This window comes from Pinus tabuliformis, chromosome 5_2 (assembly GCF_031772625.1).
Source record: "Pinus tabuliformis cultivar Carrire ecotype Pingquan chromosome 5_2, CPIR1, whole genome shotgun sequence".
Lineage (NCBI taxonomy): Eukaryota > Viridiplantae > Streptophyta > Pinopsida > Pinales > Pinaceae > Pinus > Pinus tabuliformis.
Genome location: NC_142306.1, coordinates 362,858,992 through 362,931,080, shown reverse-complemented (window position 1 = coordinate 362,931,080; position 72,089 = coordinate 362,858,992). Strand labels below are relative to the sequence as shown.

Here is a 72,089-nt window from a genome sequence, read left to right as displayed (position 1 = left end):
GATGGAAATAAACCAGCTAGGGCAATGGTAGCTTATCTCTGAGAAGAGATGTGGTGGCTACATGCCTCTGAACTGTGTTACAATGAGGCTCAAAGGCCTATTTATTGTTGAGAAACAATGGAAAACCCTAAACATCTAAAAACCTAACCCTAGAAGATGAAACGCCAAACTGTGGGCCTTGTTTGGGTAAACTAGTACATCAACTTCCCGGGATCATAACTTTGGCATATGATCTCCATTTGACGCGCACAATATCTCGTTAGAAAAATCTATCTGAGAACTACAACTTTGAGAAGAGAAACATCAATCCATGGACCCATGTTGCTCCCAGTTTTCCCAGAAAACGTCGTTTAGGGCCTCAAAACGGCTCCGGAAGTTCAAGACTCAAAAAACTGCTAAAAATAATAAGTTGTGCTACAATTAAGGAAACTGAAAAAGATGAGAGAAGTAATGGTGGGGGTCCAAGTGGATTTGGCAGGTGGCCACCAATATCCACCTGGATCATTCCTCCCCCTTAGGAAGCACTGGTCCCCATTGCGTTGAGTTCCTCAATGAGATGAGGAAACTTCTGCTGAACTTGGTCCCTGGTGAGCCACTTGCCCTGGTGAAGGAGTTGGCCTGCTTTGACAACTCGATACAGTTGGATATTCTATTGGCAAGTGTGTTTGATTTGTGTGTCCATGATTCGATCAGTGGTAGCTTATTCAATGCAATCTGGATTTAATTTTGTGGGTATGAGTTGTTCTGCAATGTCAGATGTGTCTAGTAATGGTGGAAAGTATGGCCGATGTTGGTCCACATTGAACACTAGGTGCAGGCCAAGGAATGGGGAAATGTTGAGCTCAAATTCATTGTCTCCCACAACCTTGGTAATGGTGTAAGGACCATATCAGAGTGGTCTTAGTTTTCAATAGGGTTCGATAAGGCATTCCTTTTGCAAATGCAACTGGACTTTGTCACCCACCTGAAACTTGTGTGGCACTTGATGTTGATCATGTCTCTGCTTGTACTTGGCATTTGATTTCTCCAGAATGTCATGGACCTGTTGGCGAATATGTTGGATGTGCTCAATTAAGTTGGTTGCCTTATCTGTTTCGGATTGGACATGAGCCGAATCTGTGTGAGTAGCTGCAAATGGCATGGCCACATCAATGGGACATAGTCGCTAGAATCCCAAGCCCACCTAAAAAGGGCTATCACCAGTCAAGCTGTGAAGAACTCAGTTGTAGCTGTGCTAAACATAGGGGAGGCTCTCGTCCCATGTGCATGGATGCTTTGAGTTGTACATGCAAAGAATGTGTACAATCATCCTATTAACAACCTCTGTCTAGCCATCAGTTTGAGGATGGAAGGATGTGGACTTAGTGAGTTTGGTGTCCAGCATCAACCAGAGACTGGACCAAAATGTACTAAGGAAACGACTGTATCGATCTGAGATGATAGACTATGGGATCCCAAAGTGCACCCACCCTCATTCAAAGAAGAGTTTAGTAGTGGCTTCAACTGTGATATTCTTCTTGCAGTTTGCCATAATGGCCATCTTCGAAAACCTGTCGACAACCACAAAAACACAGTCGTTTCCATGCTTAGTAGAAGGAAGGCCTGACATGTAATCCATGGAGATGGATTCCCAAGGTCGACTAGGGGTAGGAAGTGGGGTATAGTGGCCTTGCTTCTTAATGGTCGGCTTGGCAATGGCACAGACAGTGCATGATCTGATGTACTTCTGGACATCTTGTCGAAGATTCAGCCAATAGAAATACTTTTGCAGTACTGCCACCATTTTCTCGACCTTGAAATGCCCAGAAACCCAACTGTAGTGTGCTTCCCAAATCATCTTGGCACGCTCGCTTGAAGGAACACAAAGGTGACCTAGGTGGCATAACAGGGCATCTTGGAGGTGAAAATCTGGAACATGCCAACCCTCCAAGAGTGTCTGGTATGTGTGCCCAAATTCTGAGTCGCTTTTGTAAAGAAGTGGCAAATCAGAAGTCTCATGCCCACAAGAGTTGAGCACTGTGGTTAACACCATGATCAGTGATCGACTGAGCAATCTGCAACATTATTGGTGCTGCCCTTCTTATACATGATATTAAAATGGAACTGTTGCATGTATGTAGACCACTTCTAATGGCGATCATTCTATAATTTCCCTTGGGTCTATATGAACTGCAAGCGTCGATGGTCTGTGTGGATGACTGTTTCCTCCCCCAAAATGTAATGCTTCCATTGTCTGCAAGCCTACATAATGGATTACATTTCTTTGTCATAAGTGGGATACTTCTGAACTATGTCTGAAAGTGTCTCACTATGATATGCCATTGGATTCCTATGTTAAGTAATGAGTACCCCAATAACATAGTCAAAGGAATTTTTCTCAACCTCAAATTTTTGTTACAAATCTAGTAACACGAGCACTGGTGTTGTGCATAGGCGATCTTTCAACTCTGTGAATGCCTTCTGTTTAGATTCAAACCAAAAGAATTTTTCTTTTGCTCCTCCCTTGGTGACTTGACTCAAGGGCCAAGTGATATGAGAAAACCCCAACACGAACCTGCAGTAGAAGTTGGCAAGACCTAGAAAGTTGCGGAGCTCTGTTAAAGTGGTTGGAGGTGGCCAATCCCAAATGACTTGGATCTTGGCTGGATCCACATGCACCCCTTGTTCATTAATAATGTATCCCAGATATTAAACCTGGGTCATGCCAAAGTGAATTCCTCCAAATTGGCACATAGCTTGTGTTGCCGCAGTGTTTGGAGAACTTGTCGGATGTGGTGGAGGTGCTCTTCCCAACTCTGGCTGAAGATCAGGATGTCATCCAAGTATACCACTATGAATGAGTTGGTGAATGGCTGCAAGATGTCATCCATTAGCCTCATGAAGATTGCAGGAGCATTCGTCAATTTGAAAGACATAACCAACCATTCGAAAAGGCCCTCCTTGGTTTTGAAGGCATTCTTCCACACATCAGAGGGTTCGATTGGTACCTAGTGATATCTTGACTTTAGATTAATCTTGCTGAAATATTTTCCCCCCTTTAGTTGTTCTAGGAGGTCATTAATCCGCGGGATCGGGTACTTATTACGGACAGTGATCTTGTTCAACTCCTGATAGTCAATACAGAGTCTCCAAGTCCCATCCTTCTTCTGTACCAACACGATCGGACTCCCACAGGGTGATGAACTCGGACGGATGTGACCTTTCTCCAATAGCTCCTGAATCTGCCTCTTGATTTCATCATTCTCCAGAACAGAGCACCAATATATTGGTCCATTGGGCAGCGGCACACCTGGGGTAAGATTGATGGAGTGCTTGACCTGACAGTGCAGACGAACCCCTGCGAGGGAGGTGAAGATGTCCTCGTACTCCTCCACAACCTTGTCCATCTATATTTGTCATGCGAAGGGGCCCTGTCTAGAGGTTGTGGCCATCATCTTCTTCTTTCCATGAGGGTGTATCATCAAGAAAAAAAAATTCCTGGTTTTGGAAATGAGCTTACTGCATTGTTTTGCAGTAACCAAAGAGATGGCGATAGGGGATGCTACCTCCGGTATCCTGTACAACTTATTTCCCAATGTAAAAATAATAGCACGGGGCCTTGATTCATACACAACATGTCACTTCCACAAGTATGGTTGTCCTAATAATACATCATAAACTTCAAGGGGAGCAATATCACACAATACCTCATCCATGAAGGGCTTGATGTTGTATGGAAGGCGACACTGCTAGCTCACGTGAAGATCTCGTCCTTGGTGAAGCCACCCGATGGTGTACATTTGTGGATGTGTTGTGGTTGGTAAGCCCAAACACTTCAGAATCTCTACTAAAATGAGGTTCTTTTGGCTCTTGCTGTCGACAATGAACCGTAGCGTGGAGCCCTTTACCCACATCTGGGAGTGGAAGAGACACCCCTCCTCCTCTAGATCTTCCGGTTCCTCCTTCTGTATCTTCATGGTCGCAACGGTGGCATTGGGCTCCACATCGATAATCTGCTTCCCTTTGTCATTACCCTTGTCGAGTTTTGGCTCAGAGTCGAAACATGCATCTGATTCTGAAACCTTTAGCTCAACCACTAGTGATTGCTTGGCCCGACACTCACTTGTGTTGTGAGCGGAGCTCTTATGGAACTCACACCACCTTCTCATGTCCAAATTTAGCTTCAAGGTGTTGTTCTTTGCTTGCAGCTTTGGCAGGTTGTCTTGGGTCGTCCCGCCTTAGCTTTTTCCTTTGTTCTGTGGTTTGGGGGCACCTTTCCCTTGCTTCGAATTCGCTGATCCAAAGTCTCACTTCTTTTGTTTAAACTTTTTCTCGAACTTGATGGCATATCGGTATGCCATGCTGAGCGAGGGGATTTTCAGGAATTCTATTTCTTCCTGGATGTACTTGTGCAGGCAGCCACGGTATTTGAGTACCAAATGCTACTCTGAATCTTTTATACCCAACTTTGTCCAAAGGGTATGGAAAATATTGGTAAACTCCGGTACGTCTTGGTCCCTTCCTTGCCCCAGCGTGGTCGACTTTATGTATTGATCCTCATAGCTTCCGAAAGGGTATTACTACTCCTTGATGGCATCCTGGAATGAATCCCAAGTGGGTGTGGCTGAAAATAGTGAGCCTGTATTTTCATCCTTCAGCTCGCAATAGGTTTCCCACCAGTCCTTGACATGGGGGGCTGCTTTGAGAAGAGAAAAAATAATCTTTTCCCAAATGGAAAAATCATGAACAGAAAAATAACCCTCTAGTAGATTTAACCATTTATCTACGGCATCTACGTCTATTTGACCCTTGAAGATGTGGATTTCCAAATTAACTTGTACCTTAAAGGGCGTGGTGTTTCCAGAGGAGTTGTTGGAAGTTGATGCGTCGCCTCTAGGTAGCCACTGAAGGATCTGGGAAAAATTGTCCATCATCACGTTCCTTTGTCGCTCAAGGGCTCCTTCGAGCAAGATTTTGATAGGATCTCCTGCCCCCTCATCTTTCTTTTCATTTGCCATGGGAGGCCATTAGGATTTGTGGGGCTGGTCTTGTAAAGGGTTGACCAGTTCAATTGCTAACTCGTTATATCCCGACCTCGTTGGGGACATGCAAAGAAAAACAGAGAAGAAAAGTAGACCACTCTGATACCACTGATCCAGATTTAAACAAGAACACAAAAAATTACATAGATAACCATAAACACAAATATGTAGTGGAAATAATACTTCATTTCATTAATGTAAAATACTGAAATATGATTACAAACAAATATGGAAATAAACCAACTAGGGCAATGGTAGTTTATCTCTGAGAAGAGATGTGGCAGCTACATGCCTCTGAACTGTGTTACAATGAGGCTCGAAGGCCTATTTATTGTTAAGAAATAATGGAAAACCCTAAACATCCAAAAACCTAACCCTAGAAGATGAAATGCCAAACAGTGGGCCCCGTTTGGGTAAATTGGTACATCAACTTCCTGGGGTCGTAACTTTGGCATATGATCTCCATTTGATGCGCACAATATCTCGTTAGAAAGATCTATCCGAGAACTACAACTTTGGGAAGAGCAACATCAGCCCATGAACCCATGTTGCTTCCAGTTTTCCCGAAAAACGTAGTTTAGGGCCTCAAAATGGCTCCAGAAGTTCAGGACCCAAAAAACTGCTAAAAATAGTAAGTTGTACTACAATTAAGGAAACTGAAAAAGCTAAGAGAAACAATGGTGGGGGTCTAGGTGGATTTGACAGGTGGCCACCAATATCCACCTGGATCAACATGTGTATATTTTGTTATTACTTATACATGAAATAAATGAAATAGTTATTGGTCTTATTCATAAATGATTAAAGTAGTACACCTCCTTTCTAAATTTCATTTTTTGTTTTCATTTTATATTTTATTTTTAAATGTTCTTCTCCTATACCATAGGATCTACTTCACAATCTCATGCAAACTAGCATTCTTTATGATATTTATGTTTGTTAATACCATTCATTGTTGTGAACTAAGGCCATTTATTATTTCTATTATTAGTACTTTAATTAAGGAAGTTAAGGTGTATCTCTACAAGAATTAAGTTCAAATCCATTCCATTCATTTTTATTTAACAATATTCAAATACTAAAATAAAATGTAAAGGAAAATACTTCATAAAATCTTATCCAACAAATAAATCATCTATTCCTTTTCATTTTATATCTAAATAATAAAATTCAATTCTAGAATAAGATAAATAGTTTGCATGTTGAATAAAGTTAGAAACAATGACTTGAAAAAAATCATGGGAAACTAAGAGTCAAGTACTTGGCTCCTTCCAAACTTGATACAGCCTCCGCTAGTCCCCCCGAGAAACTAGGCACACAATTCTTTTTCTATATTTTTATTTTTGCTTTTGTACAGTCTCTCCAGTTCTCTTCTCTAAAAATTATGAGACGAAAGCAAGAAATTACATAGATATTATCCATCTACCATTCTTTGGGTGGTTTTTAACTACCTGCACCTCACCAATAGGTGGTGGGTAGTTTGATGTTCATTAATGACCTTTTAATTCCCACTTATGAAGACAACTCCCTATCTTCTACGAAGCATTTAATTGTTCAATAAAATAATTTTGGAATTAAATATAATCACCCAGATTAAATTCCTAACACTTGTCGATGGAAAATATTAATAATTTTCCAAAATAAATTGTATCCTTTTACCTCGTTCAACCATATGTACATCAATTATTAATTTCCCAAACTTTGTCTTTATTAATAAATTAAAACATAACTACAAATTTGCAGATGACAACTTATCATAAGTTATTATCAACAAAATTATTGATCATTAAATGTATATATGTCTTTTAATGTAGTACACTAAATTGAGATTAAACTTATGCACATTTTAATTACATTGACATTCTTAAGCTGAGGTATATCACATCCTTCCTCGCCTAAATTTGACACCATCATGGTGTCCCAATTTTTACATTCTTCTTAGAAATTATTTCAAAATTTAAACCATAGAAGGATAAGTTTCGTTGAAAGCATCCTCCAAATTCTACGTTTCTTCCTCTGGAGTGAAAATTTTCTATTTCACCTTCAACAACACCACATCTCTATTTTAGAGTGCAACCATGCTTGGGTTTAGAATACACAGTGGTCCTGCTAGGAACTCTCCCTTTGGTTCCACTTGTAGAACATGTCAATCAATTATATGAGATGGATCATGTACATACCTTTTCAATAATGAAACGTGAAACACTTTATGAATCTTAATGTTGGCTGGTAGGGCTAGTTGGTAAGAAACATGTCCAACTCTAACTAACACCTGAAAGGGTCCATAATATCTAAGAGATAACTTAGCACAACCACAAAGTTCCAGTGGCCAACTATACTAACCAAGGCTTATGTTGTTTTTCCTTTCTAAGTTCAAACTTCCAAACTATATCAAGGAAGACATAACTCAAGGTGGATCTCGGATCTATAAGTATAGACACAATTTTATAATAAATCTTACCTTGGACTACAACCATAGTTGAATGATGATCTACCTGTCTTCTAGCCAATGTAGGATTGATTTTGGGTATATTATACGCCACATCATTTACTATTGATGCTTCTTGAATATGATTTAAAGGTATTTTATTATATAATGGATTCTATGGACAGTCTCTCCATAGGTTATTTTCACAAAAACACTAACATTTAATGGGTGGTATCACTGTCTGACTGAAATTTTTCCTTCCTATAATAGATCCTCCATTATGCCCTGTATTTTTCTATTGATAAAGTTTTTTGTTGTAGTTTCCTCCTAGTACACATTTAGTAAAAGTGGGATTTTTAAACCCATTTTTATTTCTTTAAAATTTTCAGGTTTCTTTGGCACCCATCCTTTATAACTTTCCCCTTTTCACGTGATGTACTCAAAACATAGTTTTTCTTTTGTAATGGTCCCATCAATTTATTTTCGTTGATCAAATTCAATTCTTTCTCTATATGAGAAAGGTAGACAACTAACAAATCTTTGGATTTTTGCTTTCTCTTCTTTCAAGTATGGAACATATCTCAATATACTCATGAATTTGTTAAAAAATTTGTCCATTGTAAGTTTTCCCAATTTCACCTCATGGAACTCCCTAGCTTTCTCATCAAAATATCTCTCATTTAAATATATTTTTTTGAATTGTTTTCTGAACAATTTCCAAGTTAAATTCTTGCTTCTAATTCTTTTAACCTCTTTGTTTTCTTTCCACCATAAGGCTACCTTACTAGTCAACTGGTAGGTGGAGAGCCTTGTCTTAATATTACTTGGATAATTGTATACTTCAAAGTATTTAGACATGTTGAGGATCCATGCCTCTCCTCCTTCTGATTCACTATCGAAATTGGGAGGTCTATTTTTCTTAAACTCCCCTCGTAACTGAGAGGATGATCTCCTTTTTATAGGTAGGGATGTTTTTCTACTTTATTATGTGTGTCTTGATCACTAGATTCTTTTTTTTGGATGACATTAAAATTTATTGAATTTCTTCCGCTTTTGGTATTAATAGATTTACTTCTAAGTCTTTTCCTATGAGTATTTTCATTCATTCTCTCATCCTCTAACTTCTTTAACAGGTATCTATTGATATCTTTTTGTTCCTCATTATCTTTGACTAACCTTTCTTGATTAGCTTTAATTTCATCCAAATTTGTTTTCAAACTTCTTATCACTTGCAATAATTCAGAATCTTGCCTCTTTGCATTACTAGTTCCATCCCCAATCATTCCTAGTTTATTGTCATGTTCTGTATCACCCCTTCGTGATCCCACAAAAGTTTTTCCAATGAATTCTTCAACCATTTTTAGATCCATAACACTTTTTATGCAATATGTTCATGACAGATATAGTGATTTCAGCTTCAATGCCCAAGAGAGGCCTAATGTTGTAACTATAGCTCTCATACCACTTGTAAAGACCTTTATATATATATATATATATATATATATACATACATTTTTCAATTTAAATACCCAATATCAGTTTCCTAATAATACCTTTTATAGATATAGTCATTTATGACTTATTATTAAATATCTACATTTATTGCACAGATCAAAATCCATGTCACTTATATTCTAGAATTGAGATAATTGTATTGACTAGTAAATTTAGAATCCTGCGAGAGGTCTTCATCATTTATATATTAACTAAAGACCATTTTTTTTCTTTTATTGAGTTCTACTCAAAATATTAACTTGGCATCGATTCCCAACTCACACTCACTATATATGTGTGTGTTAAAATACCTCATTGCTTAATTCTATCTATGTAGCAATGTTTTAATGAAGATTCTTATTCATTTATTTTAATAAGACACCTTTTCTTTTGTTTTAAAATATCGACCCTATAACCATTCATATGATTGTTTCAACATTTGCACAATTCTTATAAATTTTTTATATTCCATAGTTCCTTTGGGACTTCTGAAAACATTGGACACTAGTCATATTGACTTTATCGGTGACTTACATCATTTATTTCCAAATCGACGGTCCATGTGTAATTAGGGTTACAACAAAATTTTAATGACCTTCCAAGGTTTGGTTATCACCAGTTCAATTCACTTAAGACTTTCTTTTTCAAGTTGCTCTCATCGACTAGGGTTTCATTCTAAGTTTCAACAACATTTGCAGTTTTCATCAATGACATGTTAACAAGTGTATTTAAACTATCTTCCAAAACATTTGCCTCCATTTTTCATGTGGTGGCAGTTCACTTTGCATTTTTTCAAGAGGAAATAGTTACTCATTTGATTTTCTTCAAAGACAACTTTTAGAGGTATTAATTCTTTAAGGTGATTGCATTCTGTTATTTCTTCAAATTAGTTCTCCTTTTTGTTCTGTGAAATATTCATTATTTTTTTTTTTCCAAGGAAAAAAGCGAACTTTTCATTAAACATAAAAAGTTACAAGCATATGCCTAAGGCATTCCGTTTGCTGTATGACTGAGTCATAGAGCTGCTAAAGAAAGAAGCAAGCTTTTCTGTGCCTCAAAATCTGGTATATCAGCAGCTGAAAAGAAATAAAACAGCATTTCCTTTTCAGCCCTTTTGTGCCCAAAAAACCGTCAAAATGTACAGGTCCCGCTGTGTTTTCCACTTACTATTTCCTGGGCTTCCTCTTATGAGGAAAACAGCCCAAAACAAAAATAGTAAATGACATAATCAGAGAACTGTAAGGTAGTTTCTTCATCAATGTAAAAACAATATACTAATGTCTTATGTATCAGAAGTTTGTGCCAGAGAAAAACAACAAAATAAAGGTACAAAAATTTTGTGGACAGATTGATTGACTTTAAGAGCATGGCGCCTGATCCGACACACGGATCTGTCCCTGGTCTTCTTCCACTATTTTCCACCTGCCCAAATCTTGCTGTACACCTTCTTTAGAAAGGGTATCTGTTGTACCATTTCGCTCCCTGTAGATATGACAAATAGTAAGAACATTAAATGAGATTTTTAAATACATAATTTCTTCAAGCAGAGGTCTAAGCATATAATTTTGACATCTACTTTTGCCGTTGACCCAATTAACAACAGATAAAGAGTCTCCAAAGATCTGAACTGCAAGGATGTTCCTGTGGATAAGCCAGCATAGCAGGAGTTTTAAGGCTGAGAGTTCTGCATAATTATTTGTCCCTGTGCCTATCCCTACAGATGCTTTTAAAGACTTTGTTTTGCTTAAGTATATAATCATTCCCGCTCCTGCTTTGTTGTTCTGAGATGCTCCGTCAAAATATGCCCAGGGGATCCCCTCACGGATCTGTTCCTCCCTAATCTGCCTGGGGTTGCTTCCTTCCTCTGAGTCTGGGATGCTTTCAAAAATAACAGAGCTTTGAATAGCAATAGGTTCAACTGTGGCTTCCTTTTCCATGAAAATACTCCGATTTCTTGCGATCCATATTCCCCAACATATGATCGGAGGTAAGTTTCGCATTTTCCAGCCTGGGTAGTTGCGCCACCAAATATCCCAAACTTCCTGAATATTCCTTCCCTCCCATTCCATCCTTTTCCCTATAAGCTTTCTGACCTCTACCCAAACTGATTTAACAAACGGGCATGCAAGGAAAATATGGTTTATAGTCTCAGACTCCGCTTTGCATAGATTGCACCTCCCCGGTCCTTGCTTGTATCTAGCCTGAAGCACATCCCAAGTAGGGACTTTTCTTTTTAAGATGCTCCAAAAGAAAAGTCTTGCTTTTGCTGGGCATTTTAGTTTCCAGATCAGTTTGACCCACCATTCTGGTTCCCCCCATCCTTTTCTGTTCATTAGATATTTATATCCGAATTTTGGTGAATACGATCCATTTTCTGCATGCGCCCAGACCAGCTGATCCTGTCTGTCCCTTATTCTTACATTGGACCGAGTTAGTTCCTCGATGTATACCTTCCATTCATTCCACCAGGCTGGTCGGATACCTAGTTCTTCACCAGATTTCCAGGATTGCCCCCAGATCGTTGAGAAGCCCACTTTCTCAACTTGACTTAGATGCCTGATTCCTTTGGATTCTAGATGTCTGATTAAACCTGGAGAGAGGGCATACCTTTCATTGCATCCGACCCAGGGGTCTTTCCCTATCTTCATGCTTTCCCCATTTCCAATCTGCCACGCCAGTCCTTGTTCTATCACTTTGAAAGCTTCCACCGTGGCTTTCCATACTACCGAAACATTTTTCTCCTTCTTGTTTCCCTTCCTTATCCATTCTTCTAGTGGGGTGGGATCAATATATTTCCTTTTTACTACTTTTGTCCAGAGATTCTCCATCTTGATTATTCTCCATCCTGATTTTGCTGCCAGAGAAGTACTGAAATCTGTAAGGTTTTTTATCCCCCACCCTCCCCATTCTTTTGGTCTTGCTATTTTATCCCAAGCTACCCATGGGAGTACAGAATCCTCCTTTGAGCCTGCCCAGAGGAACCTACTGCATATCTTATTAACCTTCCTTAAAATCCCCTTTGGAACCCATGTTAAAGCAGCCCAATAGACTGGCATAGCTAAGAGAACTGATTTGATTAGAGTCAGTCTTCCTGCTCGGGATAGCCATTTGTAGCTCCATTGAGATATTCTGGATTCAATTTTTGCCACCAGCCAGTTCCAATCTTGGTTCTTATAAGCATTTGGCTTTAACCAAAATCCTAAGTATTTGAAAGGATTCTCCATGCTATGCACTTCAAAGGGGAGAATGGAGGAAATCAGGCTTTTCTCATTTCTGTTAAGGCCTTCAGTGATAAGCTGTGACTTTCTATAGTTAATTTGCATTCCCGTCGCTTTCATGAACAGATCCAGGATGTTTTTGAATTCCTTGATTTCGTTCTGACCTCCATTCGTGAACAGTAGAATGTCGTCCACAAACAGGAGGTGAGTAATGAACATGTTTACCGCAACTTCCAATCCTTTTACTGCTCCCTCTCTTTTGGCCGATCGAATCAGATTGCTCAGGCCTTCAGCTACCAACAGGAAGAGTAAGGGTGATAAGGGGCACCCTTGTCTCAACCCCCTGAAGCCTTTGAAGAAAGGAGTGGCTGCGCCATTTATTAGAATTGCAAAGTTTACATTGGAGATGCATCCCATTATCCATCTGATAAAATCGTACTTAAATCCTAAATGGGTAAGAAGCATCCTTATATAAACCCAGTTTATTCTATCATAAGCTTTTGATAAATCTATTTTTATCACTGCTCCCTTTCTTTTCATTTGCTTGACACTGTGGATAGTTTCCTGAGCCACCCCTATAGCTTCATGAATTTGCCGACCATCCAGGAAGCCAAACTGCTCATTTGTGATGCATCTTGACAGAATTGGTTTAATCCTTACTGCTATCACTTTGGCAATGATTTTGTAAATACTGTTGCACAAAGATATGGGCCTGAAGTCTTCAAAAGTGTCTGGATTCTCCTTCTTTGGTATAAGTGCTATAAAAGTTGCGTTGAAGGGGCTGTATACCTCTCCTTTCCTCCTAGACTCTTCCACTACCTCTGTTAGTTCTGTCCCAATAATTTCGAAGAAGTGTTGGAAGAGCTCTATGGTCCATCCATCTGGGCCTGGGCTCTTGTCTTTTGCCATTGATTTTATGACACTTTCTACTTCCTCCTTGGAGACTTCATGCATTAAACTCTCTGCTTCCTCGTCCTCAATGTATCTAGGGAAACTTTGAGCAGTCCTGATAATTTCTGCTAGAGTGATTTCCCCTTGATCCGCAAACAGGCTCTGAAAGTGATTTCTTCCCATGGCCGCAATTCCTTCGAATGAGTTGACCTCCTCACCCGCCTCATTTTTTAGCTTCCATATTGTATTTGCACTTTTTCGCCCTTTAGCATAGTTGTGAAAAAACTTCGTGTTTTCATCCCCCGCCTTCAGCCATATAGCCCTGCTCTTGAGCCTCCATTCCTCTTCATTTGCCAGAAGAATTTGGTCCCTCTGTTTTTCTAGCTGTAAGATTTTCTCTTTTGACTCCTGAGATCTGTATCCGTCTGTCTCTGTACATTCCATCCTTTGAATCTCATCATTTATGAGGACTAGATCCTCTTTTTGTCTCTCCTTCCTTAATTTTGCCCATTCAATAGTTGCCTTTTTTAATTTTTTTAAATTTTCCATGAACAAAAAGCCTTTCCCCTCCTGGGATCTTCCATCTGGATGAATCCATGTTTCCTTGAACAGTTTCTCATAGGATTCCTCTTTCAGCCATGTTGCATTAAATTTGAATGGCGCTGCTGGCTTCCTGGGTAGTATGGATAACTCCAGAAAGATCGGGAAATGGTCCGAATTTCCCCCTTCTCCCACCCACTGCCGAAACATAGGAATTCTGGCTGTCAAGTCTTCACTCAAAAGAAAGCGATCCAGCCTCTTTGCAATTCTGGCTTCTCCTACCCTTCGGTTCCTCCATGTAGGTTTCATTTTAATTGGATTTATGTCAATTAGATTATGGGAGGTGATGAAGTTTTGGAAGAATTCTGATAGCGAATCTTCTCTGGCCGCCGGACCCCAGGTTTCGGCTCTCCCTAAGGAGAAATTCATATCTCCACCTAGGACCATGTTTCTTCTTCCCATTATATCTTTTGATAGGAGGTCGTTCCAGAATTCCATTCTTCCCTGACAGGGCCCATATAGATTTACAATTGTAAGCGGAACATCAAAATCTGTGGATTGAATCTCTGTTCCCATAGCACGATGCAGACCCCACTGGTTTAAAATCCTTACTCTTCCTTCCTTATATCCTATAGCCAGCCCACCCGAATGGCCACTAGAGTCCAATGCACAAAACCGCCATCCAGGGAGCAGGGCTGTAAGAGCTTTTTCAACTTCAGTGCTATTACCTAGAGTTTCTTGCAAAAGAATAAAATCCGGCTTCGAACTCAATACAAGTTCCTTTAAGGCCAGTTTTTTGGGTTTACTGGCTAAACCCCTGCAGTTCCAGGACAACAGGATCATTTAATAACAGGCTCATGGGGATTCCCTGCTCTAAGCGCCCCGTGGATTGTCATTTGTTTCCCGTCTGCAACATCTATTTTTGCTCTAACCTTTGCATTTGATAAGCTCGATTTCCTACCCCTCACTTTCTTTATTTGAGGAGAGGTTCGACCTATCCCTCCAAAAGATCCTAGACGCTCAGGTTTCTTATCTAAGGATCTTAGATTATAGTGGCATGTTTGGGAGGCCGAGACCGGTTTTACTTCCTCAGGGATGTCATCCTCGCCGTTCAGATCAATGGAGGGTATGGCAGCCGTTATAATTTCAACGGAGTTTTCAATTTGTAATTGATCATCAAGCGAGCGTTTTTTAGAAAGCAGACTAGAATTCAAGCAATCATCTTTAGATTCAAAGATAGTTAAAGATGGGTTACTTGAGTCTAGATTCCTACCCGGAGGGTCTCCTGCAGGCGATGGATTCAATGAAGCTGGACGTTCGATGGTGGGCTGCTGAGTCTGGCATTCATTGACAGGCTCTGTTTCGGGCGATCTTGCTTTTTCGTGATCTGATCCGATCCTTCCATCCCTGCCTGGCGGGCTAACCGGGTTCTGTTCTCTTTCCTTCTCCCCCAGCTGGAAGTCCACCTCCATTGCTTCCATCGACGGGTTCTTCATAGTTCCCAGATCCTGAACCTGTGGTTCCTGAGCCTCGAATATGCCTTCATCCTCTGCTGGTTTTTGGTATCTTCTTCTGCGCTTCCCCATGGGGCAGTCCCTTGCTAGATGTCCGTAGACATGACATCTATGGCATCTGAAGGGGAGATGCTCATAGTCAAGGATTTGCTCAAAGATGTATTCTCTGTACTGAATGTTTATCTTTTCCGCCAGGCCCCCCTTTGGGTTTAGGTTCACCAAAATCCGAGCCATCGCCATATTGTGAGTTTGGAGGAACGACATGTCCGCCTCCAGGTAGGTGCCCAGCCTGTTCCCAATAGATCTGAAAACCGATTCTACCCAGAGGAAAGAGGGCAGGCCTGGGGCTCGCACCCAAACTGGAAATGTATCAGTCTTTTCATGCATGGCATCAAACATCGGACTCCATCTCTTGAATAGTATCGGATAATTGCCGAAAGCCCAGTTCCTTGCCATCACCCAGTCTGCCGCTTCTTTGTTTGCAAAACTCACCTTGAACCATCCTTTTGCCAGGGCCGCTACCTTGAATTCCTTGACTAGATCCGTCTGCCATACCTTTTCTCCCCACTTTTCAATAAATTGTGTCGTATATTTCTTTCCTCTTGCTCTCCCAACTAGGGTGCATTCGGCTACTTCTATTGCCTCCTCCACTTGAACATCCATCCCCAGCACTAAGTTGTCAATGACTGCCTTCTTAATGGGCTTCGATTTTTTCCTTTTCTCTCCAGACTTTTTTGCTACCAAGCCCTCCTCCACCGCCTGAGTATTTACAGTCTTCGGGAATATCCTTCCTTGATTTTCAGAAGGTGCCTTCTGAGAGGTAGTTCCTGGCAGCGCTTCATCTTCTGTTGATTCCTTTAACTCCTCTGTGGGTTTTTGCACCCCTTCTGGTCCCTCCTTGCCTAAACTGATGAGGGTGGGCCCCGAACCCGTATTCTCTCCAGATCCAATGTTATCCACAGCATGGGTCCGGCTAGGGCTTACCAAGCTCTCGGCATTTACAGCTCTTATTACTACCGACCTTCTTTCATTGCCTGCTCTGTTTTGGAGCTCTCGAACCGCCCCGAAGTTCACAATATCCTCAAGACCCCCTGAAAGTTTCGGGCTCGATATCAATCCCTTCCCTTCTCTTTCTTGAATCAGTCGAGATATGGCACAAAGACTATAATCATTCCTTAGTCTCTCCTCCTGAGGCCCCTTTGTGGCGGATCTGCCTTGCACCTCCGGGTTAACGCTTCCTTCCAGAGAGATTCTAGGGCTTGGATGATAAGCATTGCCTTCCTCAGAGGATTTCACACACCCTTGACCGTCTACAGCGCCGAAATACCAATCCACATTTCGGGTTGTGATCTCCTTTCCCCAGACAGATAGAATGTCCTCCGGCGATGGTTCCAGATCGAGAGCCTCCCAATGTTTTACCATGGTTAAAACCTGCATGCAAACCCTAGATCCCGCCAGTGGCTTGTTCCTCGCTCTACGAAAGTGGATCGTGACCCCCGGTTCTGGTGCCAGCACAAAGAAAAGCGAACCTTTTGGACTGAAACCCTTTCCCCACCGAGAAAATTCAATTAAAAAAACCCCACCTGTCAACGTCGAAACTTCTTTCTGCCGTTCAATTCACTGCTTCCACGTAGTCTGCTTCATACAGACCCCTTCTCCCATCTGGTCTACCGAAAACCTGCCCGGTTCCTATGTCCTTGGCCAGGGCGGCCATGCCGACCCTACCCTGGCGCCTTCCTGCGATCCCCTTTCGGCCTCATGCACTCAGTCTCCAACCCAATCAACCGATTTCCCCTATTCATTATTTTTTGATAAATTGACTGACCAAAATCAATCATCGATCGAAACCACTCTCTCTGAAAGTGAATCCTATGAGTCTCTACGCAATCCAAATCAACAGGTCGAGGTAACGGTTGACCTGATTCCACCTTCAGCTAATCGCACCTTTCCTGAAGGGAGTGAAAATGATACCGCTCAAGTTCTTTTTTTTTCCTCATATTCAAATGAGCTTGGGGGTAGTCCACCTGTTCCACCAAGACAGGAGGAAAATCCTCCAGTTCTCGTAACTCAAGGGGTTAATTCTCCCATTTCTTCGGTACCCCCTCCAAGTAGTCTAGTCACTTCCTTTGATTGGAATCAACTGGCAGGATCTCGCCTTCTTTCTTATGTGCCTTTCTAGATCATAGTACAAGTTTGTAAAATGATTGTACCTAGCACTATTATAAATGAAGGTGCATCAATGAGTATCCTTTCCTCAACTGCTTGGCAATCGCTCGGTTCGCCACCGCTTGTGCCTGTTACACAGAATCTGTTGTGTTTTAACAAAGGAACTAGTTGACCATTAGGGATCCTTCCACAGTTACCTATCACTTTGGGAGGAAAAATCGTTTATCTGAATGTGATGGTAGTCCCAGGACCTTTAGATTACAATTTACTTCTTGGACGTGACTATGTTTATCACATGGGAACTATTGTTTCAACACTCTTTCAAGTGATTTGTTTCCCACATGAAGGCAAAATTGTCACCATTGACTAGCTTTCATTTCCTAGTCCAAATATAGCTCCTACTCAACCATCGTCCCTAAATGGTCCTTTTATACCAATGGTATCATCCTCGCCATGGGTTAATTATGTGTAACCTGTTCCATACCTACATCAACTAACGATCAATTCAGTGATGTTGTACAACATGTACTAGGGACATTGGAACTAGATCTCTCCTTCATGACCACCTATGAGTTGTGATATAAGAGTCTACGAGGATGGTTCGTTGTCTTGTGTCAACCTCGTTAAAAAATGAAAAAAGGAGTTTGAGGATAGTTCCTTGTCTTGTGTCAACCTCGTTAAAAAAATGAAACCAACGATCTCCAAGGATAGTTCATTATCTTGTGTCAACCTAATTAAAAAATGAAACCAAGGATCTCAGAGGATAGTTCATTATCTTGGTTCAGCCTCGTTAAAAAATGAAACCAAGGGTCTCCGAGCATAGTTCCTTGTCTTGTGTCAAGCTGTTTTAAAAATGGAACAAGGTCCCAAGTTCAAAGTCGAGTATTTCACTTGATCTCATAAAAGAACCTTCATTCCACCCATCTGATAGCTATGAGAAGTCTATTTAGGTGAATGTAATGAAGCTTGGGGGCATGCACCTTTATGTAAAGATAAGTTTCCCTATAGGTTATGTGATTGGTCTTTCACATCATTCACCTTTGTCTATCTGAACAAAGCCAAAGAGGTGTTGGATAACCATCCTGCTTCACCGTGGTGGTTTTCCATCTGGTTACAGGAGACTCTCCTTTTCATCATGCTGGGGGCATGGAAACCATTTTTCAAGCATAGTTTTGTCATTTCAATCTTGTGTAAAAATGAAACTAACTTCAAGCATAGTTTAGTCGTTTTCGAGCTTGTGTAAAATTGAAATTGACTTCAAGCATAGTTTGGTCGTTTCGAGCTTGTGTAAAAATGAAACTGACTTCAAGCATAGTTTTGTCATCTCAAGATTGTGTAAAAGTGAAACTGACTTCAAGCATAGTTTTGTCATTTCGAGCTTGTGAAATAATGAAACTAACTTCAAGCATGGTTTTATCATTTTCGAGCTTGTGTAAAAATGAAAATGACTTCAAGCATAGTTTTGTCATTTCTAGCTTGTGTAAAAAATGAAACTGACTCCAAGCATAGTTCCCCCATGGTTCAAACTTTTCTAAAAATGAACACATTCTCAATAATTAACCTTTGTGATTTCCATTCTATCAACCTTTTGAGCCTTGGTTATGTACATCCCATCACCACCATCCCTTTGGCCAATCATACGCTCTCACTTGGTTGTTTCACACTTTTTGAGGAACATTTGTAATGAGTGGTATTATTAGCCAGCTTCTTCACAGAATTCAACATGTTTTGAGAAGTTCCAACATCACCGGAACCAATTTCTACTCGAGACACCACTCATTCCTCAATATCGAGTCTTCTTTAAAACCTTTTCAGACTCATTTAACATGAAAAGATTGTCAAGTGCTTGTCATTTTCAACTCATTAAAGTGATTGGAAATGTCATCCCTCCTGTATTATTTTATCCTTTTTCAGACCCGAGGGATTATTTTACAAAAAAGAACTTATAGAGTCCTCTTTAAACCCTTTTCAAACTCATTAAACATGAAAATATTGTCGAGCGCTTGTCATTTTCAGCTCGTTAAAGTGATTATAAATGTCATCCCTCCTGTATTATTTTATCCTTTTTCAGACTTGAGGCATTACTTTACGAAAAAGAACTTATGGAGTTTTCCTTTCATCCCTTTTCAAACTCTCTAAACATGAAAAGGACCGAGTTATCCTTGTCGTTAAACTCGTTAAAACAATAGCGATAGACTTGTCCATTCTAGACGAGACCGAGTTTCACTATTGCTAGACTCGTTAAAACATAAAATAGTGACAGGTTTTCCAGAAAGGCAAATTATAGAAAAAGCATATATTATCCTCCTCAAGCTTGACAAAAATAAAGAGGGACTGATCAGCAATAACTGGGGAAAAAGGGGAAAAGAATTGAAGAATTTATGGTAGTAGGTCACTTTTGAACATGACATATTCACTTCATCTCCATTATTGAGTTGGGTTGGGTTATTTCGTTCACTGGTCATCTCACCATTAGTCTTTCATACCATCCATATTTTGGGGTTAACACTACCAATTCATCTTAGTGTCGCCAACATGTTCAAGAGAAGTCATTCAGTTGAGAAATCACCATCTAGTTAATGTCTCATCCACTGCAATACCTCCATCCTTCATTTTTTCATGACCACCATTCCTGAACCTTGTGTCGTCAGTTTGTTTTCACCTCCAAAAAATCATTTGCTTTATTTCGTGTCGTAGATGTGGGATACGTCAATGCCCTCCTACGATGAGTCACTTCTTGTCGACATCAACTCATTATCCAAGAAGTTGACTTAGAAGCAACCCTTTGAGTGGTTTGAAGCTTACATACATCAATGGCAAGTTTCTCACTTTCGACAACAAGTTAACATCAATGGCCTTCGACCAAAAGATTTTGCATGGTGTTCGACATCAGATCATATATTCACAACATGTGAATTGTACTATAGTACCTTGAGGGTCATTATCATTATCAGTGATTCCTCTCACATATGTTAACAACTTACACCATTGGCTGGTAATCAGGCGATGTCTTTCTATGTTCGACTTCAGAACATCTCTTCACATGGATTGACCTGTACATCGAGCGAAGATTGAATGAGTTTGAAGACCCTGGATCTAGTTTCATCCATCAGGGCTGCGATATATCCATGGTTATAAAAACATCAAATGTACAAAAACTCTGCACAGATGGTCATCCTAACCATGGATGATGACTCTATATTTGAAGAATCACCAGTCTGTATCTGCAAATGACTATCTGATCTGTGTACATGAAATGAAATTTATAAAGCTAAGCATGGGAATGCCTCCCTTAGCTAGATCATGAAAATCATATTATGATAATGTATTGTACTGTAACTGATGCAGGTCACCTTACAGTTTGAAACTTCGGATCCTCATGATAAAGCATTTCACCTGACATGAATATTTACGACCTCATGCTTTAGGGGGCAACTGTTATAGACATATTTTGGCACAACAACCCCAACTTATATGTCGATGTATTAGGGCTCATTCAACCCCTAAAAGAGTTGTTTCATACCCTAAAGGAACATAATCATCTGAATACATCATTACCCAAAAGTTCCATCTGAGAAACCATCTAGAAGTTGACTAAATTGAACTATACTGACTACTCCACTGGCAAAGTGTGATGCATATTGACTGTTTCACTACCAGGGTGCGATGCATACTATTTAGGCCTTCTATAAGGTGCGATGGGTGAGGATGGACAAATGTCTGGGACAGTTTACTAAGTGGATTCTCATGGAATCTTCTAGAAACTTCCCCTGTGCCACTTGCCTCTCTAAATTTGCCCAAGGATGAATAAGGGATTTTAAACCTTTAGTTATCCCTTCTCTTTTGGAACCAATTGTAACAAGTGGAATGACACTAATCAAACCCCATCGATGACTCACACCCTTGCATTCATCTATAAATGAATCTCTCATCCAAGAGATCCAGAGGCTGAAATGTTGTGAATTGCAAGTGTTGATAGTTTGTAATTGAGGCTAGAGCATTGTATTGTTGGAGTGATCTTGCTATTTCATGAGGTGAAGAAGGATTGAAGCTGGGAGGATGATGCTGGATCAGACAACTGGGTTGTAATTCTCCCTTCTATTAATAAAGTTCTTCAAGTTTTCTTCCATATGATTGTGCAATTATGAATGTTATCATTTGTGAATGCTATCATTTGTTCATTATATATCTAATTCTATAATGTTTATGTTGTAATTGATCATGATGCTTTGATGGTTCTTTGTTGCTGCACTTGTGTAGGTACTCTCCAAGCATGTTAATTATGGTGAGGAGTTGCAGGTTCTGTCAAAGGGGAGAGAGATCAAGCAAGGGATCAAGCGGAAGTTCCAGGTTGGTTCCATTATCTTTCTCTTATCTATTACACATAGAATAAATCATTGAATTGCTTTAAACGGTTGTTTCTAGGGTCGCTTCCAAACCTAGAGGACTAGCATTCCTTAGGAATACTAGTTTTCCCAGAAACAACCACGGTGATCAGTGGGTGTGTTGTGATATCAAACAACATTGAAGATCATTGATCTGTCTCTATCACAGATTTGGGGTAAATTTAACATCTTTTACCTGTCTATTTTTTTTTAAATTGCCAAGATGAATAACAATATGTTTGAAGCATGCTTGAATGAGCATAACAAGCTCGATGGTTCCAATTATGAAAATTGGAAATTCAAGATACAGATTCTGCTAGAAGTGCAGAGTTCTTGGTCAATTTCAAATGGGAATGAGCTGAGACTCGTGGCTGGATCAGCATCAATCCTAGATTGGGAGAAGTGAGATGGTAGAGAAAGGAAATTGTTGAAGTTGTCAGTGAAAGACTGCATCATACCTCACATTAGAGAATGTAAGATAGCTAAAGAGATCTCGGGAATTCTGAAGGAGTTGTATGAGATCAGGAATTCAAATCATCTTCTATTCCTCAAGAATAATATCTTGTCCCTGGAGATGGAGGAGAATGAAACAATTGCTTCATTCGTAGCAAGGATCAAGGATCTAAAGAACAAATTGTCAGACATTGGTCATACAGTTGACGATACAGATCTTGTAACTATTAGAATGAATTGTGTCACTGATGATTACCAAATGTTTATCACTGGGATCAATGCTAGAGAGAAAATCTTGAAATTTGAAGAGCTGACAGGAATATTGATGCAAGAAGAAGAGAGAAGATTGCCTCTGAAGCCCCAAAGTGCCGATCTTTTATTGATGGTGAAGAAAAACTTCTTCAAAGGGAAAGGAAGTCCACAATAGCAAAACAGAGCAAACTCACACAAAGGACTGAATCAGACCCAAGGTATGCATCTGAATAAGAACTACTCTAAAACTAAATGTTTTTATTGCGGAAAACTGGGTCATATTTCCAGGGAATGCAGGGAAAATAAATATCATGAAGAACATCAGAAGAAAAAAAGTCATGCAGGTCATCTAGCAAATGGTGATCAAGCGCAGAATTTAAGATTTTTTATGGTAGATCGTGATGAAAATGTTGATGCAAACATCTCGTATGTAGATTCAGGAGCATCAACACACATGACAAGGAATAAGCACTGGCTCAAAGATTTTAAAGAAATCAATGAAGGCACACAGATTTACCTAGGTGATGACAGAAGTCATCAAATTAAAGGATGCGGGAAAGTTTCTGCCATTCTACCTAATGGTAATATCAAACAAATTTATAATGCTATGTATGTGCCTGGTATAACAAAGAACTTGATTTCTATATCCATGGTTATACATCAAGATCTGAAAGTTTAATTCTTTAAATCTAACTATTATATTAAAGATCTACTAGATGGCATGAAGACAATTACTACAGGGATCCTAACAAGAGGTTTGTACAAGTTGATTGTGAGACCTGCACTGGTTCGAGCATTGACAGCAATGAGCCTGACTACAGAAGAGCTTTGGCATCAGAGATTTGGCCACATCAACTACAATTATTTGTTGTTACTACAAAAGAAGGAAATGGTAAGATATCTTCCTATGCTAAAGCAAGTACATAATGATTGTGATGCCTGCACATTAGCAAAAATGAATAGAGAAGAATTCCCTGTTCATTTAGAAAAGAAACATAGGGATATACTTGAATTAGTGCAAACAGATCTATGTGGACCCATGCAGAAAAAATCATTAGGAGGTGCATTGTATTTCCTACTGTTTATTAATGACTCTATGAAGTTTTCTTGGGTATATTTCTTAAGTAAGAAGAGCCATACATTCAAATACTTTAAGTAGTTTAAAAATATGATTGAAAGACAAACAGGGAAATAGATAAAAATTCTCTGCTCTGATTAAGGGGGAGAATACAAGAAGGATGAGCTTATCAGATATAGTGAAGATCATGGAATTTTGCAGCAGTTTACAGTACCCCATACTCCGCAGCAGAATGGAGTAACATAAAGAAATAACAGAACACTAGTGGAATGTGCTAGAAGTATGCTTAAAGGTAAGAATATTTTGAATGGTTTTTGGCTGAAGCAATGAATACTACGGTTTATTTGAAAAATAGGAGTCCTACAAGAAGTCTTGAGTCTAAAACTCCTTTTGAAGCATTATATGGATATAAGCCTGCAGTAAAACACTTAAGAATATTTGGATCTAAAGCATTTGCCCACATTCCAAAGGAAGATAGAAGAAAATTAGACTCAAAAGCCATCAGATGTACTTCTATAGTGTATTGCTCATCATATAAAGCATAGATATTATTTAATCCCTCTACTCACAAGAATTTTGTTAGTGGAGATGTTAAATTTCATGAGCAAGATAATGAAGAAACTGATGAGCACTACGAGGAATGGGACATTCCATACTTTATGGAAGAAGAAGCAAATAACAATTAGGGTCAACAGCAGACAAAGGCAGAGGATGAACAACAACAACAGTAGTAGCAACAACAACAGTAGCAACACCAGGAAGAAATATATGATGATCAAATAAGGTTTGAAACCACCACCCCACCACTCAGGAGATCAGGTAGGAAAGCTCAAATGCCTGCAAGATATAGGGAAAATGATTTTATAACTAGTATGATGAATGTGGTTGAACCATCTAGTTATAAAGAAGCAAATGAATATAGTGAATGGAAAAAAGCCATGGAACAGGAATATGAATCAATAATTAGAAATAACACTTGAGAATTGGTTGAACTTCCTAGAGGAAAATAGACCATATGTTGTAAATGGCTATATAAACTAAAGATTAATGCAGATGGAACCATAGAAAAACTAAAATCTAGGTTGGTAGCAAAGGGGTACTCACAAAATGAAGGAATAGACTATGAAGAAACATTCGCCCCTGTAGCTAAATTGGACACTATTAGAATGTTAATCACTTTGGCTACTAAGAAAAATTGGATGATGCACCAACTAGATGTAAAGTCTGCATTTTTGAATGGAGAACTAAAAGAAGAGGTTTATCTAGAGCAACTGAAAGGGTTTGTCCAGAAAGGAAAAGAACATTTAGTCTGTAGATTGAAGAAAGCACTTTATGGACTAAAACAAGCTCCCAGGTCGGGGTATGAAAAAACTGATTCATTTTTTTTGCAGGCTGGCTACAATAGAGGTAAGAATGACCCTAATCTTTACACCATCAAAGATGAACAAGGGTGCGTACTGTTGATTTCATTATATGTAGATGATTTGATAATTACGGGTGATGCTACATATTTAATCAATGAAATCAAGCAACAGATGTCACAAGTGTTTGAAATGAAGCACCTCAGTGAACTTAGATATTGTTTAGGTCTTGAGATCTGGAGAGATTCAGGTCAAACATTCTGTCCCAAGCAAAGTATGTTAAAAGCCTCTTGGAAAAGCTTAGGATGGATCAGTGTAAGCCTGCAGTAGTACCATTGCAGTAAAACATCAAATTGCAGTGTGAGGATGGCTCAAAAGAGGTGGATGCAACACTTTACAGAGAACTGGTTGGGAGTCTAATCTACCTAACCACTACCAGACCTGATTTGGCTTATTCAATCAGTGTGCTAAGTCAATTTATGTCTAAGCCACATGAAAGCCATTGGAATGCAGCGAAAAGTGTTTTGAGGTATCTACAAGGTACTGTAGATTACAATATTATTTACACTGACTCTTCTGATGTTAGATTGGCAGGATTTTCTGATTCAGATTGGGCTGGAAATGTAGATGATCGTAGATCTATAACAGGTTATGCATTCAGCCTTGGATCTGTGGTGATCACATGGAGCAGCAAGAAGCAGAACACAGTCTCCTTGTCCTCAACAAAAGCAGAGTATCAAGCCATGTGTGCAACAATGTGTGAGGCAGTTTGGTTGCAAAGACTTCTCAAGGATGTTGGGGAAGAACAGACAGACACAACAACAATCAAATGCGACAATCAAAGTTCAATCAATCTTGCCAATAATCTGGTGTTTCACAAAAACACTAGACATATTAATACACAATTCCATTTTGTCAGGGAGAAAGTGTAATCCAAAGAAATCCATTTGGAATATTGTAATACATGTGATAATGTTGCAGAAATTTTCACTAAGCCTCTTGGAAAAGTTAAGTTTCAAATGTTTAGGGAGATTTTAGGCATATTTGTGAACCCATTCTCCATTAAGGGGGAGTGTTGAAGATAATGGATAATATCCTAGAATAGGTAGAGTTGGTTCACGTAACCTCAGGATAGGAATTAGTGTCTATTTCTTAGCATGCTTTTCTAAATTCCCTAAAACCATGTTTTCTATTTAATGTGTAATGTGCATGAACAATGTAGAACATTCTACAGAGCTAGACTCTCCTGGTTCGAACTCTTTTTCATAGAGCTAACCAGTGGGTTTTATTTGATTAATACAAACATTGCCATTTTTATCATATTTATACTTGCGGTAATAGTTTTCCTTCAAATGCTAGATCCAAATTGTTCCGTAGAAAAAACTCACCGAATTGTGGACAACATCATGGGTTTCCCCAGAGGGTGCCCCACTATACAAGCAACAGGGCAGACACGACAATAGAAACAAAATTCTTCTTTTTCAGTACAGAGTCTTGAACAAGTAGTTAAATCAGTCCATAAGTAAGCACCTCATTTAAATTTTTTCAATCTCCAGCTATATATTTGAAAATGATGAGAATGACATCTATGCTAATTGATTGCAATTGAGTATCTAAAATACAGAGTATTGCTTATAAAATTTTACTGATTTTATGCATGGGAATGGCGTGTGATGCAGAAGTATAAATGATTCTTGAAGATAGCTGAGCTATTTGTCCTGGGGAACCTGTAATCCAAAACATGATTGCTGGCACTGTGATCTAAATTGGCAAATGAACATGCAAAAGCTTGCAAATTGTGCTATTGGCTTTGGCCAGAATTCCATGGGACGAAAGGACAATCATACTATGTAGAAACCGATTCCAGTGAAAACGATGTTGTGAATCCCAGACCTGGTACTCTTCACTATGCTGTTATTCAAGACGAGCTGCTCTCGATCATATTTGAGAGTGACATGGTCATTCAGCTCAAAGAAGAGCTCATCATGAATAGTTTCAAGACCATTGATGGTAGAGGTGCTGATGTCCATGCCCACGGTGCTTGCATAATGATATAGTATGTGACCAACATCGTCATTCATGGTATCAGCATCCACAACCACATTCAAATAGGCAATTCCTTGGTGAGGGATTCCCTTGAGCATTATGGTTGGAGAAATCTGTCATATGGTGATGGAATTTAAATTTTTGGAGGACGCTATATCTGGATAGACCATTGTTCTCTTTCCAACTATAACGATGGACTAATTGATGCAATTATGGGATCCACTGCCATCACCATATCAAATAATTACTTCACTCACCATAACGAGGTCTCATGCTACCATTGGATTCCTTTCAACTAATTTACAGTTCTGTCTATTAATCTCTGTCATAGAGAAAAAGCTAAAATGGTAATTTCTATGCAAGTCATGCTTCTGGGTCACAGCGAAAACTATGTTCAAGATGTAATAATGCAAGTAACGATCGCCTTTAATTACATTGGTGAAGGCCTTATCCAGAGGATGCCTAGGTTAAACTCTCTTCCCCACATGAAATCAACCTCTGAATCTTTGTGATGTCATGGTATTTCCATAATTGCAGAAGGATTTCACAAGGTTGCATTGATCATATTAGGAATGGAATGGTGCATTTCACAACGTTAGATTGATCATATTATGAGTGCTAAGATAAATGTATATTAATGGAATGGAATGGAATACAATGCAATGTCAGAAAACCTTTTCCTATCAATTTCTTTATCCATTTTTTTGATATGGTCATTTTAAAAGGCCTAGTTTAAAGGATTTATGTATTAGTCCTTTTATGATCGACTACTTATCCAAATCATTACATGTTTTGGTGAGAAGAATCTACTCTTTCAAATTGTGTAACTGTTTCTATGTGTAGTTAATCCAAACGATGTCAACCAGACAACCTCTCAAGTCTCAACTCAAAAATTGATATATGTGAAGTATGTTTAGTAGATGCACACGTTAATATCACCACCATCATCCTCCCTCTATTTCAATTGTTTTCAAAAATAGCAGGCTCATTTGTTTTGAAGCATTGTTATGGTCTATCATTGGCCCTACCTCCTCTATTTCATTTTTTTCAATAGCTATGGGCCCACTCAATTTGATGCATTGTTCAAGTCCAAAATGTTTTCGAAAGCTATGGGCCCATATTTCTTGTGTTTGGATTGGGCCTAGCCAAGTTGGAGAGGCATATTATGTGCATGTGTTAAGGTGTAATTTCTCCTTGAACATGACAAAATATCTTCTGTGTATTGCAACACAACCCTGGAACAGCTCTGATATAAATGTTGAGTTGTAGCACAGGAGTATAGGGCTTCTAGAGGAGGATTTGCATAGGTGTTTGAGGACTATTAGGCTGAGTTGGGGCAACACTGTAGCTTTTACAGGAAGCCCTAGACAGGGTCAAAAACCTTAGAAGATATTGTGCACAGGGTCAAGTATTTGAGGGCAGATGATGACGTCCTAGAGAGGTATGTTGTATGTCTTTCATGTTGATGTTTTGCTAGGGATTGTAGGTCTAGTTTTGGAAAGTTTTGAAGCAGCCTAAGTACAGTGGTTAGAGGACTGTTAGTGGCTGTTTGGGTAACTCTAAGAGTTGTGGAGAAGTGGCATATTTGTCACAACAAGAGGGTTGTACAATGTATACCCTAAGTATTGACTTTTGGAGAAGGGTAGTGAAGAGGGCTAGTTATTGGGCCCTAGTTCTGTGATTGACAGTGGGACAAATTAGAGATAAGAGGGTAGCTCCAAGCCCTAAGTCTGTTCATCTTTGGATCAGTAGAGAGGAAAGAAGTGGACAGTGGTTAAGACCCTAAGAGTTGGCACTCTTGGAGGAGGATTTGCATAGGTCTTTGAGGACAGTTAGACCGAGTTGGGGTAGCACTGTAGCTGTTACAGAAAGCCCTAGACAAGGCCGAAAACATTAGAAGATATTGTGCACAGGGCCAAGTATTTGAGGGTAGATGATGGCGTCCTAGAGAGGTATGTTGTATTTCTTTCATGTTGATGTTTCACTAGGACTTGTAGGTCTATTTTTGGAAAGTTCTGAAGCAACCTAAGTATAGTGGTTGGACTGTTAGTGGCTGTTTGGGTGGCCCTAAGTGTTGTGGACAAGTGGCAGATTTGTCACAACAAGAGGGTTGTACATTTTATGCCCTAAGAATTGACTTTTGGAGGAGTAAAAGGGCAATCAAGAGGGCTAGTTATTGGGCCCTAGTTCTGTGATTGATAGTGGGCCAAATGAGAAATAAAAGGGCAGCTCCAAGCCCTAAGTTTGGTCATCTTTGGAGTAGTAGAGAGGCAAGAAGTGGATAATGGACTTCACATTCTTCACCATGTTCATGCTACTAATGTTGTAGAATAGTAGCATTTTTCTTTCACAATTTCTTCAACCAACATGTAATTTCTTAAATCAGGGAAATTACAGAAGTACAAAGCATTGTACAACATGTAATGATAGGATTTTTCTTGTTCTGGAAAGTGTGAGCAAGGTTTTCTCACAACAAATAGTAAGGTAAAAGGAGAGGGTGAATGGGATGAATTTGTTTTTGTTCATTTATCATATATCATAGATGGCTTGGCAACAAAGATTACTGGAAATTTTAGTGAGGAGTAGACTGTTTAATCAAATAGTCAACTGAAATTGCTCAAAGAGACGATGAAATATTGGTTCGAATCTCTCTTCTCTATGGAAGAAATGGACATTCTCAAGATGTTGTTATATACGATGAAATTGTTGGGAATATGAGAGTTGTTGAAAATGGATCATTTAGTCCAGAGGTGATGGGGATCCCAACATATTTTTATTTGGATTTCAATGTTTCTCTATTTTCAACAATGATTAAACACGCCAAAAATGGATATTGCAGTCTGGAGATGATTAATTGGTTACTTTGGATTATGGACTTCACTTTGGCAGCTTTATCTTTAGAGTTTGGGATTCTCAAGTGATCCCAGGAAGGACGTGTGTGCCCAATAGAAGCAATATGTTACCCCTCAGTTTGCATGAGGGTACCATAAGGAATATGTTCCTCAAAATTATCCCACAATTTGTGGACAGAGGAGATCGATGAAATGTTTGGATTTATATTACTATGATCAGCCTCTACCAGCTCTGATGATAGATATGAAAGTTTGTGGGCTTTCTCCTAAAATAAAGACAAGGCTATGGTTTGACAGACACTTATGGGAAGTTGGATTTCATATCAAAGATGATAACTAATATAATTAATCCCATGGCTAGAACATCACCTTGTATAAGTGATGATCCTAAAACGAAGTGTAACCTAGTGTGATGAGTATCCAGGGTATTGTATTGAGAAGCATTGGGGTGTTGTCTGAAATGTATAACCAAGATGTCACCCTGCCACAGTGTTGTCCACAGGGATGATGGAGATATTAGATAGTTGCAGCAACTAGGCAACATTTTAAGTATATCTTCCATTACTTAAAAGGCACTAGATGGCTACTAGTTCTGTACAATTATTGTGGGGCATGCATATCAAAGCCTAGTCAAAGTCGAACAACAACCAGCTCGAAACTAAGTTTTTAAAGAAACCAAATCTTGTATCTATTCATGAAATTAAAAATCAGATATCGAATCAAAATGTTTAAAGTAGACGACCTCAATGGATCATGTGGGCCCTCACATGAGAGCCACGTGCCTCACCACTCCATCTCCATAACATATCATGCAAGCATTGTGCCATGACACACAATGCTGCAACATCCTAATATGTTACGCCTATTATGGGAAGCAGCTATCTGTGTGACTGGTAGCCATCATTTTCATTTATTCAAGCACATTTTTCCACCCCGAACCATAGAATTACCATATCTTCCCAATGGAACACATCAAATGGAAAGATCCACAGGGATTTGTCAAAATCCTAGGTTAATTTTGCAGGTCATGTGTAGTAGTGATATATACCAAGTTACAAGGTCTCGAGTGGGTTTTAGTCATGTGGTCAAACTAATGAACTTTAACATGTCGCCGAGGTCTCAAGTTGACTCGACCCCCTAAAGACATAACTATGTCAATTTGGCCAATAGACAGAATTACCACATCTGAGAAGGTGCAAGATCTAAAAATATGCTAGAAACTAAAAAGCCTCAATGAAAACAAAACAGAATATTACTTTCAGAACAAATAATGACTCAAAAAAACCAATACATAAAGAAAAATGGGAAAATCACATGAAATCCCACAAAATATTGAATTTCATAATTTTATACAACAAGAACTGACAATGGAACTTTAAGAAAATCTTTCGTAAATACAAAATTAAACTGAACCGAAAGGTCGAATAAATAAAAAAACAAAATGCCCACCAACCTAGTATCTTATTACTTATTTGAAGTGCATGGTGGAGCTCAAAAAACTACAGGTGATAGAAAATGTATCTTGTGACTGATTTGAAGTGCATGGCAGAGCTCGAAAAAGTCCAGGTGACAGAAAATGTGAAAGACTAGGTCACAAAGGTCATAATCCTTAAATTCCTTCGAAATTCCACAAGAAACCAAGAGATGTAGGTATGCACATGCGTCAACAATACTTATCCAGTATTCAACCTCAAGTTTGAGTTTCGATTTCCATGCAGTATAGCAATATTTTGAGTCTTTTTCCATCTCTAGCAACACCTTGTATGGTGATAAAACAAAACGAAAGGCATTCAAGAGAAAATTAAAAGCATGTCTCAGCTCCCAAATGTATGTATACCATTTATCGGTAGTATCTTCCACATAAACACAACCCAGGGGCTGTAGAATCATCTTGGCCAGCTTCACCCCATATCTCAATGTCGTGAGGACTTTGTTACAGATTGTCTTCATGTAATCGCGGGAATCTACCAAGAAATTGTTCAGACCCTCACCATCCATTTTCAAACCAATAGGATCCTAGAGTTTAGTATTCATCTGAGTTTAACAACACTAGCATTTTAATTAATGAAGAAAGACATCACCTAAATCATTACAAATATAGACCCCCTTAAGATGTAACCATCATTAAGTATTATCTATCTTATTCATAGGGTCTCATTCTTAGGAATCATTATTAGTGTGACCAGATTTGGTCTTCACGAGAGCATAAGGTCTTTATAAACAATTTTGTGGTGAGTGCAATTGTTAATAGATTTCAAAATCATGCAGTGGAGAAATTCCTTGGACTCAAGTCCTCATCATTTTCATTACTTGCTGCACTAACTAAACAAGAGGGGGTCACACTCCATGTCAGAAAATTTTCATCATCTACAAATAATGTATAACTTATGTCCAAGGACGCTAAAGTAATGAAGGTAATGGCCTCCACCATATATAGGCTTATCGAGCAACTTTACCCATGCTAGAATTCCTATAACAGTGAGGACAATATGGTCCACCCATACAGCTATAGGATGTTTACAACGCATACTATACACTCCAAATTTGATCCCCAAAGTGACTCTAGAGATCGCTAGCCAGTACAAAGGAATTTTCTTAAGCTCTGTCACTATACAAGGAGAAACTTAAGTAAAATGCAGTCAACCATGGTGAACTTTTTTACAACTGCTACAGGAATTGAGCACAGCCCAAACTGGTAGTTCTATAGTATAAGGGAAGAGAAGCATTTGTTCATTAGCCAGTTTCATAGGAGTAAGTGACTAGCATATGCTGAGACTATGGGTACAAGGGAGGTAGTAGCATCCCATGTGAAATTCTTATTACAATAGGAATTCATCCACAGGTTATACATAGATACCATGTGACACAAGTGGATGGCTTCAGAATTTTAAGGCTACAAGATTCACTACTATCTTACTTGTCTATATGCAAAGATTTTCAAATTATAAGCATAGAAGTCCATTTATCAAGACACCACAGTAAACACATAATATAAGCGTTACCAGATCACCCAAAATAGAAGTTAAATTCTGTCAAGTTATCAGTATACAATTTAACCACCCCCCAATAGTAGAGTACTTGTCTTAACATGAACTTGATCTTAAGGTGTTTGATTCCATGAGAATAATGTCCCTAGTTCTCCTCCCATCCTTTGATAGTCTGTATATAATGCAGCTGCCACCCCCAAGCTTGGGACCAAACCAGGCATTCCAGAGGTTTATACTACCTCCACCCCATACAGCTTTTTAGACCTTTATCAGGATTCCAGAGGCAATCTCCTCCACCCAATTTTTGTTGAGGGACTCCAAAGATGTATTCCTCCCATCAATTAATTAGTAAGGGACTCTAGAGATAAATGTCTCCACCCTTTACTTAGAAAGGGGCTCCAGATATCAATGTCTCCACCCTCTAGGAAACAAGGATTCCAAAGATATTGTCTACACCCTAAGGTCACTAGCATGGAAAGTAATGCATCCATGAGGTCACAACACATCTCCGCATTCATCGCATTCATCTCCTAAAGTTCCTATGCCTCCAAGTTTATGCTCATGTTCCTGGCACTAGCTCCCTAGAATCTTACGCTCCGCAATTTATTAGATGCAATGGTAGAGTCCATATGCATGACGAAGAGCCTAAAAACCCATGAAAATGGACGTGAGGCTAGCCCTATCAAAACCCCTACAAAAGGAGGTGAGGCTAGCCCTATAAAAAACCCTGCAATAGGAGGTGAGGTTGGACCTAACCCTGTAATTCAAGAGGGAAAACAATGCAAAAATGCTTTCGTCGGAAGAGTCGACCAATCAACCTCTCGCTCCTCATTTGATCTATTTGTAACAATTACCTATCTCCAACCCTCATTATGTTTACTTTTCTCTTCCTTTTCATAATTTTGTTGCTACTCTTTGAACAAATTGTCTTAATTTATAAGTTAATCGAACGAATTATCTTAATTTCTAACTTACGACAATTAAAATAGTTTTAGTTTTTAAATTAAAATAATTAAAATAATAATTTAGGATTTTAAGACAAAATATCAATTTGGCCTTAAAAAATGTTATAAAATACCCTTATCTATAGTGATATAATGTGTGTGGTTGTTTAATCATTTAGTGTCTTTATCAATAGTTAAGGTAACCTTATTAATGAATGCGGATTAATATTAAACTTTTCTATTCATGAGGATTACCTTAAGATGTTTGTGCGTAATTTGGGTGTAAGTATAAAATAATCCAACAGAAAATGCTACCCTTGAGTGCTCTAATTCCAAATTTTTCATTTTCAGACATGGAAAATCCCAATTTTGCAATTTTGGCAATCAGAGGCACAGTGCAGGGACAATGTGTATCCATCTTGGTGGACAATGGGGCAACCCAAAATTTTATTGATGCACAGTTGGTGGAGTGTAGAGGCATTCATAGACTGATATATATCCTGAAACGCGGGTGAGAGAGGATGTCAATGCTTCACCTCAATTGTCTTCTTGATTGTTGGTTCGATATGTTGAGGATATGGTTGATGGTTCGATATTGAAGTCAAAATCCTTCCTTAATCCTTTAGCCAAAGAGGTGTCTCCTCAAGTATCTCCAATAATATCCTATGAAGAGTCATAACATTTAAATTGAAATTATGGTTGACCACGATCATCTAATAATTAATTGAAATAGCACTAGACCCCAATTTAGGGATTGGGTGGATCATATGGTGGGACTATGCTAGTGGGAACCCTAAATAAATGACTTGAAAACCCCTTGATTTTCTACCTTGATGGAATTCATCTCCCAATTTCTTGTTGGATACACAAGTCCTAGAAAACATGACAAGGAAGATGAGAGGGAGTTGACAAGGACATTAGGTTGTCCTAGAACATCATAAAGTGCATCCACATGGATGAACATGGAATGGGAATTAAGGTCATAAAGTAGACTAGAGTGTTAGAGAAATAGGGTGCATCAAAATATTTTTGGAGTGTCCCAAAGGGAAATATACAATTCTTGTCTCCTCTAAAATACAATATACATTAATTGTGGTGATAGTAACCACAAGATTCTTAGAACTAGTGGTATAGTGTTTGGTCATGAATGAATATGTGGCAAAGCAATCTAAAGCTTTCGACTCACTTACATAAAATAGATCATGGGGCCTGAATCAAAATTTCAAGGGACATGTCAAGGATCTCTAGTAAAATATAAGTCTATTCTGCAAGGTCAACCAGAGAATTATCTATAAAATTAGATACAAAACCCAAAGATCACAAAATCTGAAGAAATTTGACTAATGCTAAATTTAAAACAGAATGTCTCCTTATTTCAGATATCAGTAGGTAATAAGAAACATGTATAAGACCTCCAAACCATACTTTCATTGTTATTAAAGGACAAGTATTGCAAGAAACAAAACCAAAATTTCATTCAATACATTAAATAAAGATGTGGTTATGGGTTACAGTTTTATTTTCTGTTCTACTACAACAAAGGACACCTGGAGTTCTAGGTTCCTCGAAATTTAGTTTCCCATGCAACAAATGGGTAAATGTAGCTAACGGAAGTGATAAAGCTAAGCTCAAGCTAGTTGGATGTTGTGAGTTTCCAATAAGAGAAACCGTAGTCAGGGCAAGATGATTGCACCTAGAAATATTGGGAGTCGAACTGTAAGCCAAATAGACATTGTCTCGTGGTGCCAAGAGGAAAATAAACCCCAACTTTCCCTCGAGAGGTATCTTCGAAGTCAAAGGAGAATATTTAGATTTGTTTCCCAAGTAAGGTTCTAATTTTCGAAAAAAAAAAATAGTGGCATACAAATCAATTGTAAGTAACCCATTGTTGTCTTAACAAGGTTGCACACCTACACAACCTTCTGCTTAGAATTCTTTCTAGAAAATATATAGGAAATGAGAAAAACAGATACACTGTCAAACCTGAGTAAGGTTTCAGGGTTACCTGTGTGGAGATTGCATCAACATCTCTAGCATGGACAAGGAGTGAGCACCCTCAACCTAACCACATACTTTAACAAAAGAAAATGTAGAAATGTTTGTCCAAAGTGGAAGGAAATCACCTGGGGTTTTAAAAAGAAAATTAGAAGAATCTCAAATGAAAATTCCCCAAAAAATATATAGGAAATGAGAAAAACAAATATACTGTCAAACCTGAGTAAGGTTGCAGGGTTACCTGTGTGGAGATTGCATCAACATCTCTAGCATGGGCAAGGAGCGAGCACCCTCAACCCGACCACAGACTTTAACAAAAGAAAATGTAGAAATGTTTGTCCTGAGTGGAAGGAAATCACCTGGGGTTTTAGCAAGAAAATTAGAAGAATCTACAAGTTGCTTTTAAATAAATTAACAATGAACAATAGCGTAAAAGGAAAATTTGGAGGGTTGAACAATATCTGAGAATAGGGAAACTTATAGTGGATTATGTTGGTGAAATTACAGCCTACATGGTTATCTACACAGTGGGGAAAGCCCTAGAACAACTAAACCCTAACTTAATTTGCAGAGCTAAACCTCCATATTTGAAAATGCACACTGGCTCGGGAGTTGTGTCGGTAGAGGAGGAGGGTAGTTCCACTAACTATTACGTCTTTTGTGAGCCATTGATTCCAGAGAAATTCATGGAAGCCCTTGATTGAGCATCACACTGGTCTCGAGGAACCCTGACAGCTGTATACACAAGGGATTCAAGAGTATTTTTTATGTGGAGAGAAACTTGTGTACAAGATTTAATGTTATTAAATATGCCAGATAAGAAAATCCGATCGACTTTTAATAGTCAAATCCATGCACACCTAATAAAATGCATAAATGATCTTCTCTTCATAGCTTTCCTATTTGATGATCCCCCTCATCAACAAAATTTGACACATTAGTTATGACCTACTCCTCTGGGATAATTATTTCTCACATCTTTGTTGTATGACATTTCAAAATGTGTATTCACTTGCAAAAGAAAATTTGTTTTACACGACTAGATTCTTGCTTGTAACAATTATCTACGCCTACATTAATTACCTAGTCCATGTCATCCTCTGTTTCTTCTTCATTGTTATCATCGTCATTGTCATCATCATCATCATCTGTTTCTGTTCCATGGCCCCAACCTTCATCATCTGTATCTTCCTAGTCTTCTTCTTCTGTCTCTTCACTATCTTCTCGAGGATGTCCCTTCCCAAGCTCTTTTGATTCCACAATTGCTCTAGAATTGGTTTTCATATTTAAATCAACAGTTGTTGCATTCAAAAACTTTCTATGAATATTTGTTGTAGAAGATGTCTTTGAATTAACCCAAAGTCTCCCTCCCCCAGAATCTGTCATGATGCCGATATTCCTACCATTTCCATCTTGGTCACTTCCCTGACCCATTTCATCTTCGCTTTCACTTCCATGTCTTCCATTTTCTTCAATAGCATAACTTGCATGTTCTCTTCTGAGATGAAGATTCAACTTATACTCGTGTATGTAGCACTTGTAACAAGCCTCGTAAGGATAGGAAAATGGATGACCCGAAGGGACAGAGCCATATAGTGAAGCTGGAGCCTTTGGGTGAGGAAAATCCCTTTCAGACTAAGGGGGCAGCTTCATCGCATTTGCTAAATTCTTCTCATGTGTATACTTTATGTGAGATTTTAACTTGTATTCATGTGCATATCTTTTTCCACATTCTTCGAGTGGATAAATATGATATTTCTCCTTTGAATGTGTTTGCATATGTGCACGCAAGTTCAAATCCAAATAAAATGCCTTACCAAGACAGTCATGTGGACATGTAAAATGCTTTTCTCGCGTATGGATGAGAAAATGCTTCTTCAGCTTGGAGCCATCTAAAAATTTTCTGCCACATCCTTCATAATGAAAAACATGTTGCTTCTCCCTGTGCACATGTGAATGCTTCCTTAGAGCTCCAGCATCTATAAAAGTCTTCCCACAACCTTCATAGCTGCAAAGAAAAACCCTTGGAGGAAGTGTTTTGGGCTCCGGTTCCTTCTCTTGTTGTTTCTCTTTTAGGGTTTTCGAGGTTTCCTCTGTTACCTGTTTCAGAAAATAACGCTTCCCATTATTGAGAAGAGTCTATTGAGTCACCAATTCTTTGATCCATTTCACACCAGTAGATTTTGTGGACTTCTATTTGTTTTGGCCGGCATGCTCCTCATGTTTCTGCAGATTGGGATAGGGATGTTGCTGCTCCAGTGCCTCCATTGCCCTGTTGTTCTCAAATGGAATTCTGAGATTCGAACTCATCACCTCTTGTCCTCTTCGCTCCACCTCCCCCTCGCCTCTAAAACCCTGACAATATCTCACTCGCTCGCTATTAATCTGACTATAATCATAGAACTTACACCCAAAATAAATGTGAACTAGGCATTTTACGAGAGATGAATATATGAGTAAAGGAGGTGCTATAAACCTTACAAAAGGAGAAACTTAAACGATTAGTTGAGATCACAAATATACGTAATTTCTTAAAGGTAAGGTATGACAAAGGGTGCTTACTACGGTAATAACATAATTGGAACAAAAAAAAATCTTAAGGGTATGTTACATAAACATAACATAAACTCAATTAAAAATTACTACAAAGTAAAAAATGATATATATGAGTTTAAAAATTACTACAAAGTAAAAAATGATAAATAGATTAATTCCATTTGTATTTTTGTTTTTATTAATAAATTGCAATTTAAAAAATAAAATCCTAAAATATAACTAATAATGACACATTTAAAATTATAAAAAATTATATTATTTATTTAATAAATGTATGATTTAAAGGGTGTTGTGCTTATTATTTGGGATCATTTTCACTAATAGTTTTTTTAGGGGATCTTATTAATATATTCACTTAAGGAATGGTATGTTTATATTTTTAGCACATGACAAATTAGATAAAGTGATGAGTGACATTGATTTTCATCATCTAAAGTTCATTAATATATCACAAAAAAGGCTCTTTGCATGTCCACCCACTTCTCTAATGATATTGCATAGAAAAGCATAAAATATTGATGATTGGTTGTAATAATATATCTAAAAGATCTAATATACATGTAAATATGCAAGCCATTTTTAAATACCTAACTATATGGAAGAGTCCATTTACCTTCAGGCCTAAGATATTTATTGGAGAAAATGTTGATATGGAGGGCCATGACTATGGACTACTTCCATTTGGTACAAGATATAATATCTACACTAGTGCAAAATTGGTTGTTAATTTAATTTAGTCTATGTTGGGATACATGCTTCACCATATCATAGGAGAAACTCCTAATAAAATTAGGCTATAAGGTAGACATATCACACAAAGTCCAAGGTTTGTTAATTTCATGGCTTCTCATTTGGATGCCATTTCCATTCCTCAATTGCATACTTATATTAATAAATGATAGCCACTGAACTAATGTGATAATGTATTTGGAATTTATTTGCAAAAAAAAAAACTTCTTGTTTGCCCCTTTTCTGTAGTGAAAGTAGATTTCTTTCTCCCAATTTAACCAAAAGACAAATGTATAATTTCAAACCAAATATGATAATAACCAACCTGAATTTAATTTTTTTCTCTTTATATGGTGTCACTTGTGTAATTTGAATTGATATATTAAATTTATTGAAGTGCCTTTACTAATCCTAATAGGTAAAATTAGTGGACTAAAATTCCAATATAAACAAATACCATTCCACTTTGGAGATTTTTATATTTAGAAGTCATAATAAATGTTAGTGCTCGATATGTTTCTCTAAGAAAAGAGCCTATTGGACTAAGTGGAAAAACAGAATTCATTGAGGTATAAAACAATTCATATGCACACCACATAAATAAGCCACTTCAATAATATTTTTCCTCATGCCATTGATAAAATTTTCCCTTGTTAACTAATTGATATTGTGATTGTTAAGTTATTTGACAAATTGGACTATATCAACAAATAATTATACATGTTTTTTATTTCATTGTTTTTAATAATAAAGTGTCAAAGGTTTATTTAAGAGATAGTAGCAGTAAGGATTAGTTCAAATGGTAAATGCTCTTGCAAAAGAGTTCATAGCGCTCTCTGTTGAACCTCAGAATTACCCTCTCCTTGACAGCTTTTCTCATTTCTTTCCCTTTCTTTTCCATAGGATTACAGATCCCCATCAATGATAAATGATAGGTTCTGTCTCAAGGAAGGCATTAAATGATTGACATGTTATATTTTTATTTTTTTTCAATTTGAATAATTTTTTGCAAATTAGCTATAGAATGCAACCTATTCTACAGCTAACTGTGTATTTTGTAGCTACTTCCATGATTTGGCAGGTTACAGGTGTCAAATGAAGAATCCGGCCACATGGGCATCTCTAGAATCATCTCCACATGGATTCCATCCTAGTCACTCAGCCCAGATTGATAAGAAATCAAGCTCAAGATCATAGTCAAAGGTGGAGTCAAACATATGATACCTGGAAGCAATAGGACTCTTCATCTACTCTTTCATGGTTAATCAATAAATTTAACAGTTTTGTTATAATATTAACACGGATCAGCCACCTGTGTTAATGGTTCTATTGTAAACATCTCGCTCGAATTTAAGTCACATGTAGTTGATCAGACGTTTACACAATCTTGTTATAATACATATAGGCCACCTGTAGCTAGTTTTCCTCAAAGATAGTTATGATTATTTCCTTTTAAATACTGGTTGTACAGAACCAAGGGGGGTTCAAAGAATTTTATGTATTAAAGTTCATACTTTCAGCTCTGTATTTTGGGACTTCATTCTTTTCTATAATATAAATCGTTTGTTGACCAATGATCGTTTAAGAGAGCATTTTCAATTAGTTAGTAGCTCAACCTAGTCAGTTGCAGAGGGCCCCTATAGTGAAGGAGGTTTTCTTTCCATTTGTTTTCTATTTAGTTTTAATTTCATTACTTGTTTTTAGTAGTTTTTCTAACAAACTCAATTGTGAAATCTTGTTCCTCCAACACATTTCATGAAAGGAAACAATTTTGTTTCTAAACAGAGTAAGGTTGAAGTAATGGGAATGTATTGTTGACTAGCTTACTCATTGTTTTGTTATTTATTTTCTAGTTCAGATTGTCAATACACTGCGTTAATGAATGTTTTTGAACACCATTTCAAGTTGATACTCATCCTAAACTGAATGGTTAAACATTCACTTCACACAATGGTTGAAATCAATCAATTACCTTCTGCATGTTTTATTTAGTTCTCTAGATCATAAAGTACAGAAAGTTGCTTGTATTCCATCTCAAGAAGGTTATCTTTCAAAATTGAAGGTTAAAGTAACTAGAAGTACTTCAGTTGATTTCATTCTCTGTATTTATTTCAACATGCATTACAACTTCATCCTTAATTTTAAGAAATAGATTCATGACTTAGAATTAATGATGAAATAGAATAGATGCTCTGTTTTTCCTTTCTTTAAATTAGATTTTGACTAGCTTCAGCTCTTGGTTCACCTTTAGGAAGTTTAGATTCACTTGAGTTTTTCATAGTTCAGATTGTACATCACTAGGAATCAAAGAACAGAAACCCCAAAACAATATAAAAATACAAAACAATGAAGTAAGAAGGGTTAACTAAGAAAATATAGTGCACTACACTTCATTAGCTTACAAACCTTGGTTGATAATTTATGCAAGTAGTTTAGGACACTAAATTGACTAAACAATCTTGATATAAAATATTATTAATTCCCTTATGGTTACTAGTTGGTATTTTAGTTTCCAGTTACTATTGCGCTCCATTTGAAGACCAAGAAGGGAGATATTTTTTTATTACACGAAGTAAAGATGGCAGAGGTGTAATTGTGTTTACAATTATAAATTTTCTAAACATTGATCTTAGAACTGTTGGAACAATTCAATGAAAACATTTTCTTTAACATCCAATGACAGAAGTTCGAGCTGTAGTTGTTTCATTTTCATGCATGGTTGTGAAGGATGGAATAAAGTCATGGTTCAAGAGGCTTGGTCAAACTTTTGTTGGAAGATATAATAAAGAATCATCCCGATATCCGTCTTAGTTGATAACTAGAATGGGGTTACCAACGAGGTGGATTCCCTTCCATCCGTGAGGCCTATATCTTGGAATTGTGATTCAGAGAATTTCTAAAATATTCCATTTTGAGTAGCATCTATCAAATAAATCCATCACTAAAAATTTCCATCTTCCTATGGCCCCTAGTTAAATGGAAAACCTTAACTTGAACTAACATTCAGAAATGAGATTATAGGGTCATCTCTTGCTATTCTTTGTGCCTTCATGAAGCTGAAATGTGGAGCACTTCTGCAAGATTTCTCCCTATTCCAATCATCTATTGAGAAATCTACAAGCTAGCATGAAGAGATAAAATTGTGATGTATCTAGTCTCCCTTGCATTGTTAACAATTGGAGGGCTCGTCCTTTTAACAATCCTAACTTGATCCTCATTTGGAATACCTTTCTAAGTGTCCTCTTGCAGATATTTGGAAAGAGAGGAATTATCGCATATTCAAGAATCTCTCCCTCCACAACTTTCATTGGATCATAGTTCAAAACAATGTAAAGGAATCAATTGTCATGCATAACTCAATACACAAAGACTAGCACGCCTTATGTGAGGAGGTCTTGTTACTTCATAGTTAGTTATCTATTCTAGGAATTATTATTTCCCCCTTCTCTTCTCTGCTACAATTTCCATTCCCTCCTCTTAGATCCCTCCTCCCCTTAATTTTCGAAAGCTTATTTTTTTACGGCGCTTGAAAAGGTAACCCAAGCAAGGTGGGATATGGGTGTATCTTCATGGATAATTTGGGATCCCATATCTACATTTATATATGTTTTGTGAGATATAATATTAATAACATAGTAAAATTGAAAGCCTTACAAGATGTACTATTGATTTCCTAGACTCAAGGCCAGACCAAACTTATGGGATGGGAGATTCTCAACTTGTTATAAACATAATCAAATGAATCCTAGAATGCACCTAAACTAGAAGAATGTCTTGTATTTTGATACATGAAATCCTACTCATATGAGTATCATTTCTCCTTCCTTCCATTTTGATGATCATCCCAACCCACATCAGAAGAACTGGAAATAATATTACAAATAAATTATATAATCATGTAAGTTTATCATCATATTTGCAAATATTATCCTCATGGAAACCCTTTGAAGACTGTTCCCTCAAATAATAATATTGAACTATATCTAAAAAATAAAAATTTCCCTTACCAATCTCTTTTTATCTTATTCTTTCATAATATTTGTTTGTAATTCTTAGCCTGTCATTGGCCTACGTAGCGCAATTTTTAGGTTTTGGTTTTTATATCAACAAGAGGAATCATGTCCTCTTATATTTTAAAAAGGTTGACATTATAGGTTAGATCTACCTTCCCCAACGACATATAAGCCTATATCAATAGGTCATAATATGTACTTCATGTTTTCACGAAACATAAAATGTTTGCTCCATAAAGAGAAAACTTAGCAATCAACTTTTATGCCACATAAATCTTTGCTAGTTCTTAAAATGGGTTGATAATGTCCTAAATTCCAAATCATTATTATCATTATGGTCTCTATCCCTAGTAATAGCTTTCCATTTCTAATTACTATCCATTTTCCTTCATTTATGACTTCATTTGATATTTGAACTTAATCTATGTCTTATGGGTATAAGAAACATTTTTGAGAGATCATATTTTGTTTTAAGTATATTGAAAAATTATGTATTTGAATTAATGCAACGACCAATACCCTTCAAAGGAGAGTGTTTCTTCCCTGTATAAAGTTCTACATCCAAAGGATATTTTTCCCAATATGATATTTCCTACCCAAAGGAAATACATTGTATCTTATGCAAAATGAGTAAAAATTATACTTCCCATATTTTTTTATTGTATGATGATATGTATTTGTTATGTTTTTAAGCTTATAAACTAAAAAAAAATTGAAATATGTATATTTTAAAAAGATAACATAAGAACACATAAGAAAATACATGATTATAAATCAATGAAAATGAAGGGGAATTTTACCTTAACACAATAACTTAAACCGACTCAACTAGCATATGATCCAAAAGATGTACTGGATATTTATGTATTTCAACTATTTCATGTTGTCTCTAGAGAAACTTCTATGAGGTGGAAGAGAATGAGGAAGGAGATTACCATGCTATGAAAAAAGAAAGAAAAGGAAGTTGTCTAGACTAATTTCATAAGTTTAGTTATGGATAAACTACAACCATTTTTCCTAAGAAAAAGTGAGGACTTATTAGACTCAATGCAACAACTAGTTCATCAACTTATTACTGAAAATGTCCAAATGAGAGAATAGGTAGAGCAGCCATAATAGAAAAATAAGAAACAAAATACATATGAGATATCCTTTATACTTTAGTAGGAAATTTTCACGTTTAAAGAGGTAAAGAATAAACTACGAGAACCAATGGATAGGCTAGATACTTTTAACGTTCTCCTCAATTACTAGCTAATAAATTTGACACCTGCCTCCAATGGATTTCAGATTCAAAAGGTACTTAATAAGGACTTGTTGGAGAAGAAGAATTGCACATTTGATCCTTGGGAAGTATCATCCCTTGTACTTGGTTTCGATTTGGTTGCCTTCTACATTGGGTACTTATTGGTTTGGTCAATGACTATTCTATGTCTTGTTTTGATAAGCTAAGTGTGCAATGCCTTCCAGGTTTATAATAAACAATCCTTAAATGTGGATATATGTAATTTTCTACTCATCACCTCAAATTTTCTCATCAATTTCCCCCTTTAAATAGGCTATAATTATTACATTATTGCATTCAGTATAACTACTAACCCCATAGGTGCACCCATCATTGTAATGATCATACACATCTCATAGTACTTACACACTGTTAGGTTCCTATACCAATAGGAGTCATAATTTTTGAATGGCTGAGATTAAACTTGTAATATGTACATACCTTTGCTTTTTTGCAAATGTTTTCCATATTCAAAAAAATTAAAAAAATGTAAAGAGGGTATGTCCTAAAAGAAAAATCAAAGGACAAAAAGAATAAAAAGGTCAAAAAAGATGAAAAATATGAACCCCAAGAAATAAAAAGACCATGAAAGTGTGCAAGTCAAAATGCCACTACTATTTACTTTTTGTGCAAAATAAATGATTGTGTGCAGCTTGTAATCTTTGCCACAATCCATGATGGTCAAAATGTTTAAACTTGGCTATTTCATGTTTCAATTTCATGTCTATAGTTAGAGGATAAAATATGACCAAACTATTTAATCTTGGTAGATAAGTAAATTAGGTAGAGTAAACAAATGGAGCTCAATTGTTTAATGTGAGACCTTGGATGTAATAAGGTTAGATTTAGTTAGTTTACTATTGTAAAGGAAAATAAAAATGTTTGACAAGGGTTTGCTAGCTCAAATGCACCCTAATAAAGAGAAGTAAAAATGGTAAGATGAGTAGATGGGTAAGTAGAAGAACGGTTGCATAATTTTTATGATTGATTAGACAAAAGCATGTGCATCATCCTTTTCAGCATAAAAGTTCCAAATGTGAGTGGGCACTCAAGCATGCAGATGAATATCAAAGTCAATTAATTAACTCCCTTCATTCATTTTCACCTTTTACTTAACTAATTTCCAAAAATAAAGATCAAATTGCTTAAAAACCCTAGGTCAAAGAGGCTCAGAGCATTTCTCTAACTTTTGGAGGGACTGGACCCTTGAATTAATGAATTATAGGCAATAAGTACTAAATCCCACATAAGCATTCATTACCCCCCCTCAGTTCATATATTTTTCCTAAAAATTTCCCTTTTCCTAAGGTTAAAACACCATTTTCCTAAGGAAAAGTAAATACCCTCCATGTAAATCCCTTTTCTCCAAAAAACCCTCACAAATACTTTAAGCCCAAGTTATAATGTATGTATATGAAAATCAAATCAATTACAATTAAATACATTATACTTAGTGCAAATTTATTCTCATTTACCTTCCGCAATTTTCATATTAGCTTTTAGTATTATTTATATGTTAATTCACAAAAAATAAACCGTTTCCCATATATATTTATTAAACCCCTTTAATATTAATATCCCTACCCCAAAGTTTGAAATATAAACTTTACTTAATCCAACCCCGACTAATTGACATAATTAATCGATCTGCGATTAATTAAAGTCAAACCATCCACCAATCATATCCCACCCGATACCTTAATCCCCGCCTTAACCCCTCATTAAGCTAAAACCACCATGCTTAATTGTTTGCTGCCCCCCCCATTACCTTCCGTGCAACTCCTGTGCTCGACCACCACATGATCTCCCCCCTCCCCATCCGACGGCCCATGTTGATTTCAGAAGGGCCCGAAATCTGAACGATACTTGCCCGAAACAGGTTGTTTTCTGTTGGGCCCGCGAGGCGACGTGGCGCTCAATGAATGGAATTGGGTGGCCTCCCCCCAATACTGCCAAATGCCCAAAGGCTGTGCAAAGTAAACCACTTACTGCCAGCCTGCTACCCGCCAAAATAGTCACTATTCACCCCACTACGTGACAAACTAATATTGTTCACCCATACCCACCAAATTGAATTTTCGTGCATAAATCCAAAAAAGCCCCAAATCATTGTTTTTATCGTTTTTAATTGTAATTGTCCATGCACGCTCCTGTGAACATTGAAAGTTGTCAACCCACGTACACTTGCACTCTGAAGACACCAAAAGCTCCCAGATTGCCTTCCAGCCTGATTGAAGCCTTTTCAACCATTCAGAATCTCCATTTACCTGGTTTAGACCCATTTTTCTTCAATCCCAAGTATTTAAGCCAGAATCCACTGAAAGCTCTCTTAATTTCCGAACCAATCACTAAGTTTTCTTAATTGAAATTAAAGGGGAACTTTAGTAACATAAAACCCACCTGGAATTGAACCATCATTACCTTAAGGGCTAGAAATTTGCCTTTCCCCATTCTTAAATCTGCAAGAACTAAGAATGGTTGCCCCAATTTCCATTGATGTCAGACCAATTACCACTCCTCACCTCGACCTAGACTACCTTCCCCTTGGTGATAAAGATTTCCAAACCAAGGACACCTCTATCCATGAATCCCTTCTCAAATTATACTATCGATACAGAGACCAATACCTAAACCATGCTAACAAAATAGGTCTTTGGGAGTCTAATTTCCCATGTACCAATTCCCTGTGGTGCACATATTTCCAGAGATTTTCCATTATTGCCATGCAAACTACATTCCCAGTCAAAGAGTAGTGATGTCCCCAGACCAGACTATACTTTTCACCATCACTACCGAGTCAATCAATGAAATGTTGCAACTACAACCAGAGAAAAACTTAACCCCTATTTCCATTAGAGACCTACTAGACAGATTCCCCAAGCTTACCACTGCAAATCTTGCTGAAATGTTCCAATCTTTTATTGTAGAAGAAAAACACATCCCAAAAGGTCCTCCCCCATACATATATACCATATTTTCTCAATTTGGTCAAGACATTATAGCAATGATATCTATTATCTTAGGCTATACTACTAGTGAGTCCATAGATAAAATCATCTTAGCCTTCATGTCCATTTTCTCTTCTGGACAACCCCCTGCTATCATGTATGATTATGCCGAGTTCATGGCTGACAAAATGCATGACCAATTCCTTAGAATGAGTAGTGAGAGAGCTTTTAAGTATTCTTTAGTTTTGTACCACCTTTCCTTATATTATCAAGCTAACAAGTTCCCCTTCACTCTCCAAAAGTTTGATACTAAAGGTCATCCTAGGTCAGTGATTTTTTGGACTCCTTTGATCCATAAGTATGATTCCCCATATCCATACATAGACTTCATAAGTCTTTTTGTACATCTAGTAGTGACCATGCTGTTAGAAAGTCCTCCTCCAAGAATCAATTTAGGTATCAGAAGGATCCTGTAACTGTCAAAACAACACAAAGTACATAAATTACCTGCATACGAATTCTAAAACAAAGAAAATAAACAATGTGAGAGCATAACACATAAAACACATATACACAGAGATTTTCCCCTGCATCCCAAAACTGGGACTACCAGCTTGATTTTTCATTATTTTCCTTTCAATGTTACAATACATATTTATACATGCTGAAGCATCCAATACCATGGATTGAAAACCATCACGTCCAAAACCATGGACTGAAAACCATTACATCCAAAACCATGTGGGAAAAACCTGCACAAAACCATAGGTAGGTCCACCCAACCTAACATAGGGTCCAAAACCAAAATTTTCCGGCGCACTGCCTCGAACCCCATAGAGTGGGGTTACCTATACCCCTAAAACCCCTTGTAACTCCCCTCGCTACACAATCGGTGCAACGAAGGGGGGGCTCCGCCCCCCCTCTAACCCCCTTGTTAACTACGTGGGCTAGTCGTGGAAAGAATATAACACAACCCAACATTCTCCCACTTCTTGTTTTCTTTCCACAAGGGGCCACAAGAGAGCTTAGTCATTTATCCAGCCCTGCAATGCCGATTGTTTCTCTACACCAAGAGAACTTATCAGAGCTCACAAATTTTGTCAATGCATCTGCAGTATTCTTCAAAGTGTCCACCTTTACTAGCAACACCTTTTTGCCTTCTATCATATCCCTCACAAAGTGATACTGAACATCAATGTTCTTTGTCTTTGAATGATATGCGGGGTTCTTTGCCAAGAAAATTGCACTTTGGCTGTCATAGTCTATCCTTATAGCTCCCTGTACTAACCCCATTCTTGAACACATCTCCAACCAAACTACTTCCTTGCTTGCATGAGTTGCTGCCATGTATTTTGCCTCTGTAGTTGATAGTGCCACTACAGATTGTTTCTTACTCATCCAACTGACTACACCTCCAAATAGGTTAAACACATACCCACTTGTAGATCTTCTCTGATCCAGATATCCAGCCCAGTCTGCATCAAAAAATCCATGAATATCCAACACTCTATCCAATCCTAGTCTTCCTTGGTAGCACAAGCCATAATCACTAGTGCCTCGCAAATACCTGAAAACCCGCTTCACTACTGTCCAGTGCTCCTTCCCTGGTTTTGACATAAACCTACTCAATACTTCCACTGAATGTGCAATGGTTGGTCTAGTATAGACTATCGCCATACATTAGGCTACCAACTGCACTTTCATCTGGAACATGGGACATGTCCTATTCCTCTTCTTTTGTCTTGGGACACTGTTCAACAGATAACTTTACACCTACAAGAATAGTAACCTTCATTGGTTTACTATCCTGCATATTAAACCTCTACAATATTGTCTCGGCATACCTCCTCTGGTTTAACCAAAGCTTCCTCTTTGTTCGATCTCTTTTAATTTCCATGCCCAAAATATATTTTGCAGCACTAAGATCTTTCATGTCGAATTTGGAGGACAAATGGGTCTTCAAATCCTGGATAATTTCTTTGTCATTTCCAACCAGCAACATATCATCCACATACAAGACCAGATAAATAACACAGTCACCAATTAATTTAAAATACACACAGTGATCTGCTTTGCTTCTCGTGAAGCCAATTCCTCGTATAAATGTATCAAATTTCTGATACCACATCCTTGGTGACTGTTTTAACCCATACAGAGACTTCTTTAACTTGCATACGAGTTCTTTCTAACCCTTCACCGCAAAGCCTTCGGGTTGCTTCATGTAGATCTCCTCTTCCAGATCCCCATGAAGAAATGTTGTCTTCACGTCCATCTATTCTACCTCAAAATCAAAAGCAGTAGTAATAGATAAAAGTAATCTAATATAAGTTACCTTGGAAACAGGAGAAAAAATATCACCAACATCAATTCCCGGCACCCGGGAATAACCTTTTGCTACCAACTGAGATTTGTATTTCTCCACCCTTCCTTCTGCATTTGTCTTCTTCTTAAACACCCATTTATTGCCAATGGGTTTCCTTCCAGCCGGAAACTCCACCAGATCCTAAGCCTCATTTTTGTGCAAAGCTGCCATTTCATTAACCATGGACTCTTTCCAAAGTTTTCCATCCTCTGAATCTACTGCTTCCTTCACAGTTCTAGGATCAACATTAGTAATAGATAAATCAAAATTTGAACAGAAAGCAGATGGACTATACCTTTCTGGCTTCCTTCTTTCTCGAACTAATCTTCTCACACCTAGAGTTTGTGGCTCTTCATCTTCTGATTCCTCCTCTACTATAGAGTCTGATTCTTCCTCCTTTAGTTCAAACTCTATCTTCTCAGGTTCCTTTGGTTGGAATTCATGTTTAATAACATCTTTCACCTCTCTGAACACCACATCTCAGTTTTACACAACCTTCCTTGTTACTGGATTCCAAAGCTTATAACCCTTTAAACCATCCTTATACCCAATAAAGATGCACTTTTAAAATTTACTATCCAACTTGGTTCTTTTCTCCTTTAGAACATGTACATATGCATCACATCCAAATACCCTCAGATGTGAAAGAGAGGGTTTCTTACCAGTCCATACCTCTTGTGGAGTCTTATCCTCCAATGCTAATGAAGGTGATCTATTGACTGGGTAACATGTTGTCTCGACTGCCTCTGCCTAGAATTCATGTCCTGACCTGGCACCATGGAGCATGCTTCTTCCCTTTTCCATCAACATCTTGTTCATTCTTTTTGCAACTCCATTTTGTTGAGGTGTATATGGAGTAGTCTTCTGTCGTGCTATACCAGACTTCTTACAGAATTCTTCAAATTCCTTACTACAAAACTCTCCACCGTTATCTGTCCTCGGCACCTTTATCTTCTTCTCTATCTGGTTTTCCACTAGAGCCTTAAATTCTTTAATCCTGTCAAAGACTTCAGATTTCTTCTTAAGGAAATATATCCATGTATTCCTTGAGAACTCATCTATAAATGATACATAGTACACAGACTTACCTAGTGATGGAACCGTCACAGGTCCAAACACTCACTATGCACAAGCTCTAATATTTGTTTCACCCCCTTACCACTAGAGGGGAAACTCACCCGATTCTGCTTCTCATATACACAATTTTCACAGAAATCAAAATCTAGAGAGCTATTACTCATACCTTCTACCATACCTTTACCATGAAGTATTTGAAGGCCTTTCTCTCTAATATTTCCAAGCCTTTTATGCCACAGCATGGTCTTCTCTCCAGAGACCACTATATTTTCTACTCCACTTTCAAGAACCACAGAACTATTGCACCCATCAACAACAGTGCTACCTTGCAGCTTGTATATAGTTCGAATTCAAACTCCACGCATCAATACTAGTGCCCCCCAAACCATCTTGCAGGTATCCTTCCTGAACATTGTTTTTACACCTGCATCATCTAGCTTGCTTACAGAAATCAGATTTCTGGCTAATGCAAGAATATGCAGAACACCCGGAAGTGTTCTAACCCTTCCACCTTGCAACTTCAACTTTACTTTTCCGCGACCAACGATTCTAGCCTTCCTGTCATCCCCCAAGAAGACATCACCACCATCATATTTTTCATACTCACAGAGCCACTCTCTATGGGGAGTGAAGTGAAATAATGCACCTGAGTCAATCAACCATGCCTTATGATCTAGATGTGTACTTGAAGAAGCCAAGTACACATCCCCACCTTCATCTAAGGTGGTTTTCACCTCTACAAAAGGAGCATCATCAGATCCCTTTCCTTTATCAAGAGCTTTATATTTACAATCCCTTTTGTAGTTCCCTTCCTTTCCACATTTCCAGCACACCACCTTTATAGGTTTTCCTAGAGATTTAGATCTCCCTCTGGATTTAGATCTGCCACTCGATGACCTATTTTTGTTTCTATTCTGGGACCGTCCTCATATAGAAAAGGCATCACCATTCTGCATCTCCATATTTTTCCATCTCATCTCCTCCGTTAGCAAGGATCAGACTATTTCATCAAATTGCAAGGTAGTTGCATTGCTACCTATTACAATAACCACACTATCCCACAAATCTGGTAGAGAACACAACACACTGATGCACTTATCTTCATCTGAAATTTTAATATCAACAAATGATAATTGACTTACCACAGTATTAAATGTGTTCAGATGCTCTGTCACTGAGTCTCCATCTTTCATCCTCAGGTTATATAGCTTTTTCTGCAGGAACAATTTATTCACTAGAGACTTAGATTGGTACAAATTCCATAACTTGTCCCACAAATCCTTCGCCATAGCTTCCCCTGATACATTCAACAATACTAAATCTGAGACACACAATCGTATTGTGCTCTTTGCCTTCCGAACCAACTTCTTCCATTCTTCATTGGACACTCCTGTTGATTTAATACCCAAATCTACCGCAATCCATTAATCTTTATCCACCAACAGTTCCTCCATCTTGAGTTTCCACAACTCAAAACTCTGACCATTAAATTTCTTGATCTCTATCTTTCCACTACTCGCCATATTCTTTCACTACCAGAATCGATCTCGTAGATCTCCCACTGAACAAGGTCTACCACAGGCCCAAGCGAAACCCCTCAGCAACAAAGGCATCCCCTTGAAGCCAAAATTGCTCTAATACCAAATGTAGGTTTTATCCCTATACAAAAATTACCTACATACGAATTCTAAAACACAGAAAATGAACAATGTGAGAGCATAACACATAAAACACATATACACAGAAATTTTCCCCTGGATCCCAAAACCGGGACTACCAGCTTGAATTTTTATTATTTTCCTTTCAATGTTACAATACATATTTATACATGCCGAAGCATCGAATACCATGGATCGAAAACCATCACATCCAAAACCATGGACCGAAAACCATCGCGTCTAAAACCATGTGCGAAAAACATGCACAAAACCATAGGTAGGTCCGCCCAACCTAACATAGGGTCCAAAACCAAAATTTTCCGGGGTGCTGCCCTAGACCCCATTGAATGGGGTTACCTGTACCCCTCAAACCCTCGGTAACTCCCCTTTCTACGCAATCGACGCATTAAGGGGCAGCTCCAGCCCCCCCAATCCCCTGATTAACTACGTGGGCTAGTCGTGGAAATAATAAAACACAATCCAACATTGGCCCCATATAAACTACCCAGATACCTCCTAATGAGGTTATTTTCTCTGGATTACTACGGGCAAATAATCAATTCAGATGAGGTGCATTTTGTTAAGGCAAAAAAGAAAGCCCAACTCAAAATCAAAGATCAACTAGGCCCCTTTGTGTGTAATAGCCAAGAAGCTGGAAAAGAAGCAGAGGAAATCCTTCAAAGACTTAAACTAAAATAGAGATTCATGTGGAGATATGATCCCTATGATTTCATCTACAATAGAAAACAGAAAAACAACATGTCTCCCTACATTCACCATCGAATCCCTGAAATAGAGAAATATGCAAATGAATTGGAATGGGTGGAGAATACTTTAGTAAATAGGGATAGCAGTGAAGTTGCAATTCAAAATGCTCTAATTGATCTAGAGAAAAGTCTTGATGAGGGTTCTTTCCTGTAGGTTCCAGGAGAATCTCAAGTCTAAGGAGAGTCTCAAATCCAAGAAGAATCTCAGGCACGGAGTGAATCACATAGACAAATAATCCCAGGTGTAAGAAGAGTCAGAACAACCAAGCCTATTGGAGGAACTAAATCAAATAGGAATACTAGATCCCAACATGAGTACTCCCCCTACCTTGCAAACTCCTCTAAATGAGGAGAAAAGCCTCAAAAGAAATAGGGAAGAGGCCACTACCTCAGGCAGAGAAACCACATAGACATATGTAGAGACTAGCCTGGTCAAACAGCAAAGATTAAATCTTATTTCTGAACATGAATTCACAAAAGAAATGGTTGGGGCCACTAGCACAAAAAGAGAAAGAAGTAGGCCTGCCACTCCCTCTAGGGGCACACTAGAACCTTCCACATCAAATACTCAGATGTTGGAAAGGCAACAGAGTGTTGAAGTGTCCTCATTTAGGATGCTAGCTAACAGGGACCAAGACATCAGAGAAAGGTACAATGATATAAAGGCCAGGAATGACAGGCTAAAATCCCAGACTTATGCACAGTACCTAAAGATGGCACCTACAAACCAAACAAGGCTTATGTCAGCCTATGATGTTAAAGAAGGAAAAATGCAGATGACATTTGTGAAACCTACCACTCAACAACCAAGAACAACAGCTGACTTCAAAAAGATAGATTTCGAAGTGCTAGCAAAGGACATACATCCTATTGACCAAATTGAGCTACACAGATGATTTACTCCACCTTGACAGGGAAAGCCATCGCAGCTCACCAATTGCAAAATTCCCTGAGTAACATATCAGCTCAATTCTAATTGGAGAAGGCCTCTTCACAGGCCAAGGACACCAGAATCAAGTCCTTAGAGGACTTAATCATTGAGTTGGGACATGATCCCAAAGATGTAAAGGCCATTGAAAATTTGATAGAGAATAAGAATTATGACATAAGATTCCACCATTACATCACTCACAGAAAGTAGAAGTCTCGGAGACCAAAAAAGGACAATAAGAGCTTATGGACTTGGTCCTAAAGATAAATGACCAGCTGAAAGAAATAGAGAAAGAATTGGTCACATTGATTCAGTCCAAACAAAGTGAATTGGCCACCACTTCTACAACTACCATTCCCACAGTAACAACTACAATTCCCTCAACACTAGTAGCATCTTTGGCACCAACAACTCCATCTGTCACAACACTACCAATCACAACTAAGTCTAAAACAGTAGGTACTTCTACAGAGAAAATAATAGAGTTGGTAAAATCCATGGAGGAAATGTCCATCTAGGCAACAAAACTTAAAAGGCTTAAGGAGAAAGTGGAAAGCTTAGAAACTAACTGCAAGCTTCCCCAGGTTCAGCAGAGAGAAGAAATAGAGAAAGCCCTAAGTATGGGTGAAAAGATTAAAGTCCTAGAAAAATATTTAACTCTATAAAATCCACTAGGACAGACCAAAGAGATGCTCTGGGCCAATATCATTGACTCTGTCAATGATATTTGGCCATCAATTCAAGTAATATTTGAGCCAAAAAAACTGGTGAAAGTGGCCACTGAAGCTATTAAGAAAATAAGGGAAGATTTAGGAGACCAGCCTGAGGATGCTAATTGACTCATCCACTTCTTGAATAGCAAGAACAGACATGATCTTAATGAGCTTGGTGTAGAGGATAAAACTGAAGCCATCATAGAAGTCAAAAAGGTTATTTTCAAAAGAAACCTTATGGTAAACCTAGAGGAAATATGCCATAACATGTAGGTGGGCATTGATAGATTCATGGCTAAGTTTCAAATTTTGAGGGATAAAGGCCGTCCCAGTCCTATGGTCATCCATGACAAACTTATGACCCAATTGGACTACATTGACAGATTAAGGAAGTTGGCCAAGGATCAAGCAAGCACTTCAGGTATGAAGGCCTTGCCAACAAGGAAAGTATTGTATGATACTTTGGAGAATCTATTTTTCCTGGAGCATGAGGTGAAGCAATTTTTTGTCACCAAGCCTAATTTTTCCAAATACACAGAGGCAAACGAGATCTACAAGAGAATTCTCAAAGTAAAGTTACCTAAGGATGAATGGTGGCAAAAGATGACAGTTTTTCTATACGTTGCCACAGTAAATCTAAAGACAGGTAAGAGATAGATGAACGGGGTCAAAGAGTAGCAGGTTAAAGAGTATCAGTGAAAGATGAAAGATAAAGATGATTCCAGTGTACAAATATCAGCGAGCTTAAAGGGCTACAACTCAACTGCAACAACTAGCACTACCACAATAAGAGGGACAACATGATGCAATTTTCCATCTATCTCTATCTTCATGCTTGAAGATATTTTTATTTTCTTAATTAAATCTCAAACTGTTATGAGATATTTTGTAATATTTTTTGTATAAATACTTCCCATTTCGAAGTATTTAGGGTGGATTCAAAGACATATTTTCAAACTTTTCACTCAAATCAAAGTCTTATTGTATCAAAAACTGGATTGGCTTGCTAGAACATGGAATAAAGTTCAAACATTTTACAAGATTCTTGTGGAAAGCAAAAATCAAATAAGTATTCTCTCATGTGTATTATTGTTTTCCTTATGTTTCTTAATAATCATATGTGTTTCTATGAAATCTGAATGTTAAACTAGGAATGATATCTCAGAATTTGCTTCAATGCACTCTATTTTGACTATTTACATTCTTAATGTTTTCTGCTAAACTATCTTAGCTAAGGAATTCTTAGCTGCTCCTTAGCTTCCGTAGTTTTCCTTGTGGTCTATGTAGCAAAGGATTCTTAATTGCCCTTTGTTGATGATCACCCCCTGTTCCTCATTCTGATCCCGGTCCAAGGATTCTTAAGTGCCCTTTTACCCTGGTTAGAATCATTCCATCCATCAGCCCTTGAATATTTTCCTTTTGTTTTGCTAGCCTGTCCTGTAAACACTCCCTTTAATCTTCTGATCTAGTTATGCTATCCTTTTATTAACTCCATAGCCCAATGGCTTGAGGAATCTAGTTCTACCCATGTGTTCCTAGAATTCCACCTCCTAAAAAAAATCAAAACCTTATGAACATTAAGAACTAGCCTAAAATCCCACCCAAACAAAGTTAAATTATAAAGAGAGAGCCCTCTCTGGACTTAGGTTGGCTAGAACCTAAGTCTGAAGATTGGTTTGTGGTTACCTTGGATTATTCCTTCTTTTGATAACTTCTAAGGAAGACTTTTGAGTGATAACATAGTGGCGACTCCACTAGGGAATCAAATCCTCAGTCTTAATAAACCTTTGAGAAATTTCAAATCTTTATTTTAAGCCTCTTGAAGGGTTTATTAGAAGTTATTTACAAAAATTTCATAAAAACAAAATAACTGGAAAAGTTCGAAACTCTGGCTTCAAGGAGAACTCATTATACTAGGGCCAATCATGATCCAAACCCTACCATGGTATTTGATAATCCCTACCTAATTTCGAGAATATCCAGAAGACAAGAAAGTTCAGTCAGTCCTACACCTTTAATCAAAGTAGATTCATGCCCTGATGAGTGGTTGTTTTTAGAATACCTCCCTTTTGATGAGTCATTTGACCTTTCCCTATTTAGAACTAGGTCTGAAAGTGCACTTGATGACATAGTTCTAGACCCAGAGTTTATTGCAGATCTTGAAGTCCAAAAGGAAAACATGTCAATTGATCAGTACATTATAAATTTCCCTTAGTCATCCCTTACTACTGCTAAGATCCCTGAGCTTTCTGAAATAGTTTCAACTCCCTTTAGTTCACCATTATTCCCTTCCACCTCTGAAGTTCATTCCTCACCTCCATTTATACCTTTACTTCCCCACCAACCTATCATTACACATCAATCACCCATTACTCCCAGTTCTCCATTACCGACTGTATCATCTCCTAGTACCTAAACCCCACTTCTTAGTCCTACCCAACTTAGAGCCATGGCAAATAGATATGCTCCTCTTGTGTTACCTGCTCCACATGGTGCTATGCCACAAGATTATCAGAACAAAATTCTCCTATTCGATGGCATAGGAACTTACACAGCACAACAACATACAAAAAAAATGATGGATTTCTTTAAATTACATGAAATTGATATCGGAGATGTCCAAATGAGACTTTTTTCTTAGAATCTAGTTGGTGATGTAATAAAATGGTTTATATCTTTACCTGCTAATAGCATAGACACTTTAGAAGTATTTTATCAGCAATTTTTAAATATATGGGAAAAGAAAATGAACCCTCTACAGATCCTTTAAGAATATGAAAACATCAAGAGAGGACCAAATGAAACAGTCCACGATTACTATACCAGATTTAACAATATATATAATGCAATACTAGTCAATCTCAGACCCCCACCTAGTTTAGCTCTAATAAAGTTTCTTGATGGGTTTGATAATGATATGGCTTTAGAACTAAGAGAGAGAAATCCTCCAACTTTAGAAGACATGCAGAGTGTAGCAGTTAGTGTAGAAGCTAATTTGCTAGTAAAAAGAACTAGGGTTAGGAATGAAAGGAGAGGACCATTGAAAGATGAAGCCTCACCCTCTGACCTTAAGATATATGCCCTAGCCGAAGGAATGGAAAAACTGATGGATAGGATAGAGAACATTGAAAGGAAACCTCACTAGGATAATCAATGAGGACCTCCAGTGAGAAATCCAAATTTTAGAAAGAATCAAAATCAAAACACTAGAAAAAATGGACCTGATCAGAATATTAGGCCTCCTTTTCAAGAAAACTATGTTGAAACTTCCCATTCAGATGACCCTAAACAAGACACACAAATTAACTTAATGGGATTAGATGAGGAGGAAACTGCCTTTTTGACTCAAGATGATCAGGAATTACATATGCTTCAGCAATTGCAGACCCAATCCAGAGAATCATTTGATTACAAGCAATGTTATGATTCTGCTATCTTTGAAGTGCACAAATAGTACAACTTGAGGAGTAAAAAGAAAACTGATACTCTTGACCAAAATAAGAAAGTAGTACCAAATCAACCTAAGAAAATCAAAACAATTCGAATTACTAAAACTCTCCAAATCCTCTCTAGACCAAATCAGAACACTTTTTGTCCCACCATTGCAGATATAACTAGTGACCAACCCCCTGATAATCAACCATCCACTTTAACCCCCTCCAAGGAGAGAGTGGAGGAATCTCCAAACATCACAATAGAAAATCCACAGAAAAATACTTCAAATGCAGAGAAAGAAGACCAACCTACTCCAAATTCTGCCATGAAAATTCCAAATCCTTAAACAGAGGAAGCCCATTTGCCTTTCAATTTAGGAGGAGAGGTCGCTAAGATAAAAATCTCAGTCCCCTTAACGAAGTTGTAAATGAAAATTACAAATCTCAAATAAGAAAATCCTTAAACTTTGTTGAGAATGAAGATTCTGTTAACTTGTTTGATGATCAGCGTGAGCTTATATTCGGTCCTGATGTTAATGGAAAACCATTAGAAGGAGGGATATTTCCCTTTTATATTAGCCTTAACATTCATGATAAGATATTACACAATGCAATGTTAGATTTTGGGGCTTCACACAATTTAATGCCTAAATCTGTTATGGAAAAATTGAACTTGGACATCACTAGGCCTTACAAAGATTTATTTTCATTTTATTCAAGTCAAGTAAAGTGTCTAGGGCTAATTAAAGACCTATGTGTTTCCTTAGTACAATATCCTACCAAGACCATTCTCATGGACATAGTTGTTGCTGATATACCACCTAAATATGGCATGCTATTGTCTAGATCATGGGGAGCTAAACTCCAAGGATATTTGCAACTTGACATGTCATATGCCACAATTTCAGTCTTTGGGCATCCTGAAAAACTATACAAAGAAACTCTAATGAAATATGTAGTGAGTAGCCAGGCTAGGCCTCAAAACTTTCCTATCTATTCCATGCATTTTGACATTGATTCTTTTATTCTGTACAATGCTGAACAAACACAAGAAACTAATTCAAACAACATTATTTCAAAACCAAAAGAAATTTAAGTTACAGTTCAAAATGAAACTATCCAAACTCAAGATATTTTAGATAAAAAAGATAATCAAGACACCTTAATCAATGAAGATTTTGCCCCCCTAGACAATAAGAATTATGAACATGAAATATTATGGAATCTTGAATTTGATGGGTCAGTGAACAAGTTAGGAGCAGGAGCAGGAGTATGGATTTACAATTTAGAGAATGATTACTCAAAGGGCCATGCTTATAGATTGAATTTCAAATGCACCAATAACATGGCAGAGTATGAAGCACTTATTTTAGGTCTCAAATTCGTTAGAAAGTTAGGAGCCATAAGAGTGTCTATTATGGGAGATTCTGATTTGGTTATAAAACAAATTAATGCTATATATATGACCAAAGACCTTAGATTAAGTTTTTATAGAGGAACAATTGTAGAAATATTGAACACTTTTCTAAAAACTAAGCTTGCAGTCATTCCAAGGAAGCATAATATGTAGGCTCATAGTTTAGCAATGTTTGCCAGCTCTTGTAAGTTACCATTCCAACCTAACCACCAGTACGTTGCTGAGGTTAGGCATAGACCTGCTATCTCAGATAACTTGAAAAACTAGAAAGTATTCACTAATGACCAATAGATAAATAATTTTTTAACCAAATATAGATACTGACATAACAGTAGATCACTGTTTTACAGATAACATAGAAATTAACAAATTAGAATATGAAGAGATAGATAGATTCCATCCCACTAAATTTACAAAATTAAATGTACAAAACCTAAAGCAAGTTGAAATTGAAGAGATAATTAACGAAGATTCTAAAATTATTAATCTCAAAGACAACTTTTTTCCCAAAGGATTAACCCCTTTGGAAGACTTGTTTGATTCAAATGATGTCCCTAGAAAACAAAAAATGGAACCCCTAAAATCTGATATAGAGGAGTGTAACATAGGTACTAAGGAAAATCCAAAATTGATAAAACTTTCAAAGTCCTTACCTCCTACTGAAAAAGTGAAATACATTGAACTGCTAAAGGAATTCCAAGATGTCTTTGCTTGGAGTTATGAGGACCTCAAGTCCTATGACACCAGCATAATACAACACATCATTCCCATAAAAGAAAACCAGAAACCTTTTAGACAGAAGCTTAGGAGGATTAATCCTATCCTATTTCCTTCTATTGAAAATGAAATAAGAAGAATGTATGAATCAAAGGTAATAGCACCAATTAGGTTCTCTGATTGGGTTTCCAATTTGGTGCCAACAAAGAAGAAGATTGGTGAGATTAGACTTTGTGTTGACCTCAAGAATCTCAATAAATTTTCACTCAAAGACAATTACCCTCTCCCTAAAATGGATCATATATTACAAAGGGTAGTAGGGTCAACCAGAATCTCATTATTGGATGGGTTTTCTGGTTACAATCAGATTCTAGTTCACCTAGATGACTAGACTAAAACAGCATTCACTACTCCTTGGGGTGCATTCATTTATTTGAAAATGCATTTTGGATTAAAGAATGTGGGGGCCACCTTTCAAAGAGATATTGACATAGCTTTTGCTAAGGAGATTCATGAATTCCTAGTAATATACTTAGATGATATCATTGTATTCTCAAAATCTGATAAACAACACCTAGATCATCTAAGGCAGGTTTTCATCAAATGTAGGAAGTATGGAATTTCTTTGAATCCTAAAAAATCTTTATTTTGGTTAGAAGAGGGAAAACTATTAGGCCACATAATCTCTAAAGATGGTATCAGAATATATCCTGCAAGAATTGAAGCCATCTTACAGATACAACATCCTAGGAGCATCAGAGAATTACAAGCCTTTTTAGGAAAAATAAACTTTCTTAGAAGATTTATTTCTAACTTGGCAGAATTAATTAGATCATTGAATAACATGTTGAAAAAAGATTCGACCACAAAATGGACCATTGAAGCTAAGAGATCCTTTGAAAATATTAAGCTAGACTTAACAAAGACACCAGTTTTGGTCAATCCAAAGTTTGATATGGATTTCATCATATTCTCCTTTGCCTTAGAACATACGATTGTTGTAGTCCTAATACAGAAGAATGATCAGGGTTATGAACAACCTATTGCCTCTTTTAGCAAAGCCCTAAGAGATGCCCCTTTAAAGTAAAATATAGTGGAAAAGCAAGCCTTTGCTCTGGTCAAAGCTATCAAAGATTTTAGAGTTTACATTTTATATTCTCATGTTATAGCCTATGCCCCCAATGTAGTATTCAAGGATATCCTAACCCCGGATGGTTCAGATGGAAAGAGAGGGAAATGGATCACTACTATATTAGAATATGACCTAGAAATCAAGCCAACTAAATTAATCAAAGGCCAAGGTTTAGCCAAGCTCATGGCTGAATTGAACTGTCAGGCATTAGACATAAATTTTATTGCAAAAATGGATAATGGAGAGGAGATGGCGACTCCACCAATGACCCAGGCCTTGATTGAATCACCATGGTATGCTAACATCATATATGTTTTACAAAATTTACGATCTCCTCCTGAATTATCCAGGACTAAAAGCAGGTTTTTAAAATGAAATCTTTAAAATTTTGCATACTTGACAATGCTTTGTTTTGGAGGAATCATGAAGGTGTCCTTCTTAATTGTTTATTGAAAGAAGAATCTGACAAGGTGTTACAAGAGTTTCATGCAGGTGACTCTGGAGGACATCTTTACTGGAAAACCACTGCTAACAAGATTCATAGAGCCAGTTTCTATTGGCCCACTTCGTTTTCTAATGTAAAGAAATTTGTAACCTCATGTCATAAATGCCAAATGTTTGAAGGAAAGGAAAAGATTTTACCCTTGCCCCTAAAACCAATAACTACTGAAGCACCTTTTCAACAATGGAGTCTTGACTTCATTGGTGAAATTCACCCACCTTCCTCTACACAACACAAATGGATCCTCACTACTACAAATTATTTTACCAAATGGATAGAAGCCATACCATCAAGGCAAGCCATTAACACTGTTATAATAACCTTCCTTGAATCCAACATCCTATCTAGATTTGGGTGCCCAATGAAGATCATCATTGATAATGCAACAGCCTTCAAGTATAAGAGAATGATTGATTTCTATAATAAGTACCATATAAATTTGGGCCATTCCATAGCTTATTACCCCCGAGGAAATAGACTAGCAGAGTCCTAAAACACAAGTTTAGTGAATATCATCAAAAAGTTGTTAGAAGACAATAAGAAAACATGGAATAAGAAGCTAGTGAATGCCTTATGGGCAAATGGGCTAACCACAAAGAAGTCCATTGGTACTAGTCCTTATCAATTAGTTTATGGAATGGAAACTATTTTCCCATCATCCTTGGGAACACCAGTGATGAAGTTGCTCCAAGAGTTGTAGGTTGAACCAAATGACATCTAAAGAAGAATCAACCAAACAATTCATTTACAGTAGACCAGGTAAGAAGTGTACATCAGATCTCAAGTTGTGTAGAAAAGGATCAAGAAGGCTTTTGATAAAAAGACTAAGGCAAAAGATTTTTACCTAGGGGACAAAGTTTTGAAATAGGACTCAAGAAGAGAGGATAAAGGAAAACATGGGAAATTTGATTTCCTATGGAATGGTCCATATGTCATCTATGCATTCAGAGGTAATAATTCTTTCTTCCTCAGAGAAATGGATGGCACAGAAGTAGAAGGAGGAACAGTTAATGGTCGAATGCTGAAACACTACATTGAACCTAGTTATTGATTTCACTAATCACTTGTACATATTCTGTTTTTCAAAAGTCTAGAGTTGATTGGATAGTGATTCTTTGAAGTTGAAGCTTGAAGAGAAGGCCCTAAGCTTCAAAGGTTTCACTGTCACAAATAGCAATAATGCAGAAAAGTGAAAAGGGAAAAGTTGCAGAGTGACATCACAGCAATTCAGAAGGCCATTGATCTACAAGTTCTTGACATTTCACCAGGAAATGCCATCCCCAAGTGGAGCCATTGTTAGGTTCCTATACCAATAGGAGTCATAATTTTTGAATGGCTGAGATTAAACCTGTAATATGTACATACCTTTTCTTTCTAAAAATGTTTTCCATATTCAAAAAAATTAAAAAATTGTAAAGAGGGTATGTCCTAAAACAAAAATCAAAGGACAAAAATAATAAGAAGGTCAAAAAAGATGAAAAATATGAATGCCAAGAAATAAAAATACCATGAAAATGTGCAAGTCAAAATGCCACTACTATTTACTTTTTGTGCAAAATAAATGATTGTGTACAGCTTGTAAATTTGCCATAATCCATGATGGCCAAAATGTTTAAACTTGGCTATTTCATGTTTCAATTTCATGTCTATAGTTAGAGAATAAAATCTGACCAAACTGTTTCATCTTGGCAGATAAGTAGATTATGTAGAGTAAATAAATGGAGCTCAACTGTTTAATCTGAGCACTTGGATGTAATAATGTTAGATTTAGTTAGTTTACTATTGTAAAAGAAAAGAAAAATGTTTGACAAGGGTTTGCTAGCTCAAATGCACCCTAATAAAGAGAAGTAAAAATGGTAGGATGAGTAGATGGGTAAGTAGAAGAACGGTTGCAGAATTTTGATGATTGATTAGACAAAAGCATGTGAATCATCTTTTTCAACATAAAAGTTCCAAATGTGAATGGGCACTTAAGCATGCAGATGAATATCAAAGTAAATTAATTAAATTCCTTCATTCACTTTCACCTTTTACTTAACTAATTTCCCAAAATAAAGATCAAGGTGCTTAAAAACCCTAGGTCAAAGAGGCTTAGAGCATTTCTCTGACTTTTGGAGGGACTAGACCCTTGGCTCGATGACTTATAGGCAATAAGTACTAAATCCCCCTTAAGCATTCATTACCCCCCTCAGTTCATTAATTTGTCCTAGAAATTTCCCTTTTCCTAAGGTTAAAACACCATTTTCCTAAAGGAAAAGTAAATACCCTCCATGTAAATCCCTTTTCTCCAAAAAACCCTCAAAAATACTTTAAGCCTTAGTTATAATGTATGTATATGAAAAACAAATCAATTAAAATTAAATACATTATACTTAGCACAAATTTATTCTCAATTATCCTCCGCAATTTTCATATTAACTTTTAATATTATTTATATGTTAATTCCTGAAAAATAAACGATTTCCCATATATATTTATTAAACCCCTTTAAGATTAATATCCCTACCCTGAAGTTTGAAATATAAACCTTACTTTATCTAATCCCGACTAATTGACATAATTAATCGATTTGCGATTAATTAAAGTCAAACCATCAACCAATCATATCCCACCTAATACCTTAATCCCCGCCTTAACCCCTCATTAAGCTAAAACTGTCGCGCTTAATTGCCCGCCGGGCCCCTCCCATTACCTTTTGTGCAACTCCTGTGCCTAACCACCACATGATCTCCCCCCTCTCCATCCGACGGCCCATGTTGATTTCAGAAGGGCCCAAAATCCGAACGATACCCATCTGAAATGGGATGTTTTCTGTTGGGCCCCCAAGGCAATGTGGCGCTTGATGAATGGAATCGGGCGACCTCCCCCCAATACCGCCAAACTTCCAAAGGTCGTGTGAGGTAAACCACTTACCGCCAGCCTGCTACTCGCCAAAACAGTCACTATTCACCCCACTACGTGACAAATTGTCATTGCTCACTCGTACCTGACAAATTGACTTTATGCGCATAAATCCAAAAAATCCCCAAATCATTGTTTTTATCGTTTTTAAATGTAATTTTCCATGCATGTGCCTGTGAACATTGAAAGCTGTCAACCCATGTGCACTTGCACTATAAAGACACCAAAAGCTCCTAGATTGCCTTCCAGCTTGATTGAAGCCTTTTCAACCATTCAAAATCGACATTTACCTAGTTCAAACCCAGTTTTCTTCAATTCCAGGTATTTAAGCCAAAATCCACTGAAAGCCCTGTTAATTTTTGAACCAGTCAATAAGTTTTCTTAATTGAAATTAAAGGAGAACTTTAGTAACATAAAAACCACCTAGAATTGAACTACCATTACCTTAAAGACTGGAAATTTACCTTTCCCCTTTCTTAAATCCAGAAGAACTAAGAATTTCTGCCCCAATTTCCATGGATGTCAGACCAATTACCACTCCTCACCTGGACCTGGACTACCTTACCCTTGTTAATAAAGATTTCCAAATCAAGGACACCTTTGTCCATGAATCCCCTCTCAAATTGTACTGCAGATATAGAGACCAATACCTAAACCATGCTGACAAAATAGGTCTTTAGGAGTCTAAATTGCCCAAGTACCAATTCTTTGAGGTGCACATCTTTCCAGAGATTTTCCATTATTTCCATGCAAACTACATTCCCAGTCAAAGAGCAGTGATGTCCCCAGACGAGACTATACTTTTCACCATCACTGCCAAGTCAATCAATGAAATGCTGCAACTACAACCAGGGCAGAACTTAACCCCTATTTCCATTGGAGACCTACTAGACATATTCCCCAAGCTTACCACTACAAAGCTTGCTGAAATGTTCCAATCTTTTATTGTAGAAGAAAAACACATCCCAAAAGATCCTCCCCCATACATATATACCATATTTTCTCAATTTTCTCAGGACATTTTAGGAATGATATCTAGTATCTTAGGCTATACTACTAGTGAGTACATAGATGAAATCATCTTAGCCTTCATGTCCATTTTCTCTCTTGGACATCCCCCTACTGTCATGTATGATTATGCCAATTTCATAGCTGACAAAATGCATGACCAATTCCTTAGAATGAGTACTGAGAGACTTTTTAATTATTCTTCAGTTTTGTACCACCTTTTCTTATATTATCAAGCTGACAAGTTCCCCTTCACTCTCAAAAAGCTTGATACTAAAGGTCATCCTAGGTCAGTGTTATTTTGGACTCCTTTGATCCATAAGTATGATTCCTCATATCCATACAAAAACTTCATAGATATTTTTGTACATCCAATAGTGAAAATGCTGCTAGGAAGTCCTCCTCCAAGAATCAGTACAGATATCAGAAGGATCCTGTAACTTTCAAAACAACACAAAGTGGGAGATTGGTACTTGTACCAAAATCACACAGAAATTAGGATATATGGTTGTGAGTTGGCCCCATATAAACTACCCAGATACCTTCCAATGAGGTTATTTGCTCTGGAGTACTACAGGAAGATAATCAATTTAGATGAGGTACATTTTGTTAAGGCCAAAAAGAAGGCCTAGCTCAGAATCAAAGATCAACTAGGTCCCTTTGTGTGTAATAGCCAAGAAGCTGGAAAAGAGGTAGAGGAAATCCTTCAGAGACTTAAACTAAAATAAAGCTTCATGTAGAGATGTGATCCCTATGATTTCATCTGCAATGGAAGAAAAAAAAACAAGATGGCTCCCTACATTCACCACCGAATCCCTGAAATGGAGAAATATGCAAATCAATTAGAACAGGTGGAGAATACTTTAGTAGACAAGGATAGCACTGAAGTTGCAGTTGAAAATGCTCTAACTGATATAGAGAAAAGGCTTGATGAGGGTTCTTTCCTACAGGTTCCAGGACAATCTCAAGTCCAAGGAGAGTCTCAAATCCAAGAAGAATCTCAGGCACAAAGTGAATCACATATAGAAGAAGAATCCCAGGTGCAAGAAGACTTAGAATAGCCAGGCCTATTAAAGGAACTAAATCAAACAAGAATTCCAGAGCCCAAAATAAGTACTCCCCCTACCTTGAAAACTCCTATAAATGAGGAGAAAAGCCTCAAAAGAAATAGGGAAGAGGCCACTACCTCAGGCAAAGCAACCACACAGACATATGCAGATACCAACCTAGTCAAAAGGCAAATATCAAATCCTATTTCTAAATATGAATTCATAGAAGAAACAATTGGGGCCACCAGCACAGAAAGAGAAAGAAGCAGGCCTGCCACTCCCTCTAGGGGCACACTAGAACCTTCCACATCAAATACTCAGATGTTGGAAAGGCAACAGAGTGTTGAAGTGTCCTCATTTAGGATTCCAGCTGACAGGGACCAAGACATCAGAGAAAGGTACAAGGATATAAAGGCCAAGAATGAGAGGCTAAAAGCCCAGACTTATGCATAGTACCTAAAGATGGCACCTACAAACTAGACAAGGCTTATGTCAGCCTATGATGTTAAAGAAGGAAAAATGCAGATGACATTTGTGAAACCTACCACTCAGCAACCAAGAACAGCAGCTAACTTCAAAAAGATAGATTTCGAAGTGCTGGCAAAGGACATACATCCTATTGACCAGATTGAGCTACACAAGCAGACAAGGGAGATGATTTACTCCACCTTGACAGGGAAAGCCATCACATCTCACCAATTGCAAAACTCCCTGAGTAACATATCATCTCAATTCCAATTGGAGAAGGCCTCTTCACAGGCCAAGGACACCAGAATCAAGTCCTTAGAGGACTTAATCATTGAGTTGGGACATGATCCCAAAGATGTAAAGGCCACTGAAAAGTTGATAAAGAAGAAGAATGATGACATAGCTACTTTGAAGTAACAACTTAAGATTCCACCATTACATCACCCACATACAGTAGAAGTCCTAGAGACCCAAAAAGCACAATAAGAGCTTATAGACTTGGTCCTAAAGCTAAATGACCAGTTGAAAGAAACAAAGAAAGAATTGGACACACTAATTTAGTCTAAACAAAGTGAATTGGCCACCACTTCTGCAACTACCATTGCCACAGTAAAAACTATAGTTCCCTCAACACTGGCAGCATCTTTGGCACCAACAACTCCGCCTGCCACAACACTGCCAATCACAACTAAGTCTACAACAACAGGTACTTCTACAGATAAAACAATAGAGTTGGAAAAATCCATGGAGGAAATGTCCATCTAGGCAACGAAACTTAAAAGGCTTAAGGAGAAAGTGGAAAGCTTAGAAAATGACTGCAAGCTTGCCTAGATTCAGCAGAGAGAAGAAATAGAGAAATCCCTAAGGATGGGTGAAAAGATTAAAGTCCTAGAAAAATATTTAACTCTACAAAAGCCACTAGGATAGACCAAAGAGATGCTCTGGGCCAATATCATTGACTCTGTCAATGATATTTGGCCATCAATTCCAGTATTATTTGAGCAAACAGAACTGGCGAAAGTGGCCACTGAAACTATTAAGAAAGTATGGGAAGATTTAGGAAACCAACCTGAGGACGCTAATCGACTCATCCACTTCCTGAATAGCAAGAATAGACATGAGCTTAATGAGCTTGGTGTAGAGGACAGAACTGAAGCCATCATAGAAGTCAAAAAGGTTCTTTCCAAAAGAAACCTTATGGTAAACCTAGAGGAAAAATGCCATAAAATGCAGGTGGGAATTGACAGATTCATGCCCAAGTTTCAGATTTTGAGGGATAAAGTCCTTCCTAGTCCTATGGTCATCCATGAAAAACTTATGACCCAATTGGACTACACTAACAGATTAAGGAAGTTGGCCAAGGATCAAGCAAGCAATTCAAGTATCAAGGCCTTGCCAACAGGGAAAGTACTGTATGATACTTTGGAGAATCTGTTTTTTTTTTAGCATGAGGTGAAACACTTATTTGTCACCAAGCCTAATTTTTCCAAATACATAGAGGCAGACGAGATCTATAGGAGAATGCTCAAAGTAAAGTTACCTAAGGATGAATGGTGGGAAAGGATGATAGATTTACTATAAGTTACCACAGTAAATCTGAAGACATGTAAGAGACAGATAAACAGGGTCAAAGAGTAGCATGTTAAAGAGTATCAGTGAAAGATTAAAGATAAAGATGATTTCATCGTACAAATATCAGCCAACTTAAAGGGCTAAAACTCGACTACAACAACCAGCACTACCACAATAAGAGGGACAACATGATGCAGTTTTCCATCTGTCTCTATCTTCATGCTTGAAAATATTTTTATTTCCATAATTAAATATCAAACTTTTATGAGATATTTTGTAATATTTTTTGTATAAATACTTCCAATTTCGAAGTATTTAGGGTGGATCCAAAGAAATTTCTGTAGACTTTTCACTCAAATCAAAGTCTTATTGTATCAAAAACTTGATTGGCTTGTTGGATCATGGAATAAAGTTCAGACATTTTACAAGATTCTTGTGTAAAGAAAAAATCAAATAAGTATTCTCTCGTGTGTATTATTGTTTTCCTTATGTTTCTTAATAATCATATGTGTTTCTATGAAATATGAATGTTAAACTAGGAATGATATCTTAGAATTCTCTTCAATGCACTTTGTTTTGACTGTTTACATTCTCAATGTTTTCCACTAAACTATCTTCTCTAGGGAATTCGTAGCTACTCCTTAGCTTCCGTACTTTTCCTTGTGGTCTATGTACCAAAGGATTCTTAATTTCCCTTTGTTTATGATCACCCCCTGTTCCTCATTCTAATCCTGGTCCAAGGATTCTTAAGTGCCCTTTTACCCTAGTTAGCATCATTCCATCTGATATCACCAAAACAAGGGTTTACATTTTTCTTAGTCATGGTCTTCAATAAGTGTCAAGTCACACTATGTTTTAATGGGTAGGTAATAGGTTAGGAGTCTCAAAGGTTTCAATTTTTATGTCCAAATAAAGTCCAACAACCTTATACTATGTTTCATGAGTCTTATATTCTTTTTAGAAACTCATAGCTTAAACATTTTTGAAAATTTTTGGAATTAACCTCGAAACCATGTTTTCGTAGCGCAGACAGTGTGAAATGTCTATTTTTCACTACGAAAACGTTTCTCTTTTCGTAGCACTTTTCCCTGCATACTACGAAAGCACGAATTCAGAGAACAGTCTTGTCAAACATCAATCTATTAATATTTTGTTATAATTTTGATTATTAGGTGTCAGCTAGGAGACAGTCCTTATGCATGCCACCATCCAAACTCATCATTTCAAATTTAGGGTTCATTATGTTAAATATTTTCAAATTCAAAAGGGTTGGCTACTCTCATCATTTAAGTTTGCATGCAAGCCCTCAAACAGAATTGTTTTCGAATAGTAAGCTTTGGTAATCTTCCACCAAGGTTTTCCTCATCCATAATTCAGGCAAGGCTGACCACCATTAGTAAGCGAGGCTCATCAACAGTATTTAAAGCAAGGCCAGTTTTTGTTATAGGAATTAAAAAGGGAAGATGACACAAGAAAGGTAATGTCACAGATCTGGTCATTGCTTGAGGGCAGAGCCTGAAAGCACTGAGGTCTTGATTAGAGAAAAAGCAGTTGTAGAATCCTTCAAGAAAGCAGGATGCTGGAAGTTTTTTAAGAAATTGCGAGGACATACTTAGGTGACAAAGGAGTTTGCACTACATTTCATTGGTTCCAGCACAAAGGTCAGAATGTTGAACTTGAAAATTTCCCCAGAGGTCATAGCGCTAGTGACAGAAATTCCTAGGGGGCAAGAGACATGATTCAAAAACTTCAGATTCGACATGGAACCATGTAAGGTGTTCCTAAAGCTAGAGTTTTCAGAAACCGACCTAACCAAGGTAGTTCCCAAAGACTACATCAAGAACAGCTATACCAAATTGCTCTTCAACATTTAATGAAATTTCAGCTATGAAGGCAGATATCAAAAGGTTTATTCATATCATTTTAAACTCCTATTACATTTTACTGGTATGATTTCTCTATATTTGCCTTACTTCTTATTTCGAAGTGTAGCTAAGATGGCAGATAAAGTACAGTTGAAATCCCAAGGATGTGAAACTTCCCTATTTCATCATGGTCTAATTAAATTGATAGTTCTACATGAGCTAAAAAGGGTCAAAAAAGATTGGTCTTCGTTTTTTTTTGTATGTGACTTTGGAGCAGAAAAATAAGGTGACGAGACTAGCACTAGCATTAAAGGAACTCCATCAGTAGAAACTAGCAAGTCTGTAATGTCTAGGGAAAAAAGGTATGTTAAGTTAAAGCCTAGGAAGCAGGTGAAAGAGCAAGCAAGCAAAACCCCAGCAGTCATTCTTGAAACTCCTAAATCTACCAAGGAAAAGATATTTGAGGTTAAAGGAAAGACACAAGAGCAGTCAACCAGCAAACCAATTCAAAAGAGATTGACTAGAAGCCAAATTGCAAAGGAGAAAGGCAAAACAGTGAGTTCAGGAGAAGGTTCAAGCTTGAAGGGTTATTTAAATGATATCTTAAAGGCCATTGACATTATAGAATCCCCTTTGGTGCAGGAAGATGTGACAAAATTTGATCAAAGGAAGTCGAAGAAAGTGAAACCCTCCAAGAAACTGGAATTTGAGGATGATGTTACAGCATTTGTTTTTAAACCTAGAAAGCCCTTAACCAGGCAATCCAAGAAGATGTAGGATTCCAATGTTGAATTGGAGAGAACAGAAGAAGCCTTTGCTATTCAATAGGAGTTGATAGACTTACCATATCTAAGGCCTAAAGTAGACAAAAACACAGTTCTCACCACTCAAATAGAAAAATCCAATTATGAGGTTATGGAAGAAAGGTTAAAGGCTGCCAACAATGAAATTGCTAGACTAAGTGTGAGAGCAAGAGAACATGCTACTAAAAGAACAATTTTCAAAAGGATGAAAGCTCTCTAGGAAGCTGAAAAGGTGTCCAAACCAGAAATAGTAAGCAGTGAAACTCAATACTTCACCTGGACTGTTCCTGCAATCAAAGAAGCTAAATTTGTAAGGAAGATTAATGCTGAGATGAGAGCTACAAACAGGGGATTAAAGAGGCAAATTGAAGATCTGGAAATACAACTAACCAAATCTAGAAAAGGTTCTACAACAATAATGAAACAGGGTGTTGAAAAGAGGAAGTGAAGGATATATATTAAAATAGTTTTGGCACACAAAAAGAATTTTGACATATAAATGAAGAACAATAGTGAAGAAGAACATCTATAAGGGTAAGTGGCTTTGATTTTTGGTT

The 72,089-nt window shown here is 37.6% G+C and overlaps 1 pseudogene; it reads right to left on the bottom strand.

The window, feature by feature from the left end:
- Window positions 1-36,708: 36,708 nt before the first annotated feature.
- Window positions 36,709-46,458, bottom strand: LOC149158974 (zinc finger transcription factor YY1-like; annotated as a pseudogene).
- Window positions 46,459-72,089: the final 25,631 nt, after the last annotated feature.